General features: G+C 37.7%; 1 pseudogene; it reads left to right on the top strand.

Moving 5' to 3' along the window:
- The first annotated feature begins 37509 nt into the window (after positions 1-37509).
- Positions 37510-38276, top strand: LOC100618175 (GTP-binding nuclear protein Ran-like; annotated as a pseudogene).
- The last annotated feature ends 33813 nt before the right edge of the window (positions 38277-72089 follow it).

Consider the following 72089-nt stretch of genomic DNA (forward strand, 5'->3'; position numbering starts at 1 on the left):
ACTTCAAACCAGTTTACCATTTAGAGAACCCAAGGGGGTTGGTGAAGGACACTAATAGATGTTAGGGGATTTAACCAACTTGAATTTATAGCAGTCTGATGTTCCATTCACCTTTTCTAGAAAGTTATTTTGGACCGTTTATTCCTGAGTATTTAACTGAGGGCTCCATTTTCTGCCAAAGTTGAGCATGTAAGGGATGATGGAGAAAAAGAGAATGTTATAAGTGTATTAGAAACAGAATACATCAATTTCAGGAGTGAGATATTACCTTTTCTTAAGATTATTTAGGGAATGATTGAATAAGTCATGGCAACACCACTCATGTATTGTAATTACTCTCCAACTTGTAGAAATAACTAGCATAAAATAATCCATTATCACATGGCTAGTATATGTTCCTTCTCTTTGAGCTCTTTTTTTTTTAACAAGTATAGAGAGTAAGTTTATGATCTATATACTATTATAGAACTCCATTCTCTCACAAAGACTGATCACAATTAAAGTAAAAGCTGTGGTAGACAATTGTTAGTATAGATGAGATAGTTATCATCTATTGTAAATCTATTTCAATGATAGATAAAATGCATTCATATTGAAATAATATGCCCATAATTTTTATCTTTTGTGAAACATTGCAAATTTCACTTTAAAATTATATTTAGTGTGAATAGTTTATATATGCTCCTAATTTAAAAAAAAACGAACAGTCCAGGCACACTTTAGTTTATCAAGTATTGGGAACACTTTATTGACTTTTCTGAATAAGGAATCTATAATATCTTATATTTTTTTCATAACCAGACTTCTCTATTATCCTAGTTCTTGATTAGATAAAAATTTAAATACATGCAATCATCAGCCCAAAAGTTCCATTTTACTTTCCAGTCTTACCTCTTTCTATAAACTAGATTATTTCTTTGCCTTTTTAAATGATTCCTGTTGTGTGTACAATAAAGGCTACTGTGACTGTTTCTTTTTTCCAAACAATACACCTTTGCCTGCTTGCTTCCATCATCAGATGCTCTAACTACCAATAATATTCTCTACCTCCAAACTTTCCTAATGCATTGCTTAGAATAACTCACATCTTCTTATAACTTGCAAGTTTGTTGGCTCATTAATACAGCACTTACAGAGAGGTTCACTACATATTGATCTAATTAAATGTTTTTGAATCAGGACAACAATAATAATGGGATTAATTATTGTAATTTGTGCGGCAGAAGTATATACATAAATAGGTAATCTTTATTTTTCAATATAGCTGGTAGAAAATGAATTTCAGACATTAGGACCTGAGAGACCCAAGAGCTACAGCTGCTGAGTTAGTGTCCCTCCCATAGTTCTGGCCAGCAGCCCTGACATCTCTGCACAAAGTAATCACAGATCACAGCATTTAATCACTGAAAACAAGCACTCCAGAGGACAGCAGTGTCAATATCCCACTCTCTCATTATCTGTTTGGATTGCACATCCACACTGTCAGATAAACAGAGTGGAAAATTAAGATTAAAAATATGGTAATTTCATTTCAGGCAGCAGGCACCACTCACTGCCCCTATTATGCTATTGATTACCTCTGAATTCAATTTTTCTTTCAATGCAAACTTTAATCTGTTTGCTACCCAGCAATTCAACTCCCCAAGGGCTATTTGAGAGTAAGTAACCATTTAATCTGATGCTAACTGAAAAATCACCGTCCTTAATGAATTGTGTAAATCATTCAGCTCTAAAGCACCTTTGACTTCTATTTCATTTTTTATTTTCTACTCAATATAGGAAAGGATCGGCGTGTGAATAATTACAAAGTAGCAAGTATTTTTACATAGAGCAAATATGATAAAAACCCTATTATAGTGGGGCATGTGTAATGAACAGTACTTTTTAATTTCAAAATAGCTATTCATTAAAAAAGAATGGAAGATTAAAAAGAGAGGCTCAAAGCTCAAGGTAAAAGTTGATAGACATTGTAATTACATGGTTAATTTCAAAGATTTATATGCTGTTATGATTTAAAAGGAATTTTTATGACCTGACATTTTCATTTGAGAAGATTTTTTATTTAAAATTAATCTTCTAGCTCCTATTCTTAATTATTTCTTGGCAAGCGATAAATGGGAATACAAAAAAAATGCCCTATATCAAATTTTAAGCAGAATAAATGCATGTGAATTTTCGAAGAGCAATAAAGTGGTCTTGCTCATTTGAATTGCTTTACATTGAAATCCCCAGTTAAAGGAATTTCTTTGTGTGCGATGGAAATTATTGGCACATTTAAGGAGGCAGCAATCTTGCTGCAATGCAGTGTTTATGGCATTTTAAAAATATAATACTGGGGGAGGGTTTTTTGCTGTGGTTATTGGATTGTCTTTCAAGTTGCTGTTACTTTTCAACAGGTCTCTTCCTCTCCCCATCCCAGACCTCCGCACATCTCCTGGTGTCGGGATAGGGTTTGGGGTGAGGGGTGAGGGGTGAGGGGTGGAAACTCACTTCCTATTCTCACCTACTCTGGGCATCAACAATAGAGGCCAAGAAAGGCGAGGGGTGACTCGGGTTAGAAAATGCAGCTCCACATCTCCTTGGCAATTAAGGTTTCAGCATCCACTTCTAGGAGTGAGAGAGAGTGCGAAGCAGCCAGGGGCAGGGAGCCCTGGGCAGCTGCAGCAGGGCGCCCAAGGCCAGGGCTGCGGTGAGGGTCGCTGAGCTGCCTTGTTTGTGTTTGTCTCGGCTTTCGGGAGGCAGGGTGGGATGGGGGCAGAGATCTCTGTTATTTAGCAGGCTGCTTACAGACGTTTTCACTCCAGACTGATGACATTGCCTTTTCGCATTGTTCAGTCGAAGAAAGTGTAGGGTTGTGGTGAAAACAGCCCGGGACCCCTCTAATTACTTTTCCTAATAGGCACTTGGCAGGAGAGCGCCAGGCAGCGCCCCACCCCCACTACCCCCCGCCTCACCATACCACACCACCCAGTCCCGCCCGCTCAGGACCAGGGCTCCACGCTCCCCACTCCCCTCCCGGCGCTTACCCCTCCCCCTTGTCTCCCGCCCCCAGCTCTGCTGTGGCTGCAGCAGCTGCGGGCCGGGGTGGGTGATTACTCAGCAGAGGGGCAAACTGGAGAGAGGTGAAGGGAAAGGAAGGAAGAGGGGCGCAGCTACCCAGACAATATCGCCTGATTTCCTCCCTCTCCTTTCTTCTCATCCCTCCTCTCCTCTTCGCTTCTCTCCCTTCTTCCCATCATCCCGCCGCCTACACGGAGCTGTCTTTTCCCCTCTGGTGGGTCTTTTGAGTACCACCAGAACATTTCCGAAAGGATTTCCTGGCTCCCGATCAACCCTTCGCGGTCCCGCAACTCGGGGGTCAGGCCAAGGGCGCCTATCTCTCTCACACACAACGCGACACAACACAACGTATCCCAGCACACCATACAGCTTTAGATGCTGTTGCTGCAGAGACTCGTCCTGAAGTTTGAAGAAGGCTAAGGAACATTTGCCCATTCTCCTGCCTCCCACCCCCTCACCCAGGCTTCCAAGCAGGAGGATGGCGGCAGGACACATTGCCCCTCCTCTTTTTCCCATTCCCTGACCCTATCCCTCCATTCTCACCTTAAAGCAGAATTCAATGCATTAGCAGCACCGCTCATCCATTTCCCCACCCATATTTCCACCCCTTCCTCTCCACCTCCCTCAGCCCCAGCACCTCGGGAGTCTGGGTACCTCGAGGCTGCGCGACCCGGGTGAGATTTGAGGAGACATCAGGAGTGGGGGAGGGGAGGGCATGCAGTTCCCAGGGGCAGGAGAACAGACGTGTCCTAAGTAATTGGAGGGTCTGCACACGCACACCCACACACGCACAGGTAGCTAGCTACTGCTGTCTCTGAGGGGAGAAGGGTGTTAAGAGTTGCTAGTGGTTTCTGCCTCGCCTTCTAAAAAGCGAGGGAAGAAGAGCTGGAGATCCTAGTGGGGCAACGGGGGTAGGCAGTCACTGGGCGAAGCAGCTCAGTCTCTCTCCACCCTTTTCTGTTTGGGTGGGTGGGTGGACGTGGAGGAGGGTGCCCAGAATCTGGTTTTGCACAGCCAGACAGGTAGATGGGTATTACGGTTGATGCCCTCCTCTTCTTTGGTGGCCCTTTTGCCTCCCTTGCCCAGTCTAGTTGCAGAAGGACGCCTCCTATAAGCCGCGACTCGGATTGCCCTGTTTAAATTATTCTCGTGACATTTCTGAATGTCGTACATTTTCCGTCAGTTCTGTCAAATTCAACCCGAGCCCGCACGAGTGTTTGCAAACAGCTAACACTCTAGACATTTTGCGTATTCTAGGACAAAGCTACTCCATTTACAGTTAGAATCCCCCCTCCCCTTCTCCGGGATCCTTCACAGACGAACCTCACACCAATACAAAATTATCCTCCGGGAGAAAAAGAGAGAGCGGAGCAATTACACTACCAGGAACTAAAAGATGACCGCGATCATCGCCAGGGAAGTCAATTCAGCAGTTGGAACGCAGATTTTCGGAGATGCCCTTTTGTTGTAACTTTAAGAAACTTGAGAAGAGCGTACAGAAAGCGTGGGGTCTCGGTTCTGAGTCCTTGAGTGTCAGCTACAAAAGCCAGTTATGCAGGCCAAAAGCTGAAGGCAGAGACTGAAATTCTACACTGCACCCTACCCTTGTTCCGAAATACCAGACTAGCCAGGTGTATTATTTCAGGTCAACAGTTCTGGCAACTGGGAGGGCAGCTCTTCCAGCCGTCTACAATCTTAAGAAACTTTGGGTCAAGAAGCCCAACACCTTACCTGCAATCACTTTTGCATCAGTAACAGTCAAATGCTAAAGTTAGGCTTTTTTTTTTCCTCTTCGTTTGTCTAAGTAGGAACACAGTAACTGTCTTAGGTTCTGAGTTCTCTATCTTGTGGGATTTTTCTCTAAGGTCCAATAGTGGGATCTCCATTCTTTTTCATGCCCCAATAAATAAGGGTAAGAATTCAGATGGTTTTTTAAATGGGGTTTTTAAATTGCTTATTAGTTTGCATAACAATACTTAATATATTTTAAACACAAGAACCTCTTTTCTCCAATTGGCCATGATAGCTTCATTGAAATTGATTTGATCTATGATATCAGTAATGATCTTTGACATCTACAAATGATTCATCCAGCAGGTTGTAAGCATGTATACACTGAAAGAGGGGGGACTCTTAGCTCAATGCTTAGCCACATAGCATCATAAATCCAAGTTAATAATATATCCCTTAGTAGGTCAGGAGTTTAGATATCTATGTAGGTTTTGTGCTGGCCATATTTTGAACATCTAGTCATGCCTAAACTAAATAGAAAAGATATCATTCTATTTTATTAGCATTTCCCAAGTTATCCAAAGGTCAATGTCCTAGTATTATCTATGAGCTGGCATATTTTTCAGTTTTAAGTACTGCATTATAGGGGAACTTCAAGAGCAAAGCAATGATAATATTCTCTGGTTTTTACTTTTTTAAATGCTCAAGACAACTTGTTCTTTTTAAACAGTTGTTTGCTTTTTAAAGTAACTCTTTGCCTGTGGAAGATGTTATATTTCTGTAAGCTATGCACATTGAAATTCCACCCTCTGAAAATATATTTAAAAAGAGAAACATCTAGAATTATATACCTATGACAGGATATGCAAAGTGATATTTAATAAATTGAAAACTCCATTTAAATATTAAATAGTATGATGTATATCTTATAAAATATACCATTCAAATATATGGCCATAATTGTCTTCTTCCATTCACTGGATATTTTGCAGTATCAGAATAATGATGCTCTTAGATAAGCACCAGAAAATTAAAACAACCTTCAGATTTTCATTCAAATATTTTCAGTTTCTTTAATGGCTAAAACAAGCCATTTTTTCCTATACTGGGTATATTGGTTATTAGGAATACTGATGTAATCAGGAAGATGAGTTTTATCCATCAAATCTGAAGCTTTATTTCATTATTATTACTATTCATTTTACCTGAAATAAAAGAGGAAATATATATTGAACATAATTATTGTCAAATATATGTATAATCAATCCTCTATTGTTAGATTAACTCTGATTTGGGAAATAGAAAAAAGTCTTTTTTATCATATTAAGTGATGCCATTTCTAATGTAATATCACAGTTTGTTTTTAAAACCACTCCACAACAGTATCCTAGAAAAACATTTCTGACCCTTGTATCAGCAGAGCAGGTCTAAGCATCTATTAGCTACATAGACTGGGAAAAGATTAGAGGGTCTATATAAGGGAAGGATTGTGTCATCGGCATTCAGCAGAAAGGGATTGGGGCCTTGTCAGGAGTCCATATAGAGGAGATTAGGAGCATATCAGGAACTCTGCAGAGGGAATCTGAGTACATTAAGGCTCCCCAGAGGCAGAAGAAGAAGCAGCTCACTGAACACCTTGTGCAGGGGACAGTAGTTGTGCACTGGGAGTCTATACAGAAAAAGAAATCAGGAACTTGTCTCTGGTTAGTGGGACTGAGGTATTTACCCAAGTTTTTGAAGGGCAGTAGGACAATCTGTGACATTTCTGCAAAGAAAATAGCATTTCAAAGCTACATGTATAAATGAGGGACATGCTTAGATCTTGACAAAGGCAAAGAAGGCTCCTATTAAGAGAAGCAAAAAGGCAAAGAAGTGAGACAACCTCAGGTTGATGGGCTACAGTCTTCTGAAGGATAGTACATTAGTTACCGTTGCTAGGGGTTACATAAAATACATCGATATTTAGGTGCCAACTTTGCTCTTTGGTATTGAAGGGTAGAGGAATGAATTTGAGTGCTACCTGCCCAATAACTCATTTAGTTTCAGTTCTAAGCTCTCTAAAGTGTTCCCTTTTTTATATAGACTTGGGGATCTCCTCTTCTTGTTGAGGTCAAAGGTACAATGGTCAAGAAAGGAAGATAAACTAATAATAGTTTTGAAGTACTTGAAGGCCTATTATGTCCAAGATACTACTCAACAGTTTTTCATCTTATCAGAGCAAAAGTAATAAGAAATGGGAGAAGTAAGAAATTTGGGCTAGAAATGAAGAAGAATTTTCTGAAAAGAGTTGGCCAAATTTCTTCCCTGGCCATTTTTAAGCAATCTGAAATGATTATGAAGCAATTCATTACCTCAAGGCAGGGACCTGGATTCGTTTAGTATTTTTGTTTTAAAATTTTGTTTTCATTGTTGTCTTTCTTCCCTAATGACACTCCCTCTCCCAACAAGGAGCTGTCCTTTGTGATCAAGCATAAAATAAAACAGAACAACATGTTGTCCATGACTGACACAATATATGCCACATTCTGCATCTGTAGTCCACCACTTCTCTGCCAAGGGGAAGGAGACATATTTTACTAGTAATAATCTAAAATTAAGATTGGTCATTCTACTGATCAAAATTCTGACACTTTTCTCTTTTAAAATGTTTTTTATTTTAATAACAGATTTCTATATGAGTTGTTTTCTTCCCTTTTTCCCTCCACCCTAAGCTGGCAAGCAATTCTATCTGGGTTATACATGTATTATCACCCAAAACATGCTTCATATTATTCATTTGAATAATGAACAATCTTATAAAACAAAACCCCTAAAATATATACCCAAATAAACAAGTGATAAATCATATGTCTTCATCTGCATTTATACTCCAACAGTTCTTCTTCTAGAGATGGCTAATATTCTTTTTCACAAGTCCCTCAGGATTGTCCTGAATCATTGTATTGTCCTTAGTAGCAAAGTCTCTCAGATTTTATTGTTCCACCATGTTTTCCTGGCTCTCCTTATTTTACTCTGTGATGCTTTTCTCTTTAAAAAAAAACAAACCTTTTTTTTAAAACAGATTTTTTTATCATTAGTTTGACAAATATCAGCAAACATAACCATGTTTCTGATGTTTTTCAGTGCTGTTCTTTACCTTGTGTAAGTTGTTCTCTTGGTTCTGCAGACTTTGCTTTTCATCAATTCCTTTCAAGTCTTTCTTCTGTGAATTGAACTTCTCTGAATTGTTTATTGTTTTTTCTTATGACAATGTTCTGTCATATCAGATCCCATTTTGGGGGTTTTCTTGTCAAAGATACTGGCATGATTTATCATTTTCTTCTCTAGCTCATTTTACAGTTGAAGAAACTGAGGCAAAAGGATTCAATGACTTGCCTAAATTCACACTGCTAGTAAGTGTCTGAGGCCATATTTGCACCCAGGAAGATGAGCCTTCCAGGCTCTGGACCTGAAGTTCTATCCAGTGTGCCACCTTATGACAAAGCTGTTCACTTATGAGGTAGCTAAAAGGATAGAGTGCTAAGCCTGGAGTCAGGAAGACCAGAGTTCAAATCCAAACCCTGGTCAAGTTACTAACCCTCTGTTTGCTTCATTTTCCTCTTTTATAAAATAGTGACATTAATAGCACCAACCACACAGAGTTGTTATGAGAATAAAATGAGATAATAATGGTAAAGTGTTTAGCACAGTACACAGCACAAAGTAAGAACTATGTGTTAGTATTTAATGTTATTTATCTACCACAATTTGTTCAGCCCTTTCTCCAATTAATCAGCATCTATAAAAATGCTACTGTAAATTATGTTTGTATCTTTATATATATGCAAATCTATATGAATCTATTTTGTATACATACGTTACAATTTATATGGCCTTTCCTGCAGACTTGAAGATCTTGATTGGAGGATATGAATGACTTAGTGACTTTTCTAGAATAGTTCCAAATTGTTGTCCACAATAGTAGGACCAAATAATAGTTATACTAAAAAATCAGTAGGTTACCTGTCTTGCTATAAGTGCTCCCACACTGACCATTTTCAGCATTTGTCAGATTAGATGACTTTTTTAGATAGAAACCTCAAGTTATTACTATTGTTATTATTAAAATTTTATATTCATAAAATATACTAATGTGTATTTATATTAAGATTTACAAAGTACTTTGCACATATATCATTTTAGTCTCACAAAAATCTTGGGAGATAGGTGCTATTGTTATACCCATTTCACAGATGAGGCAACTGAAGCAGAAAAATTTAAGTGACTTCTTGAGTATCACATAGCTATTAAATATATGAGGTAAGATTTTAACTCAGGTCTTCTAAGTCCCATGTTCTATCCACTACACCACCTAGTTACCTAACAACAGATCCATTGTTCTATAATTTTGGACATGTAGTCCATGAAAAGTTCTCAAGGCTCTATGTGGAGATCAAAAGAGATAATATTGGGATAATACTTGGGGGGTACCCTCTACAGATGTAAGACAGTTATGAAGACATTATTTTTTAATTTACTCTTTAACATAAATTCCTACAGTGCCTGAGTGGCAAAACATGACTACTTCATTATTGCCAATACAATGGTTCCCACATATGTTTTGTGTTTTTTCTACAGACCAGGGTTGAAAAAGGTAATTTATTCATCTGTCCAGAGATGATCTCTGAGGATCTCAGAGGATCTGCTAGTTTATTCCTAATTCCTAAAATTTCTGGTTCAGTCTTTGGGATACTAAATCTACTAAAATCATCATCTGTGCTCCTCCTACACACTGCCAAACTCAAAGGAAAACCATATTTGAATGAGAGCATACACAATATCTTTGGGACTTATTTCCTACTGTCCATTTTCCCTACTTTCCCACAGATTCCCAGGAGTCCATTGACATAAACAACATTTCTTTTTCCATGTTGTTCCATAGCTCTGAGACCAGAGCCAAATATTACCTGAATTTTAAGGAGCATCCTTGGTAAGAGACTGTGTTTAGTGATTTAATTATTGACCTCTAACACATTTCAAATGAACCCTAAGACTACTGCCTATCCTACAAAGGTAAGGAGGGCTGATTTTCTCCCCACCATGAACTTCAAACTACAGTGTTCTATGCCAGGATTATGTACATAGTCATTGCTTAGTAGACCAAGTAATGATGATCTGAGAAGCTTTTTCCAAAGTGACTAAATTCTCAGTCCCTTGAAAGAGTTGTTTAGAATGCCTCATTCTGTTATCACGTTCTGCTGAGGAGATGGAAATTAAAGTTGGCATTAAAGACATTTAAAGCACAGGAAAGTAACTATGGGGATTTAAAATTGTGTGGAATGAAAATATTTGGTCAAGTAAAATCAGGTACTTCACAGGCATCTTGAAAGGCTTAGAAGGCACTCTAAACCTTTTCAACATAGACTTAGAGATAAGGTACTCTAGTCTACTAACAGTATATTTGTTGTAGGTTTGTTTTTTTTTAAACCAATTTAGGCTTCACATCAGGCCACCAAAGTAACTGTTTAAAAAGCCAAAGATTGCTACAAAATTATATGATGGCAATACCGCACCTCATTAAAGGAAGAAAAAGTGGAACCCCAGAGCCCCTTGAAAGTGACTTTTACTTCCTCAAGTTACTCTTTTGTTTCTTTCTAGAATATATATTTATATGGCCAGTGCACAATGGATCTGTGGTATGCATTTTCCATCAACTCCAACTCTCTCTGCCTTTTCTCTCAGTATCGTTCATTCTCAATATCTTTCAGGTTCATGTTCAAAAGCTGCTTAGCTGTTCAGCTGTTGGGCTGTTGGTCAGTGGGGGTGAAGGAAATATGCTCAGAGTGCAATCCTAGCTGAATTTTAAGGAGGGAGCCACAGTGGAAAAAAAATGTTTGGGGCCTGCTTTCATGGGAGCATATGGATTAGTTGTATAGTGCTGGTGGTTATCTTCATTCATTCATTCATTTATTCATCCAGCCATCCACTTATCTGCCTATATCTTTATTTACATTTGCTTGCATCACTCCTAAGGAGATTCTCTCTACCCCCACCCCCTTCTAGGTCTTTAGCTGGGCTGTGTCTCCATTAATTTTACACTTTTGAGGGATATTTCCTGACAAGATGATGGACACTGCTGATCCTGTATCCAGCTGCATCTGTAGAATCTCTCCCTCTACCCAGGGTGTTAACCAGATTATTTTTCTATCACTCTCGCCCATGCTGAATATGCTGAATACTGTATCTCTAAACTGGCTACCCCACTCTCACAGCCTGAGTCTCTATTATCTGCAGCCACAGCATGCATATTTTTATTTAGTTTCCAGTCCTCAGGGGAATCCTCTCTCTGTACCCTTCCTTGAGTAACAAAATCTTTGGATTTTCCTTTTTCTATTACATCTCTTGAAATACTCATCTTTGAACGTATATTCAGAAGGGCTACAGAAAGCCTTCCTACAACGGCAACATGTTTCTGCCTGCTTTGAATTCTGGAACATGACGCTGTGATTATTTTATGCATGCTTGCCTTCTGTCTTCGCTCTAGTCTGTAGCTCCAATGCATCCCCTTGCTGCAGATTCTCTATAAGCTCCATAGTTCGAAAGGGATGCTGAAATGTGCACCCTGCCTCAATTAGAATATTTGTTTATTGGCTTTCAAGCTTGCTTTTCCTACGTTCATCTTTTGGTTAATGCATGGTAAGTATTCCCACACTGGCAGTATGTTTAAAAACAAACAATTCTGGTACCTCTGTCCCCTAAGAAAAAGATTTACATTTGCATGGGTTTCGAATCAACAGTATTACAGAGGCTAAAATTCCTTGCAGAACTGAATCTGGAATTCTGCAGGTGCTCTATTAATTAGCTTTCCTGGAAGAAAGGGGTGGGCAGAGGCAGGGAAGTCTAAGGAAAGGTAGTCAAGAGGGGGCATCAATTCCACAGAGTTCTCCCAGTCATATTCTGACATCTCTCAAAACTCTTGGCCGTCATCCTCCCCCAGGCTAAAGCTGCCTTGCCCCAAATACGAAATATTTTTGGTGTGCCCCAGCCTGTGAACTTTACTTTTTTATTAAGTTGGAAAAATCAGAACTTTTTCTTCTTCCTTTGATTTTTTTAACATCTAAGTTGAGTTTATTCCTTTTTATGCACTGGACAAGTCCATTGTGGAATTACTATAGGCATATTTGTTGCTCATCAAAAAAGCTAGTCATCATCCTGATGCTTGTACCACTTAGAAAGCTAGCAATGGCTGTGGTAGAATCCTGAAGTATGATTTTGTTTTCTTTCTGGTTAAGGTTCTTTGATTCAAAACCATCCTTCTTGCCAACTGTAATTTACACAGGAGAAAGTTTGAATAAAAGCTATGTAAACATCAGAGTGAGTTCTCTGCACTAAACAAATAATCCGAATAGGTTAGCCATTCCTGAGCAGCAGATTCAATATTAACAATGAGGAAAGTAACTTAGGTTATTGTTACTCTTAATTATGGATAATTTGCACTTACACTAAGTAAATAAGCATCTCAAAGCATTTTACAAACCATTATCAGCATTTCCATTTTAGAGATAAAGAAATGGAGGAACTAGGAGGTCAAGAGATTTGCCTCAGGTCTTGTGGGAAGCCTATCTGTCTATCTAGGTGTTTCTAAGGCGCCTAATATTACTGGGATCATGATGTGTTCAGACATAGCTATTATTATAGAGATACCAGGAAAGGGAGAGGTTAGGTCAGTGGTAGAACAGAGTTGCAGTTAGCAGTGAAAACCTGGCTAAAACTGGAGCTGTCCTGGGCACACTGTTCTTTAAACAAGGTAGAAGTGGTGAAATACTGTAAACAAGGGATCTTCCAAGGGGTTCTGACAACAATGTTTATTGAATTTCCATTGCACAAAGTCAATAAGAAGAAAATAGAAGAGAAGTTTTTTTTTTTTTAAAAAGGTGAATACAAAGCATTCAGAGAAATATAGGAAGATATTTATGACCTGCTGAAAAAGAGACATTTCTCAAATAGAATAAGCAAAGTCTTATAAGTGCAAATTTGAATCTAACTGGAAAAAATAACAAGCACCTACTGTGTGTGTGTGGTTTAGCATACTAGATGTTGACAGTATAAACATTAAAAAAACAAAACAAAACAACTTGGTCTCTGCCCTTTGGAAATTTCCAATCTGGTAGTGAGTATAAGACAAATACCCAAATAACTGCAATATGGGTTACAACATAAGTTTATAGAAGAAATTCAGAGTAGCTTAAGGGATTGGGAAGAAAGAAGATCTGGGGAAACTTCACAACAAAGATGGCATCTTAAAGGAATGAAATGAAAGCTCGAAGTGTAGCATGAGGCCATTTCAAATACGGATGAACAGAATGCACAAAAGCACCAAAGAAGGTTGACTACTAAATTCCATTCCAGATTGAAGAATCTATGAATAGGTCAAAATAAAGGCTTATTGAGATGCCAAAAAGCAATTTCATTTGACAAGGATTTGTTAAACACCTACTTGTTCAAGGCATTGTTTTCACTGCTGTGGGGTGATAGAGTAGGAAAAAATATTTTATGTGTTCTAATGATTTCCCTCTAGGAATTTATAATGGAAAACAAAACATAAATAACTAAAGACATATATATGTTTATGAAAAACCAATACTATCCAAAAATAAACCTTCACTGGACTGAGGGGAGCTATGGATCTGATTATAGTGACTAAAGTTAGACATGGTTACTCTGGAAGCCTTCAGAAACAACAAAGTGAAACCTGAATTAGCATTAGAAGGAAGAGGAATGATTTAGTGAGGCAATTTATGAAGATATGAGACCATGAGTAAATTGAATGAAAAGAGTGCCCTACAAACATGGGATGAAGGTCTTAAATGCTTGTGTTCTAAAGTTCTAGGATCTAAAGTTAGAGCTGGAAGGAATGGTAGAAACTGTCTGATTCAGCCTCCTCATTTTACATATAAGGAAATGGAGGTCCAAATGGATAAAATGGTCATAGAGTTAGAAAATGGCAGAGCTTGGATTTATCTAAAGAGCTTGGACATCCTTTGATGTCCAATCCAACACCCATTCCAATTTATTATTAATATGCTGAAAGCAGATTGAGAGACCGTACAAGATCCACTCAACTAGGATTTAGGACAGTACTTTACATTTTGTAAGCCAATCATCATTGAATTGAATTGAATCAAAAGAACATTTGAAAATGAATCAGATTTATAAAATGTCAGGAGGTCAAAGAGACCTTAGTGCCATCCTTTCATCCTTGAAAAGAAAAAAGGCACAAGGAACTTGGGTGAAGAAATGGACAGGGAAGCATGATCTCTACAGAGGAAAAAAAAAAATCTGTATGTACTTAGTGGTGGCCCAAATTATGATAAGGAAGTTGGGGATGGTGAGATTTTGTAGAGAAAAATGAATTACTCTGAGTCAAGCTGATTTTATGTAGAAGAATGATGCCTTGAGTGAATCTGTCTCCAAAGAAGCAAGAAAGGAAGATGGAGAATAATGTGAGCAACTGAAGGAGGAGGGTTGTGAGTTTAGAAGGCATGAGATTTTTTTCATTGTTTTTTATTATTAACAAAAATCCAAATGAAATAATAGCTAGCTTATAATATCCCTTTGAGATTTGCAAAGTGATTTACATATAGTATCTCATTTGAGCCCAAGAACACCCTTAAGGGGTATGTGTATATCTGTATATGAGGCTATTATTAGCCCCATTTTACAGATGGGGAAACTAAGGCTGAGAGAGATTAAATTACTTGCTCAGCATCATGCAATCAGTAATTGCCAGAGGTAGGATTTAAGCTTATATTCCTGACTCCAAACCCATCCCTATATCTGTAAAATAAAGGAGGTGGATTCTTTGACCACTGAGTTTCTTTCAACCCCAATAATGGTTCTGTTCCACTTTTTTTTAAACCCTTACCTTCTATCTTGGAATTAATACTGTGTATTGGCTCCAAGGCAGAAGAGTGGTAAGGGTAGGCAATGGGGGTCAAGTCACTTGCCCAGGGTCACACAGCTGGGAAGTGTCTGAGGCCAGATTTGAACCTAGGACCTCCCATCTCTAGACCTGGTTCTCAATCCACTGAGCCACCCAGCTGCCCCCTATGATCCACTTTTTAAAGAAAGGAAAAGCTGGCAAAGTCGGAAAAGTCTCCCTATTGTTCTAGTATTGTAGGAATTTGATTTGGGAGGAATCCCAATCCTGGAACTGGATAGCATCAGGGGCCTGGGATGATATAGGGTAAGGGGATAAATAACTTTACCTTCATCCTATCCTTTCCATGTCAAACTGGTTTAACCAGCACCTCTGGGCCATGGGGCAATCTTTCCTAATGCTGTAGTGTCAGATAGATCTTTCTAGAGTTGAACTGTGCTTCAAGAACTATAATGAATCTATCAAAGACATTATTTCCCATTTTTGCTTTAGCTGATAGTAGCTGTAGACAAGGTCTAATATAATCTTTTTTTTAAAAGGAACTATAAATTAGTACAGAAGTAGAAGCACATGTTGAAATTTGACATTTGGAACAGCTTAATGAAATGGGAAGAGTGTTGTATTTGCAGTCTAAAGACCTGGGTTTCAATTCTAGCTTTTCTGCTTTGTACCTATGATATTGGGCAGGTGATTTTATCATTCCTTGTTTCCTTGAGATGACCTGTAAACCTGCTTCAGTTATTCAGTCTATCACATGCAAATAGCATAGATTACAATAAATACTTCCTCTTATAGCAGGCTGGCAAAGAAAAAGAGATAGCCCCAAGCTAATTTTGTTACTTTTTAAAAATATTAGGATCTCCACCCATTTCAGAGTCTCTGAAACTTCCACATGTTATCTTATCAGTGGCACAATGGTTCTGAGTCTATCTGGTCCTGGATAGATTTGGACTAGGACCTGGACCAAAGACCTTGAGGGAGAGATAGGAAAATAGGAAGTAGTCTCTTTGCTCTAAGGTTCAGAAAGAAAGGAAGGGATTCCTAGGTTCATTTGTCTACTGGTGAAAGTGGATGTCCCAATCAGAGTCTTGGTTCATTTCAAGTCATATTTTGATTTGTTTTTGTTTTTTGTTTTTGGGGTTTTTTTTTTTTTGTACTTTGCTTATTTCTCCCCTGGGTTGCTTTTGAGATGATCACCATTGATTTTATTGATTCCAGAACTAGTATATTTTCTTTCAGAAAACAATGTGATTCCAGACCTAATTCATTAAAAGACTTTAGCTACTTAACAGTGATGGAGTATTACATTTTAAGTGCCAATGAGAAAAAGAAAAGGAAGGAAAGAAAGAGAGAGAGAGAGAAAGAAAGAAAGAAAGAAAGAAAGAAAGAAAGAAAGAAAGAAAGAAAGAAAGAAAGAAAGAAAGAAAGAAAGAAAGAAAGAAAGGAAGGAAGGAAGCAAGAAAGAAAGAAAGGAAGCAAGAAAGAAAGGAAGCAAGCAAGCAAGAAAGAAAGAAAGAAAGAAAGAAAGAAAGAAAGAAAGAAAGAAAGAAAGAAAGAAAGAAAAAAGAAAGAAAAAAGAAAAACAGAAAGAATCTTTACATGCACCTTTATGTTTACAAAATGGAGCAGCTACATTTTTTGGATCATTAAAAAGTTGTAATCAACTCTAACACTTTGATTGAATCTTTCATGCTCACTAATGTCTGAGAGACTCATTTTAGATGTCTACCTAACAAAATGTGCTTTATTCCTTTTTTAATAGGTGCAGTTGGGAATTCAATTATTTGTGATAATTCTTAATAGCGTATATCCAAATAAAAATGACTGAGTATTACAAGCCTTACCACAACCCACTGTTATTAAATCTTTGCTGAGAAGTAGGATGAGACTGCCAAATGTTTTATAAGAATTACAGGGTTCTAGGGCTAATAGCATGGTTACTGTAGGACTGAGCATTTGAGGACAAGGAACGGAGAAAGGTGGAAGCTATGGGAAAAACTGAGGCAGGTGTTAAGAGCCCTGATGGCACTAGGAAGGGCACTTTGTGGCAAATAATGATTAAGTGCCAAGGATCTTGCTTGTAAATCTCTCCCTGAAAATGGGATTGCTCTCAGCATCATCCTTTTCTTTCACAGATGAAGACAATGATTAGGAATGGCATGGATAAAGAAAATTGTTAGGAATGGTTGAGAGGAACCACTTCTTCCTTGAAATATACATGATGCTTGTAAGATATTGCTACAGAGTTCTAACCCAAGTGCCCGAGATCCAGTTGCATGACTGTTTTTGTTTGTTCATACATGGCAGGACTTAGCAGATGATCACAAAGTGACCTGCTATCAACTTTCACAGAGAATTTTTGCAGGACTTAAACATCTAAAGAATTTGAAATCTTGAATCAGAGATAATTCAGGATTTTATTGACATCAATTTAAGTCTTTTTCATAAAAAAAAAAATAAGACCTGGGATTCATTGATCCAGAGAACTTCTGTTAAGAAAATTCCCTTTAAATACTATTGTGCTGTAAATATTGATGATGTGGAGGATTTCTATATGGAGTGGGAGAACCTCAATGAGCTGATGCAGGGTGAAATGAGCAGAACCAGGAGAACATTGTACACAGAAAGTAAAGAATTGTGGAACAATCCAATGTAATGGATTGTTCTTGTAGCAATGCAAGAAACCAGGATACTCCTGAAGGACTTACAAGAAAAACTGCTATCCACATTGAGAGAAAGAACTGCAGGAGTAGAAATGCAAAAAAAAAAAAAATCACTTATCACAGGTATACATGGGCATGTGATTTGGGGTTTGGGCTTTAAAAATCGCTCTATAGCAAAAATGAATTATATGGAAATAGGTATCAAGTGATAACATTTGCGCAATCTAGTGGAATTGCTCATTGGCTTTAGGTGGAGGAAGGGAAGAGGGGAGGGAAAGAAAATGAATCATGTAAATGAAAAAAATTTAAAAATTAAAAATAAATAAAAATTTTAAATTTTAAGTAATTTTTAAAAAATTTTTTTAAAAAGAAAAAAATTCCTGTTACCATGGAAAATTTATAGTCTTGGACAATTGCCTATATTCCTGAGACAGTAAGCCACTTGCCAAGGATTAATGTGTCAGAAATAGAACCTGAACTCAGATCTTCCTGGCTCCAAGACCAGCTCCCTATTTACTACCCCTACTGCCTTTCTCAAATTCTCCAACTTAATGTGCATCCCTGATATTTAGGACCAGGATTTTTACAGACTCTTGTTGACATAGTTGATATCCAGAGTAGCCCTGGGTACATAGAGAGGGCTAGTGAGTGCTTTCTCCCTGTGATATCATTTGAGCCAACATATTCTTAGCTAGCTAATGAGAAGCCACCTGCTTACCAGGTCATGGGGAGTAGCAATTTATACCAAATAAAAATATTGATTTCATTCTTTTTATTACCTGTGAACCTCCTGGTGGGTGGTGAAGTGATAAAAAAAATTTTCTATGGGCTGGTAAGTTGTTTATACTCATTTGCAAGGCTGACCTAGCAATCTTGCCTTCCTTAATGGTTTGAGCATTTATTATACTATTTACAAGACACTCATATAAAATATATATCACACTTAAAAGAGGTGCTATCTATGTAGAAACTATATTAATAAAAACTAAGTGGTCATATGTATGCATGCTATTAGGAAATCAATCTTTGCATATGAGAAAAACAAAGAATGTGCCTATGAGCGGCTCCTGAATGAATCATTTAATCGTGAATTCTCCTCATTTGAATCTCATCTCATTGACTTATTCCTAACACAATTGACCCTCTCCAATGCAATAGTTAAAATGGTAGAGGAAAAGAAAACAGTTTGTCTCTTTTTCAAGTCAATATTTTTGCTAGATAAATATAGCTAGGAGTCTTTATATGTTATCTGAGGTCTCTTTCAGCTCTCTAGTCTATGATTCTATCAAAAACAAAAGAAAACCAAGGATTTATATTGTCAGCATAAGTTGACATAAGGGAGTTGCCTCAGACATAGAAAGCTTAAGAGACTAGATCACAAAGATTGTGAAAACCCTCTTTAGACATTACCATCTTCCCAAACTAGCATCCTGTGTCTTTTTTGCCTTTTTAAGTCAAATTTCTAGGAAAAGCTATCTCCACTGATTGCCTCTACTTCCTCTTTTCTCACTCTTTTCTTTTTTTTTAACCTTTATTTTCCATCTTAGAATTAATACTGTGCATTGAGTCCACAGCAGAAGAGTAGTAAGGGCTAGGCAATGGGAGTTAAATGACTTGCTCAGGGTCACACAGTTAGAATGTGTATGAGGCCATATTTGAACCCAGGACCTCCCATCTCCAAGCCTGACTCTCAATCCACCAAGTCATCTAGCTGCCCCCTCACTCATTTCTTAACCCTTTGCAAGCTGGCTTCTGACCTTATCACTTAATAGAAACTACTCTCTCCAAAGAAACCTGTGGTACCTTAATTACAAAACTTGACAGCTTTTTTCCAGTGCTTATCCTTTTTTTGGTCTTGCTGCAGCATTTAATATTGCTAAACATCTCCCTTCCTAGATATTCTCTCCATTCTTGACACTTCTTCTTAGTTCTCCTCTTAATTGTCTGCCCACTTTTTCTCAGACTCCCTTGCTGCATTGTCATCCATATCTTTTCCCTTAAAGCTGGATATACCCAAAGACTTATTCTGAGGTCCTTCTCTCTCCCATTATAAACTGCTGATTAGACATTTTGAACTGGACATTCAGCATATCTAAAATGGAATTCATTACCTCAAACTCAGCCCTATTCCAGATTTCCCTTTCTCTGTCACCACAGTTTGCAACCTCATTGTCATTCTCGATTCCTTACTCTGTCCCATCCCACATATCCAATCAGTAGCCAAATTTTGCCAATTCGATTTCTATGACTTCTCCTGCATCTGTCCCTTACTTTCTTCAGACTAGTTCAATTCTTCAGCATTTCTCACCTGGACTTTTGTAATACCCTCTGAACTCTCATCCTGACCTTGGATTTCTGCCTACTTTAATCCATCCTTAAAGTATAGGTCTAATCATATCATTCTCTCAATGAAACTGCAGTGGCTCCCTAATACCTCTAGGATCAAATATAAGATCCTTTGTTTGGCATTTAATGCCAGGCCTGAAACACACTAGCTTCTCATATCTGCCCTTGTTTCAAAATTCAGCTTGAGCAAAATCTCCTACATGAAGCCTTTTTGGAAACTTCTCTCCCAATTGTTAGTGGCTTTCCCCACAAAAAAATTACCTTGTATACATTTTGTATATCCATATGTATATTTCCTTATCTGTAAAAAAAAGGGGGTTGGGAGGTTGGATTAGATAACTGAGGTCCTTTCCAACTCAAAATCTATGAAGCTGAAATGACTTATGTGAAATGATATAAGTCATTTCAGAGACGAGTAAGAGTTTAATAAATGCTTGTTGATTCATTCATATACTTTATAAAAATATATAAACACATGTGGAGATGTTGAAATATCACCATTGTACAAATATATATTACATACTTTATCATATTATATATTTCTACATAACCATTATTTCAATATGTTTCAATCGGTACACATTTATTAAGAACCTACGATGTGCCGGACAATGTGCTAAGGTGGTGGACAAAAAAGAAGAATCAAAAGACAGACACTCTTTGCCTTCGATGAGCTTACAATCTAATGAGGAAGACCATGCAAACAATTTGAATTAATATACCTTTGGATCTTGTTGGTTTCTTAGAAATTAGCTATTGATGGGGCAAACAGACCAACAAAGTGACCATAAATATGAGATAATATTTGTAAAGTGTTTAAGGCAGTGTCTGCCAAATACTAGGCAGTTAATAGGTGTTTATTAACAAATTATTTTTCCATTCCCTCCCTTAATCCATAAATAAAGATGGGCTGTGGATAAAGTCTGGGATCATCCAACCAGTATAGAGTCAGTTTATTATTAGACTAATTTATCCAACTTTGCTAAGGGAGACTTAGAAAAATACTCCCATCTAGCTTTTCAAAAGTTCTAATCACTTCATTCTGAGGTCATATTGGAGCCATAATCACCCATGACTAGTAAGGGCAAAGAGGCATTTTTCTGGCCATTGGCTCAATGATCCCTTTTGTAGGGAACTATATCGCTGGCATTCTCCTCCTTTTTTTCACTAGATACTAATCTTGAATCCAATATTTCAGACCCTCTGATTTTTTGTTGTTGTTAATTTGATTATGTTCATTTGCTGGTTGTGTCATTTAGGGTAGCTACATTGGGAAGTGTTAACTATGGCTTTCCTCTGATATGCAGTAAATTCAGTCTGCCTAATTCACATTCCTTATGCTTAAACATCTCTCAGGGAAACCTTTATGCAGCCCATCTTTTTTCCTCTCAGACAGTTAAACATTCACCCTTTTACTCTCCAGATTAACCCAACCCCTTTTCATCCTCATAGGAAATAAAGAAACAAAATCAAATTAAAGAAAAAATGTCAGGGAAATGTCACAGACCACATCCATACTGAACTGGACACTAAACAGTGTAAGTGTGTGATATTTATCTATGCTCTTATATGGAATCTTTTTATCATAGTACCTACTTGTTTTATGTATGTATACATAATATGTATGTATATGTTACACAATATATATTTAAAATGTACAAATATCAAATATTTGGTGATTTTCTTTTAGGTAAGGCACTAGAAGTTTTAAAAGAAATAGACTTTTAGAAATGAGAATTTGTAATCCCCTTTCTCAGATGGGGAAAATGGAGGTACAGAAAGATTATTTGGTGCATCTATATTATTTAAAGACTAACAAAAATGTGAGGGGTTCCAAGTAAAAATCCTAATGAAACTTATTTCCAAATGAAATATCCATGAGAAAATATCAATAGCTCACCGTCAAATAATGCTTTTCTCCACTAAGTCCCTAGACACAAACTAAATAAATAAAATATAAACTAAGTAAATTAAAATATTCTTCTACTAACCGCTTCCTACTTCTGGGTATTCAGTGGCATGGACCTGGGTTCTTAGAGAGTCTAACAAGTCATATAAGCTAGAAAGGGACTCCTTGATAGAGTGTTTTTGTCATCAGAATTTGCCCCTCAGGGGATGTATACATATGTATAATTTTTTTGTCTAGAGAAACTAAAGTCTAAAGTATAGGAAGACTGTACTTTTCATCATCCACTCTAATAAAATGTTGGGTCCTTGAAATATTTAAGTGATTACATAATGTTTACAAGGCACTTTTTTTTCCCCCTCCACAAAAGCCCTGTAAGGTTAGGAGTGCAAATAGGAGTGTCTCTACTTACAGTTGAATAAACTGTGGTGCAGAGAATTCAGGTGATATCCATACATCTAGTAAACATCAGTCAGGACTTGAACTTTGGGACTCTATTGTAAGCCCAAGGCGCTTTGTTTTTCTTTAATGCTCTTTCCAGGACGCCAAGCTACCTTCCATAAAACCCAGATGCACTGAGGAAAACCACTGTGGAGTCATACCGTTGTCCTAGATGCATTTGCTCCAGAGTTGTTGGAAGGCTTTGGGATAATCCGACTTAGGTAGCTTTTAATTGATTAACAAGAATTTCATGGATAAAGTGAGTGCTTAATATCATGTAACTGCGATCAGTGAAAGTGCTAGGGTTCAAGAAATCCAGGAATCTAATCTTATAATTTATGAAATATAAGAAACATGGACAGAATAGGTTGGAACCCAAAAGATCTTAGGATCGTTTGTTTTTACTAAACCAGTATTTTCACTGGTGTAGAGAGCACCAGTGAAAAAATGCCTTCTACTACCGATCATAGCAAACTAGTCTTAGGGAACTGTCGGGGGGCACTTAAACAGTACGGATCAGAAGCGGGACTTAAATCTAGGTCTTCTCTTATTCCAAGACCAGTTCTGTAGCCTCTAGACCATGCTGCCTCCTAAAATCAGATTTAGAGAGAAAAGTGACCTTCAAGGTCATCTAATCTAACCCCAGAGAATCCTAAACTACAATGGAAAATTTTAGTATGTAGTACTAATTAAAGTGGCTAGCAGATCAGGATTTCTTTAGAAGAGAAACATACTACAGGGGACAAAAGAATTACCTGCTCTCATTTTCTGGCAAAGAATAGGGACCTATCTAATTTCACAGTTATATTTCAGCTCTACTGAATGCTTGAATTCTTCCCTTCTAGTACCATCTAACAACAATGGGGCAGCTAGATGGGGCAGTGGATAGAGCACTGGGCTTGGAATCAGGAAGATTCATCTTTCTGAGCTCAAATCCAGCCTCAGAAACTACTCGCTGTGTGACCCTGGGCAAGGCACTTCACCATGTTTGCCTTAGTTCCTCACCTGTAAAATAAGCTGAAGAAGAAAATGGCAAGCCACTCCAATTACTTTGCCAAGAAAATCCCAAATGGGGTCATGAAGAGTCTCACATGGCTGAAACAACTCAACAACAACAATAATGAATACCAATAATAGCTCATATCTATATAGTAGCTTACAAAGTTCGCAAAGTACTCTACATATATTATCAATGCAGAAACTAAGATAAAATATTTGCCTAGGGCCTCAGAGCTAGTGTCTGCGGTAGAGTTTGAACTCCCATCTTGATCTCAAGGATAGCACTCTATTTACTCCATCATCTGGCTACATAACCAATTATACAGAGTGGTGTTGTCTATATTTTTTATTTCTAATCAGTATTACCCACTTTCACAGAACTAGGGGAATTGGATGTTTTCCTTCACTCCATTTGGCCAAACATTATAATTTCGTGAGAATTAATTTAAACCAAGGCAAATGAATATTTCTTTGCAAATTAGAACTCCTTTGAAGAACTGAACTGGGCTCCTGACAAAATCTGGGTGGCCTTTATACAGGAGAGAGATGAGAACTGGTACTAACTCTCAGATTCTGGTATCTTCCACTAAAAATTGTTTTCTGGAATGCAGAGAAGTATGTGGACTTTTGCACTGTTCTAAATGAATTCAATTTTTCAAACCTGCTATCTTCAGGGAGAAGAAACAGAAGGCTGAAGGGAAATTTACTTGCATGTTTATACTAAATTGAATTGCATTTCAGACAAACACTTCAGTAAAAAAAATACTTTATTAAAATTTGAGAATACGAAGAGGCAAAATAGGAAACAGAAAGTTGAGCATGTTGGCCTGATAAATAAAATGGAAGTTACATAAAAGAGAAGTGCAGAGTGAAAGTGGCAAAATATGCTAATGACTTACACCTTTTAATTAATGGAGTTGTTTATCGGGCTCCAGACAGTCAGGCAGGAGTCTCTCCTATTATTTTTGGAGGCGTACAATCTTGCAAATTTAATGTTGTTAAGTATGGAATGAATCCAGTGATCCACATGTAATTCATAGGAGCCCTTCCAAGCCTGAAGATTCATTTTAATTGCAGATGTTAATAAGATGTGTATTTTTGTCTGTGTCCTTGTTAACCTGGTCTTTTATGTTGACTGATTTCTCTATCCACGTTGAAATTGCTGGTTGTCATGCAGGGTTTGGTCATTTCGGATGGTGTGAAATGAAATAAATTATAACCATCCTGGGAAAATGTTGAGAAAGGGAATCACTTAGATCATTACAAGTCATATTTTTCAAAATCCTTCTCAGAGCCTGGAAGGATTAAGAACATTTTCACTGGAGAAGCACTGGTGGTCAATAGATGGCAAAGGTTTGCCTTTTTTCAAATGAGTTTTCTGGAATGATTGGACAACTGAAGTTTTAAAGCTGTCTTGGGGCCTTTTTTTTATCCATTTATAAACATTCTTTGAAACTTTATAAAAACCCTAAATGCATACATTTTACCTAATTAGTCTTATTATTTCAGTTAAAAATCATAAATTCCCCAAAGGTCCTATGATGAAAAAAGACCTTTTATTCATGCTAGCATGATGATCAAATTGAAAGTAAAGAAATCTGGGATCTTTTCCTGCTTCTCCCACCAGCTAGCTGCATAAGTCATTTTCTAGCCCTGAATATCAGTTTCTTCATCATAAAAATAAAGAGGTTGGAACTAGTGAGCTCTAGGCCCCTTCCAAAAGTAAAATATTCTACACATCTTTGACATGATGACCTCCACCTGTCCCCTCTCACTTAGACATTCTGTGACTTTTTCCTCTCACCTCCAGATCATTCAAACAATCCTTCCAGATCCTCTCACACCTCATATATCTCAGCAAAGCACTCTGTAGCAATATCTAGAAGTTATTCAGTTCAAAATGTTTTTAATGATGGAGGCAGGAACTCATCTGTCAAATGCTCAAGTTGCTGCTAAACAGGGCAACTTAATTCTAAGGATCCACTCATCAAGAAGGAGGGAGGAAGAGACTGGGAATGAGTGGCAGAGCCGCATGCAGCCAGCAAAGCTCTAATGATAATCAAAAGGATATCAAGAGTAGGTCTAAAGGGATAAATCCAATTTCTTGTGGTTTCTTGTGGTAAGGGGAAGGGAAAAGGAAAGGGAAAGGAAAAGGGAAGGGAAGGGAGAGAGGGAGGGAGGAAAGAAGAAAGGAAGGAAGGAGGGAAGGAAAGAAAGAAAGAAGAAAGGAAGGAAAGAAGGAATAAGGGAAGGAGGAAGGAAGCAAGGAAATAAGGAAGAAGGGATGAAGGAAGGAAGGAAGGAACGAACAAACGAAGGAAGGAAGGAAAAAAAGGAAGGGAGGAAAGAAGGAAAAGAAGCACATGAGAGTATCAAGCCTACTGGACTAAGAACAGTGAGTATAAGTAAGGCAAGGGAAATTAGAAGAACTGAGTTTGAATTTTGCCTACATACAATCTATGTGTCCTGGGCCCAAGGCACTACCTCTCTGAACCTCAGGGTTTCTTCCCTACCAAAATGATAACACTTGTCCTACCTTTCTCATATGGGCAGCTAGGTGGCAAAGTGGATAGAGTGCCAAATCTGGGGTTAGAAAGAGGCATCTTCCTGAGTTCCAATCTGACCTAAGACACTTAACTGTGTAATTCTGGGCAAATCACTTAGCTTTGTTTACCTCAGTTTCCTCATTTGTAATAATCTGGAGAAGAAAAAGACAAACACTCCAATAGCTTTTCCAAGCTAACCTTAAATGAGGTTACAAAGAGGTAAAGAGGTGGACATGACTGAAACAAGTGAACAGCACCAAAAAGCTTTGTAAACCTTCAAGTGTTATTATTATGTGTGTAATTATTATTATTATTTGTATTATGACATAATGCTAATCTTTCTCAGGAACAGAAGTCCTCCAATCAAGTCAATGACTCTTCCAGATGTTTTTTAAAAGTGGCCCTGGAGTCTCAAAGGCTATATCAGCTCAGCCCAAGCTGCAGCCAAGGACTATTAGGCTGGAAAGACTTGTGTATGGGATGCCCCAAGAAAAGTTCACAGAGGCTCATGTCCATACTGGCCACAGGGCGCTAAGTTGTTTGGCCACAGGTCCCATCAATGACCTACTGCTAGGTTACTATAAAGTGGATGTCATTTGAAAGAGAAGTCACCTTAACAAAAATGCATTCTTGAAGTGGTAGCAGAAATAGCTGACATTTTTATAGCACTTTCCATACAGTGTTCTCATTTGAACTTCCAACAGTGTGGGAGCTAGGTGCTATTATTGTTCCCATTTTGCAGCAAGGTGGTGCTGAGGGTACAAGGCCAGATCTAAAATCAGGAGGACCTGAGTTCATATCTGGCCTCAGATTCTTACTAGCCATGAGACACTGAGAAAGTCATTGAACACTGTTTGCCTCAGTTTCCTCATCTGTAAAATGAGCCAGAGAAGGAAGTGGCAAACCACTCCAATATCTTTGCCAAGAATATCTCACACATGGAGTCCGGAGGAGTTGGACATGACCAAAACAACTGAACAACGGAAAATGTTCCCCTTCTGAGGCAGAATGAGAAGAAGGGACTTCTCCAGTCACACAGTTGGTATATATCTAAGGCAGGATTTAAACTCAGATCTTTCTGACTCCAAAACTTTACACTGAAGTATGTATCCAATTTTACCCCTCAGAAATGTTTAGCAACTCCTTGTAGATCACCAAGAAAAGGGCATTCAAAATGCTCTAACATCTGAGGTCACCCTATGTTTCTAACATTATCTCCCCACCTCCCTTGCTCTAGTGACTGCAATCTATCTAGAGTCAGTTTAGACTAGAGTCTAGTCAAACTGAAGTATGTTATGCTCTCTAAAAACACCTCATGATCTCCATGAATTTTTTTGTATAACTACCTATGACTGGAATGATAATACTTAGCAGTCATGTAGCTTTACATATATTATCTTATTTTATTCTCACAGGAATTATACAAATTAGGCACTGTTATTATCCTTTTTAAATAAGAGGAAACTGAGACTGAAAGGTTAAGTAATTTGGCTTGGTCCTCTCAGCTGGAAAGAATCTGAAGCAAGTTTAGAATTCAGGACTTTCTGAACAGATGCAAAGTGAACTGAGAAGAACCAGAAGAACTCCATACATAGTGACAACAATATTTCTTGATGACAACAGTGAATGACCTAATCATTCTCAACAATGCAGTGATTCAAGACAATCCCAGAGACTTGGTGAAAAAGCCATCTGCCCTCTGAGAAAGAATTAATAGAGTCTGAATGCAGACTGAAACATATGATATTTTGTTTTCTTCTTTTTTCATTTGCAAGATCTTCCACAAAATGACTGAAATGGAAATGTTTTACATGATTACACATGTAAGATTCATAGTAGATTACTTATCATCTCAGGGATGGGGAGGACTAGGAGGAAGTAAGAGAGGGAGGATGAGAAGGAGAGAGAGACTTTGGAACTCAAAACTTTAAAAAAGGAATGTTAAAATTGTTTTTACATGTAATAGGGGGAAAATAAAATATTATTTAAAAATAAAGTAAACACCAAATTCATCCCCCTACATAAAAAATGAATTATAGACAATGAACATGAAAAATTAATCCATTACAGATCTTTGCCCTATAAATAGAAAGCTATTTATTAAACTATCACCCTTATTTTCAATCCCTTTCTAGTTCTTTTTATTTATTATTTATATTTATTATATATGTTATATTAATTTATATTTATATATAATATATTATACATTTATTATATATATTATATATTAATTATTAAACCATCCTATTTTTTTACTTATTAAACTATCACCCTTATTTTCAATCCCTTTTTAGTTCTCTTTTCAATCTAAATAAGAACATACACATACTTTATTCTTTTCTCTGTATTTCCTCTTTTTATTTTTTCCCTAGCTTCAGTCTCCTGAAATAACTTCTTTTCTTAATTTTTAATTTTAGTAACAAATTTCCACATGAGTTTTCCAAAGTCATATGATCCATTGTTCCTTTTCCTTCTTCTCTCCCCCCTCCCAGAGCTGACAAGCAATTCAATCTGGGTTTATACATGTATTATCATATAAAACATATTTCTATATTATTCATTTTTGTAAGTGAATGATCTTATAGAACCAAAACCCCAAAACATATACCCAAATAAACAAGTGATAAATCATGTTTTCATCTGCATTTCTACTTCAACAGTTCCTCCTGAAATAACTTCTAATACACTTTTATTTTTTCTACTTAAAAAATGCTCTCTAAGATGATTTTCTTCAGAGAGGTTGGTCAGTAGTGAAGTCCCTTCAAGGCTGTTTAAGCAATGAATGTAATGCAGGAAAGTCATTGTAATTCATTTTATGTAATTGCATTTAAATGTTTAAAAGTTTAGTTAGCATGGATGTAGACTACATCCCAACAAAACTGTTAAATCAAATGAGGGAAGTCTTAAAATTCAGTGTTTCCATTTACCTTTGGTGAGATTCTTCATCATCTCCTATATACTTGATTGCCTACCAAATGTTTCTGTCTGTTTCATTATTTTCAGAAGACTAATAATTATGAATATATAATTATAGTCTACATGAAGATTCTTCTTTGTGAAAAGTATATTGGACATGAAATGCTTAATTCTGATAACCAACTTCTAAATTTAAGTTGAACAATAAGCTAGGCAGTTCTGTCTTGGGTATTCATTCACTTAAGATCCAGACAGAGTAAACATAAAAGAAAAAGAAGGTCATGTATTCACAGACACATGGCAACTGGGAAGGAGAACACAGCTTGCTTTTGTTCCTAACTGATACATAGTAGAATAGGATCATCATAGTCTTCCTTAATTGAAAGCCACCGGTACAGAAGCAGACATCATCTGCTGAAACCTTTTGTAGGCACATTCAATTCTATAGCAAAACATCAGTCTTTCCAGCTCTGAAAGTCAGGGGATTTTCATCATATAGTAGTAGCTCCTTATTGCTATTATCTAAAAACAGGCTCCACACTACTCCAGAGATATGCTTTTGAGGCCAAAAGAAGGAAGGACAATTACTTTGGACACCAAATATCCTTAAATTCTTGGGAATAGTTGCACTTTATCACCTTCCTCCCAGGTGATTGCGGGGTTAAAATGAGGTAGTACATATAAGGAATACAGAAATGTAGTTGTTGGGGGAGGTGGGGGTAAAGATTGTGATCGCTACCAAGTCTTTTTTTTTCCCCTGGGGAATTGGCATAAACTGAAGCTTTAGAAGGGCCATGAAAGAGGTTGAAAGGAATTGCCTCAACACTGTTCCACTCACTTCTTTTGCAGTTTTGCCCAATTAAATGCCTGGGATGATTTTCTTATTTTCACACACCCAGGCTAGAAAACAGAGAAAGGAGGCAAAAGGAACACTGACCTAACTCAAATAAAGGTTTAAACAAAGTCCAAGCTGCAGCAGAGGAGTTCAATTTAAAAGACATATACTTAAACTAAACTCTCTAACTAGCTGGCTAGGTATGTCTGGCAGAGGTTTGAAGTCACAAAAGACTAGTCTTGAGACTATGAAATAAAAGAGCTGAAACTCTAGCAAGTGCTGCTGGAATTCAGAAGTAATACCATAATATGACAGCGAATATCAATACCTACAGAGTCTAGAAGAGAACACAGAACAACAGAGGATTCTAGCTCAGTGGAGAAAGCAGTTTACTGTTACCACAGACCATTAGCAGATCTATAGAGAAGCAAGCAATAACAATGAGTTGAAGGATGCTAGCAGAGATGCTACTTTCAAGAGTGAATTGCCTTAGTTATACAGGTTCTCTAGTCATATGCATTTCCCTGCTATATGTTATCTTTACACATATGCCCTCCATGTATGTTCTTAGCTGCATTCGCTCCTTATACTCACTCTCTTCTCTCACTTAGTAACCTAGGGTAGAGTCTATCCTATATCTACTCTATATTTTGCTCTGCTGCTTAAATTTTTCTTGTTTTGACTAAATTTGTTCTTTGGCTAGTAAAAGAAACATATCAGTTGGAGCTCCAGAGATTTGATTTTGAGAATATACTGGCCCACAATATTCCTCAAACTTGACAAAACTTTTAGGGTGCTGATTATTAAAGGGGTTCTGCATGTTAATATATACTATACCTATAACATGCACACATGTGCATATAATGGCTTTACATGATCTTAAAATGCTATATTGGTGTCAGTTTTTGTTATATGAAGATCCTCCTATATAGTCTGTATGTAGTAGACACAGCAAATGGACAATAATATATTAATTTCCTCTAATATTTTTAGAAAATAATCAATTTAATTAAGCATTTCCTATTATTAATAAGATGTGGGGGCAGTCAGATGGCTCAGTGGATTAAGAGCTAAACCCAGAGCTGGGAGATCCTGGGTTCAAATTTGACCTCAGATACTTCCTAGCTATGTGACCCTGGGCAAGTCACTTAGCCTCCATTGCCTAGCCCTTCCTGATGTTCTTCCTTGGAACCAGTACACACAATATTGACTCTAAGATGGAAGATAGTTTTTTTTAAGATAATTTTCTTTTTTCCCCACAAAAGTCTATATGGGACCTCAAAAGCATTCAGTCTTTTTAAGATATAGTTTAAATTTTATTCTCTTACCAATACTTGCAAATTTGAAGTTGTAAGGAGATAATCCAAGGCAGAAACAGTTATGACTGCCCATTCTGGGTTTCCTTTCTTCCATCCCAGCTCCATCAGTTTTTCCCTAAAGTCTCACGTGGAGTAATTGGTAACATTGCAGCTGACCACCAGGAGTACATTGTTCCCCCAACCTATTCTGATCCAAGTTGAAAAATCTTTCTCCCCAAAATACAGTCAAGACAAAACTGGAATTTTCACTAGGAAACTAATGAAAAGAAAACAAATAAAAAAACATAGGGTTAGATGAGTTTCAAGGGCAGAGATATCATCCTAGCAGCTACAATCTAGCCTTAGATTGTTATCCCGACTAATTCAGGGCACCTGGATTCCTTTTCTTCCAATTCTTTTTCCTCCTCTGAACCCTGTTTGGGGTGAGATAGTAGATGTTACATCAAACTCTTCAGATTCTAGCCAGAGGTATGTTTGAATTGGCACCACTCCCAGGTCTGGTGGGGTCCTCTTCAGCCCCTCCCAAAACCTGCTTCTCAGCTAATCTTTCGAGGTATGGGCCCCCAGGTTGAGAATGGCACTTCTCTCTCTAGCTGGCCTAAAAGATCCCTGCTTTTTTCCCCTTCCAGGTATGCCTATACATAGGCTGTAAATCATGTGCAAGTAACCAATAGATATCAAAGCTATGGGTGAATTAGGGTGTTGTATATTCCAAGCATGTGAAGACTTCCCCTGTGGAATGGGTAGATGAGAACCATTTATTCCAATGGCAATGAAGGACACTGAGACTTTGGAGCAGCCCAATTCCCCTCCTGTCTAGAGGTTCCTGTTGCTCCAGGTTCCTGACAGATCTATCTTTGCCATGACCCTTGTCACTGTTCCTTTCCATTTAGTTGAACTATATTCACTAGTCCGTTGTTTTGACTGGTTTATCCCTTCAGTGTATCGAAATTCTAAGCTATCATTTGGATCTAATCTCACTAGCAGCCATGAGACCTCAAAGGTCTTCCTCTGAAATTTATCTTCACGGCAGCTTTTTCCTACATTCTGCTCTCTCCTCTTCTCAAATAAAAGCAAAGCTTCAAGTTGCCTCTATTTAGAGATTCTCCAATCCTCATCACAAATCACTGATGCTGGAGGATCAATTACCTTCAATACCATTGCTCTCTCATTCCCTCTCATTTCCAACAGCTTGTAGACCAGATCCATAAGAGGATCTAGTTTTCCAAAGAAGATGGACAGGAGGCAACCCTATTCCAAGTCAAAACATGAAGCTCCTGACATTGAGCAGGACACATAAACCTTACACAACAGGGAAGAAGTTAATCACAATTGCAGAGGCTATGCCAGACAATAATATGGCAACCACAGTCTACACTCAGTAACAAGTCATTTCAGTTCAAATGCCTAGTATGGTAAATCATCATGCTGGGAACTGGGAATACAAAGATAAACTACAACCCTGTTTATAAAGAAGCATACAATCTAATAAAAGTAGGGAAATATCACATACACAAGTAAATATAATTCAAGAGGATAAGAAAAGGACAACAGATGAGAACAATTTGTTTCAGTGGCAATGAAGGACACTGAAATAGACAACATGGAGCCCTTAGAGGATGGTTGAAGATGCTCAGGTTCATCTACTGCATCCTGGGCCATCTGTAGTCATCCTGGCTTTTGTCTTGCCATGGGGCTTCATTGACTCTGGAAGAGTGAGTGAGCCTGATGAGTTTGTGCAATTCTGCCTCAATTAAATCCAATTCACTTGCAAGTCAAGATATCGCCTAGTTATGCCATTAGTCCTCTTTGGAAAACAAAACATTAACAATGACAACAACTTAATCTATTCCACTGATTGATATATTTTTAAATTGATAATAATTGGTTATTATCATTACTACTTTCTAGGACAGTGTGAGATTTGATACTGCTAAGTCCCTTCCTTTCCACTTTTAAAAATGCTTTCTTTTGAGTGTTCTTACTATTTGTTCCTCCAAATGAGTTCCATATTTGTTATTCCAGTACTCCAAAATAATACTCTTTAGGTGGAATGGTACTGAATTAATTTAGTGTCATTTTTATCATATTGACATGACCCAACCTTGACCAATTTATGTGTTCTTGTTTAATTCTGCCTTTATTTTTGTAAAGAATATTTCAAAATCATAAAAAGTTGCTATATGGCATTGATAGGTAGACTCCTAAATATTTTATACATTCTATAGATGCTTTGAATAAAATTTCTCTTCCTATGGTTTTTGTTGGCAACATAAGAAAAGACTGGTGGTTTGTGTGGCTTTGTTTTATATCTTACTGCTTTTCTAATGGTTTAAATTGTAGTGGACTCTCTAGGGTTCTCTATGTAGACCATCATACCATCTACAAAAAGGGATATTTTTTCTCTTTGCCTATTATATTATTTTTTAATTTATTTTTCTTGTTTTACTGCTATAGCTATCATTTCTAGCATCAAATCAAATAATACTGATAATGAACATTCTCGATCTATCTTATTCCTTAAACTAGAGAATGTTCCTATGTCTCCTTATTTTCCTGAATTCCTCATTTCTCATGATGAAAAAATATTTCACTATATTCATATACCACCACTTATTCAGTTATTTCCCAATTTGTGGGCATCCACCTTATTTTCAGGTTTGTTTATTTTTGCTGCCTCAAAAAATGCTGCTTTGGCTAGCTGGGAAGGAGGAGTCAAGATGGCAGTGGTAGAGGCAGCGAAAGTTCAGACCTCTGAAAACCCTTCCTTACCAATTACAAACTAAATGCTCTTAGGGGACCAAAAATCAAACCTAATAACAAGACAGAACCAAGGAACCCTCTTACTGGACTCAACTTAAAAGGTATGCCCCCAAAAGCCTGGATTCCAGAACACTTGGGTTTAAGAGGAAGGAAAAAGGAAGGCCTTGGGACTCCTCCCCCACCTAGAGTGCTAAGTCTCCATTGGCAGCTGGATTTTCTGGGTGGGCAAAGGCGCTGGTCTGGAGGGAGTACCTTGCGGGCAAAGCTATGCCAGACTCAGAGCGTCAAACAGGCAGTGGGAAAGCAGTTAGGGAAGAAGTACAGAGCACAGAACGCAGAGTGGGCAGCCTAGTTGCAGCAGTGGAGACACTTCATATTTCTCCCCCCCACCCCCATCTTGAGGTTTTGACCTCAGGGCACATCCAGCTCTGCAACTCAGCTGGGTTTAATCTCATCAAAACTTTCAGAGGACAGGGAAGCTCAAGCTCCAATACTCCTCCCCCACAGACTGCTAGACTTAATCCCATTAAAGCTTATAGAGAACAGGGAAGCTCAAGCTCCAGCACCCCTCCCCCAGAGACTGCGTTGAGAGATTTGCTGACAAAACTCCAGGGGTGAAACTGACAGAAAAGCCCAAACCCACAAAAAAAAAAATGAGAGGAGCAAAAGCACATGCAACTGCAGGGAGTAAAGAAGGGGTAAATATGAGCAAACAACAGAAAAAGAAAAAAGAAATTACAATCAACAGCTTCTATACAGGCAATGAACAAAGAGCAAATGGAACAGAGAAGGATGAAGGAACATCAAGCAAAAACACAGAAACTCTAGCGAATTGGATACAGGCTTTGGAAGAACTCAAAATACAATTCAAAACACAATTAAGAGAGGCTGAAGACAACTGGGAAAAGAACTTAAAAAGTAAGATAAGTCATCTGGAAACAGAAAACAGTGTCTTGAAAGCCAAAATTAATCAGCTTGAAAATGAGGCAAAGGAGATGAAAGATGAGGCAAAGAAGATGAAAGATGAAGCAAAGAAAATGAAAGATGAGGCAGAGAAGATGAAAGATGACCTCCAAAGAAAATCAGACCCAAAAATGCTGCTTTGAATATTGTGTATAAGTAGAACCTTTCTTTTTGATGACTTCCCTGGACTATATTTTCAGTAGTGAGATTGCTGCATCAAAAATTATGAAGAGAGTTTAGTAATTTTTTAATATAATTTCATATGATTCACCAGAATTATTGGACCAGTTCACAGCCCCGCCAAAAGAATATCAGCATGCCTTCCTTGCCCTTTTAACTATTTCTATCTTTTATTAAATTTGCCAGTTTGATATAGAGAAGGAAAAACCCTAATTAGTTTAATTTGTATTTATTTCATTAACAATTTGGAGTTATTAGTAATTATTTACTAATCTTACTGTTTTATGAGACAAAATTCCTTATAATATTACATGATACCACATTGCTTATAACCTTCTACAAGGTTTTAAAGTGAATTTATATTCTAAACTGGTACTGCCCTTGACTACTATAATCCTATTCTTTGAAAGAAAATAAAATGTTTTCTGGCTAAGGCAATTTCTAGGTCTTTTTGGCCAGCTCATTGTAAAAATTGCTTTGTATCAGTTAAAGTACCATAGAACATCAAAATGGCGTATGTTGAAGGGAAAAGACTTGTGCAAAAATATTTATAGCTGCGCTCTTTGTGGTAGCAAAAAATCAGAAAATGGGGGGGAAGTCCCTTGATTGGGGAATGGCTGAACAAATTGTGGTCTCTGATGGTGATGAAACACTATTGTGCTGAAAGGAATGATGAACTGGAGGAGTTCTATACGAACTGGAAAGACATACAAGAATTGATGCAGAGCGAAAGGAGAAGAACCAGGAGAACACTAGGAGTACACAGAGACTGATGAACTGTGGCACAATTGAATGTAATAGACTTTTCTACTAGCAGCAATGCAATGACCCAGGACAATTCAGATGAACTTATGAGAAAGAATACTATCCACATCCAGAGAAATAGCTGTGAGAGCAGAAATGCAGAAGAAAAACAATTGCTCAATCACATGGTTCAATATGGATATGATTAAAATTTTGGTGTTAAAAGGTCACTCTATTGTGAATATGAATAACATGGAAATAGGTTTTGAATAATGATATGTATATAAACCAGTGGTATTGTTTGTCATCTGGGGGCGGGGGGACAGGTAGGGGGGAAATCATGAATCATGCAACCATGGAAATATATTCTGAATAAATAAATTAATTAAAAATTTTAAATATCCCATCTGTCTCTTTGTCCATTCTTTTTTAAATATTTAATAACATTTAAATGGATCAAATTGGAGATGTTTTAGCTGGAGACAAAGTACTATATACAGACACACACACACATACACACATATATATAAGCTAAATTTTGATTAAATGAATAGCATTATACAATTGACTCACCACTCTTTCACCTTTTTCATTTTCATGCTCCTTCCCCAACCAGACAATGCCCTTCCTGAATAATTCTACTATTTTTAAAAGTATCAATAATAACTTATAGAAGCAGTCAACTATATTGAATAATTCCCACTGGGGAAAAGGAGGGTTTCTGTGGTACCTAGATCATGTATATATCAGTAAGTTTTTCTTTTTCACATTAAGAAAGTCATGGATTTTCCTGCCTTTTTCTTATATAATTAGAAGTGTTTGAATGAATCTCATTTTATTTAAAACACACACACACACAAATTCACAAATTGCCTTGGGACTAAGACCAAGTATTAAAAGTTTTATCCCCAAAGCAAATTTTTGGGAGACAGTTATAGCACCTTAATATTTACTCCTTTGAACACTATAATTAAGGAATCTAGATGGTGGCACAGATATACTTCAAATGTTCATATAAAACATCTTATTTAGTTACTTTGTAGATGCTAATGAACTTCTCACCAACTATGGATACTGTAGAGCAAAGCTGTTTGTCTTTCATGTATTTGTTACTTAATATGAGGCCCACACTTCTCAAAATTGGAGCAATTTTTGTTATTTATGCCTCCTGAGGAAAAAGCAAACAGAGCAATCCATCATGAATGATATAGTCCTCTCTACAGGACTATGATGAAAAAGACTATCCACCACCATAGAAGGAATGATAGAGTCTGAATGTAGATTGAAGTAGACCATTTTTCACTTTATTTCCTTCAAGAGTTTTTTTCTTGTATGAGTGATATGTGTCTTCTTTCATAACATGATGAATATGGAAATATGTACTGCATGATAGTTCATGTATAACCTATATCGTATTACCCGCCATCTCTGGGAGGGAGGTGAGGAGGGATAAAGGAACAGAATGTGAATTGTAAAATGTCAGAAAACATTAATAAAAATCACATCTACATGCAATTGGGAAAACTATAGGAAAATAAATCAATTAAAATTAATTATAATATCCTTCCTTTTATTGTGGATTGATATGTATCGAAGGATTATTTCTAGAATTAGTATGGTGATCTGTGGTATATACCTGCGTATACTATCTTCCTAGTATTAGCATGGTATAGTAAGAAAAATCTGGGTCTGAATCCTTTCTTTGATTCTTGCTTGTGTGACCACAAGCAAGTTCTTTAAATTCTCTGAGCTTTCCTTTCCTCATTTCTAAAGAAGTGAAACAATTCTTATAATACCTACTATCTAACGTTGTAGTGAAGAACAAGTGAAATAATGTTTGCAAGATGCTATAAGAATGTTAGTTATCATTATTAATCATTCTGCCTGTATCCCCCTATGACCTATAAAGGAATTTTGGGGGGGTGGGGTACTTCAGATTTATTATTTAATTGCTGAAGGGAACTCCTTTGGTTGTTGACTCCCTCTAGCAATGAAACTTGGCAACTCATCTGTAACTCATAGCCCTGGAGCTTTGCTTGGGGTACCATGAATTTAAGTGGTTTGTACATGGTCAGAGAGCAAGTATTTATTAGAGACAGGATTAGAATATGAAGAGAAAATTTGGGGTAGTGATCATTTAGTCAGGTGGGGACGACGGCACTTCTGGGAAAACTCACAATGGCCACCTAAGTAGAAACCCAAGCGCAGTTCAAATGCATATCAGTTGTTGATAGTAGAGGCACTGGAAAAACTATATTTATAAAACAAAACTTGCCTGGTGAATTTGAGAAGTACGTAGCCATCTTGAGTGTTGAGGTCCAACCTTTTGAGGTCCATACTGAGAGGGATCCTATTAAATTTAAAGCCTAGGATACAGCTGGCCAAGAGAAAGGTGTTTGTCTTAGAGATCATTTTTACATTCAAGCTCAGTGTGCCATTATAATGTTTGCTCTAACATGGAGTTACTTACAAGAATATGCACAACTAGCATAGAGATCTGGTATGAGCATGTGAGAATATTGTTTTGTGGCAACACAGTAGATATTAAGGACAGAAAAGTCAAGGAGAAATCAATTATCTTCCACAGGAAGAAAATCTTCAGTATTTTGCCATTTTGGTCAAAAGTAACCACAACTTTGAGAAGCCTTTCCTTAGTTTTGTGGAAACTTTTTGGAGACCCCAATTTGGAGTTTCTCAGGGACCTGGTATCCTACTATGAGGACTCACAGCTTGCTCAGGCAATGTACTACCTGGCAAAGATTATGACCTGTAAGGGAATGAAGCCAAGTGGCTCAGGTCTAGTTTTAAAGCCAACTGTCTGTGCTATCAGTGGTATAGTGTGTTTGCCAACTTATTATAGAGCTGAGCAGAACATGTGCTTAATCTTTGGGATGCTGAAGGAGATGAATGGGCATTGGAGTGACTATGGCAGTTTAAAAATATAATTCATTTTTGAACCTGCATATTTAACTGTTTTGGACTATAATTACACCCCCTTGAATTTCAAAGATAAGATTATTGCAGTCCCTTCACAATGTTCAGTGATGAATCTTGTTTGTAAGGTCATTCTTATTCCTTTTTTGTTTAGATGAATTTTAAGTTTCTAAAAAAAAAAAAAGAAGTGTGGGGTTGTGTCCTATCCTCCTTGGCATCAATCATAGGCTAAAAAGAATTAGAGCTAGAAGAGACCTCCCAAGACAACAAGTTCAACTTCCTCATTTTATTGATAAGGAAACTGAGTCATTGGTACAGTCACTGGTCCAGATTTATGTAGCTAGTGTCTAAGGCAGAATTTTACTCCAAGTCCAGTACTCTCTCCGGCATGTCCCACTCTCAGTCACTGATCTCTAATATCCTTTCTGGATCTAACATTCCAGATTTCAGAATATACAACTGGAAAAACTTATAACTCCAATCAAATGACAATCGTGAGCATAATCAAAGGATACAGTGTACTTAGAAACCCCAGCTATTGTTATTCAGATATTAGATACTGCAGATGCTCCATCAGTCTGAGAGGGACTTCTTATAAGGTGTGAGCAGGAGGGACAATTGTGCTGCTCACTTTCCTAGTGTACCTCCAGAGTTATTCTCCAAGATAATTATGAAATAAAAGGGCTGTTCAACCCTAGAGCTACTGCAAAAGGGCTCAGCGAGGACACTATGACTAGCTGCCCTCTAGAGGAGCTAAAAGACAGCAAGTAGTACTGAACTGTCCCAAGTGCTCAAGGACGGCAGCCTCCAAACCTGGATAGGAGCTTAAGTCCACTATGGTACCCTATTTCTTAGGTTTCTGGTGACTCAGGGGAATGGCTCTGGGAAGAGTTAGACGTGATCATTTTTCACTTCCTCAGCAATTATGATAGGCTTCAACCCGAACATACTCCCATGGTCCAACCAAACTCACTAGGCTGCTGGGGGTTTTGTTGGTTTGGGGGCACGCTAATATCTGAGAGGAATTATGGGATAGAAGCAGTCCTGAAATCAGGGACACCTCTGACAATAGGGATGGATGACACCAAATAAATTGCTTCTTAGTGCCCCCAGGCATAATTTTAAGACTCTATGTTGTATACCATGATCAACCATAGTTCCAAAGTTCATCAGGAAACATGCTATTCACTTCCAGTTAGAGAAAGAGTTAGACTGATAGTATAGATTTCTTTTCTCTTTCGTGTGTGTGTGTGCACACGTGACTATACATATTTGCAATATGTTTTGTGTTTCTTGCCTTCTCAATGGGCAGGGATGGTTGAAGAAGGAGGGGGTAATTTGGAATTGAAAATAAAATGAAACTGAATTATAATAGAGAGAGTCCAAGTAGTAGACAAGGTGCTGATTTGCATTGAAAGAAAAAGTTTCCTCATGGGGAGCTCCCTACACCAGACTCTGCACACACAAAAAAGACGTGATTAGTGTACAGCAGATTGGAACACTGGGGAATTGATTTCATTTGGCCACTGAGAAGCCAGAGAGCTGTTTGACCATGTCACATTATAATTATGCTGGCTAGATTAGCAACCGAATCAGATGGCCATGCCAAGTTCCTATTGATTGTAAAGTAATCAGACAATATAATGATCCTATACCCTTAAGAACTACCCATAGTGTAGAAATGTAATAATGCTAGCATTATATACATGTAGTACTTCAAGGTTTAAAATCTCATTTGATGCTCACAATAACCCTGGGAGGTAGATCCTATTATCATCCCCATTTTACAGATGAGGAAGAGATAGAAGTCAAGGGTCATAAAAATAATAAATGTTTGAGGTAGGATTTGAATTCAGGCCATCCTAACTCAATGTGTAACACTCTATTTATTGCACCACCTTGGCTGCCAAAAGTAGCTTTCCTTGATCACCTCTGTAGGAAAGTCTCCAGAAAGAAATATTAATGAATAATGAATGAAGCAGAGGGATGCTTTTTTGCTTTGTTTTGTTAGATATAAGAATGAATCATAAATATAGCAAAGGCCCTGCTCTAGAAAATTTTATGATCTATATAAATAATAGAAGATGAAAAACACAGGCAGAAATAAAAAAGAATGGTAAGTAGAGAGGCTTCTCTTATGGGGTTCGTAGGTTGCAGTTAATGGAGAAGGGATTGCCTCCAGTCCAGCACGACTCCTGTGCCCGAGTTCTAGTTGCTGTGTTAGTTTAAGTCTAACATCACAATTTAAAGCTTTCTTTCCTATACTGGCATGTATTGTGTGAATCTTGTTCAATTTAGATCAATTCAACTGAATAAACATTTATGAAGCATCTTAAGTGCTAGGCTTTGAGGAATAGGAAAAAACAAAAAACAATTCAGTCCTTACCTCAAGCAGCCTACAAGGGACATAACATGTACACAAATAAGTTAATCCAAAACAATTCCAAGGAGTATCATAGGGAAGAAGCATTACAAGGTAGTACCTTCCCTGTCGAAGGGATTTCAAGTTGTGAAGATGAGAAGGCAATGTATTCTGTACATGAAGTGCCATGAGAGATCCTGGGGAAGAAGATCAGGACATTGGGGGCCTTTATATCCCCCAAATCAACATATATGACAAATCAAGGTTCATGTTATTGTTTTATTGATTTTCTAGACTTAAGAAAGTGGTAGAGAAAATGTTAATGCAGATTAAGCTTAAAAGTATGTCTTTATGCATTTCCCCATACACCATTTGCCAACATTCCCCAGCATACCCCTGGTTATACTTCTAAAATATATTGAAATCTAAGTGCCTGGACACTGCCTGACTTTTTATAAGTGCAATTTTTAAAAAAGTTTTTTTTTTTAAATTTAAGTATTTTTTCCATGGTTACATGATTCATGTTCTTTCTCTGCCCTTTTTTCTCCCCACTCCCAGAGATGATAAGCAATTCCACTGGCTATGCATGTATGATTACTCAATATCTATTTCCATATTATTCATTTTTGTAATAGAGTTATCTTTTAAAAAACAAAATCCCACATCCTCTACCCATATAAACCAGTGATAAATTGAATGATTTCCTTTTGCATTTCTGTTCCCACAGTTCTTCATCTCAATGTGGATAGCATTCTTTCCCATAAGTCCCTCATGATTGTCCTGGATCATTGCATTGCTATTTTAGTAGCACAGTTGATTACATATGATCGTCCCACAATGTTTCAGTTTCTGTGTATAATTTCTCCTGGTTCTGCTCATTTCACTTCTCATCAGTTTGTGGAGGTTTTTCCAGCTCCTATGGAAATCAAGCAGTTTATCGTTCCCTATTGAACAGTAGTATTCCATCACCATCAGATACCACAATTTGTTCAGCCATTCCCCAGTTGAAGGGCAGCCCCTCATTTTCCAATTTTTGGCCACCACAAAGAGTGCAGCTATGAATATTCTTGTACAAACATTTTTCATTATTATCTCTTTGGGGTACAAACCTAGTATTGCTGGTATGCATTCTTTTAAAGCCCTTTGGGCATGTGATTTAATAAGAAGTTCTGTATGCTGACTTGCTCATAAACAACCAAGTTGCTGCCTTGAAAAGAAAAACTCTTCCTATGGTTCTTCCTTCTTCCCAAATTAACTTGGTATTATCCTGAATTGTGTCATTTTTTATTTGAGAGGTAAAGCAAGAGGGACATAAATACAAGCAATTAAGACAGTACCTGCCATTATATCCTAATAGGGGAAGACATTATATACGAGGGAGCTAGAGGAAGATAGAATGGAGAGCCATATAATAGAGGGGAGATGGCCAAGGTATGGGTGATGAAAAGGTGGAGATGATGGCAAGAGTGGAGGAGCTATGGTAAAATGTCATGGAGATGGTAAGGAAAGGAGATGGAGGCTTGTATAGGGTGAAAGATCACCAAAGAAAGCCCAGGGTAATTACAGTTGTAGAGCCCAAAGTTCAGTAGGAAGGAGGTAAGGATAACAGGCCAATTGGAAACCATATAGCCTGAAGTGGCTGGGAAAGTTGCTTTAATTACAGTTACAGAGTTGGATGAGTAATAGAATTTAAGCTTCTTGAAGCAGGTAATGTTTTTCTTTTGTATCTGTGTCCATAGCACCTATCATAGCACTTTGCACATAATAGATGATTAATAAAAAATAAATGCTTGTTGAACTGAATAGTACTTTATATTCTTATATTTCTCATAATGTAGAGGAGTAGCAGAGTAGAATAAACTGGCTGAGTCCAATACTTGAATGTCACTCATGGAAACTCCCTTGGGTGTTCCCTGATCAATTTGATGAGCTTACCTTTGTTTGAAACTTTTGAAAGCATTTCCTTATGGAGGGTGTGTAAGTTCCCATTGGCAACTTATTAAAGGACATCTCTGGAATAAATTTCAGTGATTAGGGCTGCCCCCAAAATAAACTGGTTGGCTCATATTCCCTGGGATGAACATCATGAGAGGAACTATCCTGTGCGCTGACTATAAACAAGAATCTTCATGGATATCTCCTTTTTTTCCTTCCATTTTACCTTATCCAAAAGAGCCCATGAAAGTAGCAGAGGTAGGAGCAGATCTGAGTTTCATTAATTAAACCATAAATAGTTCTAGTGGACAAAAGAATTGAGATTTACTCGTGTTCCAGCCCACAGCGACAGAACAGACTTCAAGGATCTAGCTATGAAAAACAGTATAACTCTCAAATCGTAGGTTAGTCAAGTTGAGACAGGAAGTGTGAGAAAACAATCTACCCTTCAAGTCAGAGAAAGAATTTCCTGGAGAGTACTAGCTTTGGGTTAGCTTCTCCAGCAACTCCAGGTTCAAGAGGTTCAGAATCCAGCTCATGAGCCATTTAAAAAATGGAGTTTCTACAAGTTCTTCCAAGCTTTAAGTGGGGGAAGAAAATGACAAATCCCTCAATACCAGTAAAACAGGCAGGAAAGGGAAAAACAAACAGGGAAATAAAGGACCTAGACTTTGTACACTGCACTTCTGTTATTGGGATCCTACATGTACATGGTCCCTGGACATAAGCTAGATTAAAGATCATTATCCTAGTTTTCCACCTGTCTTGGCAATGCTGTTCCTTAAATATGGAACCAATAATAATAATAGCTATCATTTATATAGTACCTTGTAAATATTATTTTGTTTTATCCTTACAACAACCCTGAGAAGTGGTATTATTATCTTCATTTTATAGGTGAGGAAACTGAGACAGGCAGAAGTTAGGGGATTTGCCCAGGGGCTAGATCTGAACATAGACCTCTCTGACTTTATGTGTGGCTCTTTTAATCATTATGCTACCTAGACCAGGGCTACAGGGCAAAAACAGAAGGGTAAAACTATTGTCTTGACACAGAATTCTCCTATTTGGGTCTACTATATTAAATTCCTAGATAGCATCATATAATGTGATTTTCTAATTATAACTCTGAAGTATGTAACAACTTGCCTTTTAAAGCCCTGGGGTAAGAATGGGGAATAAAAATTCTATCCCTTTCTCATAAAGCCTTTGGATGGTAGGCCAAATTCTGTCTTCTTTTTTGCCCAAAATCATTGAAAAAACTATGTAGACAAGGTACTTCCTTTTCTTCTATAGATACTAAACCCTCTACATTCTGGCTTATGATTCCATCATTCAACTGAAATTGCTCCCTCCAAAGTTAACAGTGATCTCTTATTTGCTAGATCTAATGGCTTTTCTATCTTTGTTCTGAATGACTTCTCTGCAGCTTCTGACATAGTTTATCACTCTCTTTTCTTGGGTACTCTCTCCTCTCTGAGTTTTCATGACATTGTTCACCAAGTCACTTGCCTCAATTTGCTCATCTGGAAAATGAGGTAGAGAAGGAAAAGATAAACCCCTCTGGTGTCTATGCCAAGAAAATCCCAAATAGTTGGACATGGCTGAAGAGACTGAAAAACAGGGAAGAGGCACTTGTTCTGAATCACTCCAGAGGGCAAACAATGGGGAAAAGTTCCAAAGAAACAGATTTAGATTTGACGTAAGGGGAAAAACCCTTCCTAACCATTCTTTCTGAGTTTCCTTTACAGAATGTTCATCTATGTCATGTCCACTTATCATAGTTGTCCCTCAAGTAAGTGTGTGTGCGCTGGACCCTCTTCTCTTCTTTTGCCTCTATATTATTTCACTTATATTATGTTATTCTTATATGTTAATATATTCACTTATCTTATTAACTCCCATGGATTCAATTATATCTATTTTATCAATTGCCTCCAGATCTATATATTCAGACTTGGTTGTTCTACTGAGCTATACTCATCCATCACCAACTGCCTTTTAGCCATCTCAAAATAGATGACCTACAATCATTTCAAACTTACCACGTCCAGAGTGTAACTTTTCCTTTAGTCTTCCAATGTCCAAACTTCCTTATTATGATAAAGGATGCCACTATCTTCTTGGTCACCTAGGCTCTCAACACTGGTGTTATTCTCAGCTCCTCACGCTTACCCCATATATCCAGTTCATTCTTGTCATTTCTACCTTCATAAAATCCCTCATCTATATTCCCTTCTGTCTACCTACACAGCCACAACCTTAGTACAAGATATCAGCCACTCTTGCCTGGACTGTTGGAAAAGCCTTTTAACTGGAATCCTTGCCATATGGCTCTCCCCTCCACCAATCCATTCTCTACTCAACTGTTAAGGTGATTTCTCTAGAGTTGATATGACCATGTAACTTCTCTTCCCACTCCCCTCTTCAGTGAGCATCAGTAGTTCCCTATTCCCTCTAGAATCAAATAGACAGTCCTGTGTTTGGCATTTAAAGTTCATAAAACCTGCTTGCTTCCTACCTTTCTAATCTTTTTTTAGTTTACTTGTTGCCAGGCACTCTATAATCCAGCAATGCTGAATTAGTAAAAGGTACCCATTTTATTGTTCTGTACAAGACACTCAAGGAACTTTGGGAATCTGGTGACCAGAATGCTTTCCCTCTTTACTTCCATAATTTCCCTGGCTTCTTTCAAGATTTAGCTCGAATTCTACCTTCTGCGGGAACCTTTTCCTATTTCCCCCTGCCTCAACCTTCAATTACCTCCCCTCTGAGATTATCTTCTATGCAGTCTACAAATATCCTGTATGCACCTATTTCTATGTTGTCACTCCAGTAGAATGTAAGCTCCTTGAGGATGAGAGCTGGTTTTGTCTTTCTTTGTATCCCCAGAGCCCAGCACATAGTAAACAACAAATGTGTGTTGACTGTCTTCATGAAGATGAATCTTTCTAACTCCTAGTGTGTTGTCTTAACTGCCCATCCTTCAGAGCAACGACTATATTTTGCCTTTCTTTAAACCACCTGTGCTTAGCATGCTGGACAGACACACAATAGGCACTACATCAATTCTTATCAATTCATTAATTGATAAAATTACACAGTTCATCAAGGCATTGTTTTTACTTCTTTTCCTGGGTTTGAACAATTGCCTCTGTATTTGCTCTGCATCTACGGAGGAGGCTCATATGTACCATTTGACAACAAATTCAACTGGCTTTTTTGTTCCTATAAATAAGAAGGGCTTCTGAAAACTAACACCAGCTCTTTCTGACTTTATTCTCTTCTCTTCATGGAAAGTGGCTATTTTAATCTGGGTCCTGGAGACTATCTCCACTGCTCAAATTCTGGATTCCTTCTTACCAGTGAGAATCCCCAAAAGGGGTATGCTGACTTGTACCAGTTTAAGAGAGTCAGTTGTTAAATTTTCAGTGTGAGAATTTACACCTTGCAAATTAGCAAATGCTACACAGTATAGTGAAAGATTTATTGTTTTGTTGATTGTCTAAATGAAAAAGTGACAAAAGAGTTAATAATGCATATTAAACTTAAAAATGTATCCTACTTACACACTGCCTGCCCTGCACTCTTTTACATCCACCAGGAGAGTCCATTGTTAAACATTTATCAGCATACCTCTGGGTCTGGTGAACCTTATCTCTGTTGGGAATTCTAGACTGCCTTTCTCCAGGGGCTTGGTCTCTGAGAATAGGAATATCTTCTCAAGCAAGCTGCTTGGTTTTGGTATTTTAGGAACATAGGTGAAACTGCTAGAACACAGAATCAAGTGTGGGGCTTAAAGCACCCTAATTATTAGCCCTAAACATTAGCCACAAATTAGCCCAAATCTCCTAGGATTATAGGGCCAAAAATAAAGTGGGTGTCCCAGAAGAGTTGGATAAGTGTTTAGATCCCTAATAATGAGTTTTCATGGGAGACAACAGCTCTAAGTTCTGCCTGTCTCCTAGAGAAAGACTTGAAACAGATATTTGCTTCTATTGTTTTCATTTAGCAAAAGATACAAGGAGGTGTTTACAGGGAGTGAAGGATAGGGCCCTGGAAGGATATACACCCAGAAAAGACTGTAGACTAGGTCACTGAGCCCAACCTTCTCCTTTTATGAATGAGGAAACTAAAGCCCAGAAAGTTAGAGAAGTGGTTAATGGATGGGGAGTTTCCCTGGTCCAGTAGCCCTTAATTCTCCACTAGCTGGTAGAGGTCTACCTCATTATTCATCATTTCCCTCCATACATTCTACAATTCCATCAAATTAATTTTCTTAGTGTTTGTCCAACATGATCCTCTGTCTGCAGTCTAGGCCCTCCCTTTGCATCTGCTACCCCTTGTATGTACATGAAAGTTCCTGGAATGTACTCCCTGCTAGAATCTCTTGTTTCTCTCTCTTCAAATCTCCACCCAATTGGCAGCTTCTTTTTAAGGCTATTCCTGGTTGCCACAGTTGATAGTGCCCTTTCTCCAAACCCCAAGATTACCTTGAAATTAGAATTTTGAACTATGGGTTTTATGTAAGCCTACAAGCTTGTTAGTCCTTTCTTCCTTTACAATGACTTCCTTGAAGACATATACTTCCTTGGTTTTGACCTGGCACAAACCCGGCATATGAACATATGCTTGTAACTAAAGGGAAGTTCTTAATAAATGCTTGTTTATTGATGGTTGATACTGCCAAGAAGGAAGCTCTGCATATCTGGGTTAAGTGTGTGTATTTGGGATTACCGGATGACCTAAATAACTCATGGAAACAGGGAATAGAGGGGGGAAATGCCACTTGGCCGGGTAACTGAATACTCTGAAATGTCTTCTAGTCAGTCAACAAATATTTATTAAATGCTTCTATGTTCCAGGAAGCGTATTAAAGGTTCCTAATAGGAAGAAAGTAAAAGAACACGGTCCCTGCCCTCAAGGAGCTCATATTCTAATGGGGGACTAGCTCCAGTTTCCAACTGGCCTCCACACTGCCCTCTTTTCCATCCATGCTTCTTTCTTCCCTTTCAACCCTTTTAGGGCAGAGATCCATTAAAAACAAACTCGGGAAAACAGGAGCCCAGAGAGGTCCTATCTTTAGGAATCCATTCTGTTTATGTGTTGTCGGGTTGAACTCTCCTTCCCCAACACTTGGCGGGACCACACTTCTCTAGAAGCACCAGGAGCTCCAAACTCATTAAGTCCTTAAAAAAAAAAAAGTTTTCCCACAAGCCAAGGATCTTCCCCGCAGGGGAGCAAGAGAGGCCCGTCCCCTCTGCCCCAGACCTCGTGGGAACCAGCCAGGGACCTCTCCCCAAAGAAACCTGCATATACAGCCCTTCCCTGCCCCTGGGGGAGGTAGGAGGCTCTGGTCTGTGATCTTTTTTGAGGGAGCATGCGCGAAGCCCTTGGCTCAGGGCCATCTTGGAGAGGATGGAGGCTAGAGTCTGTGATCTCTCTCCAGGTAGCCTGCACAAAGGCTTGCGCCTCCTCCTCCTCCTCCTCCATCTCTTCATTCTCCTCCATCTCCTCCTCCACTACCTCATTGGGCTCCTGAGAACCAGCCTGCATACTGTACTACAATGTGCGTAAAGGCGTCCAGCCTCAAAGGCTCACATGTGGAGCAGCCCAAGATCTGTGGCGAGCAGCAGCCCGAAGTCTGGCTTTAGAAGTTTTCCCCTTCCACAGCTGGCCTCTACGCTTCTGAGCCTGGATCTCCCATAGAAATTGGCTCCCAAACCACCAATTTGAGACCTGTGGGGTGGGAGTGGCTGTGGCTCATTGCAGGTAGCCCTTTGCTGCTGTCAAAAAGCTCCTGCTTTTCTCCCCTTGCCACCATATACCCAAGGTTCTTCTCCAGACCTTGCCTTCCGTTCTGGAGGAGTTGCCTCAGTGAAGCTATGTTAGCAGACCAGCCACAAACCACAGCACACATGTCTTTGTGGCTGGTTGCCAATGGAAGCAGGAATAAACAGCAGAGCTTTTCTCCCCACACCTGTCCATGACCAAGGATTAAAAAAAAAATGGCTTTAGAGGTGAAAAAGGATTTCCAGTGGAAGGGGGAGGGGGGGGAGAAAGGCATTACAGGAACAGGTGTGAATAGTTTAGCAACAGGGATTGGTCTCTTCCACAGCTCCCTGTGTGAGATTGAAAGCAGACAAAGCCCCAGATTTACCATGGGTTGGCAGAGCCACCACCTGTTCAAATAAGCCAGGCAAATAGTGAGGAAAGGATGATCTGAAACCAAGAAAAGACTTGAGACCAGTGCAAACATTTGAACACAAGCCTGGCAGACAAAACTTTACCAAGGTCCAGAGCAAAGAAGAGGTGTTTTATTTGGAGCAAAAATTCTCAGCATGTTATTTTTAGCACCCAGTTAATCGGATTAAACAATCATGTAGAAACATTTCTCTCATTATCATGATATAAAAATGCTCAAGAAAAATTCAGATTTCCTGAATCCATGCAGTTAATTTATTTCTGATGATTCTGATTTCAGTTAATGGGTCAGAATATCATACATTTGCTTTATCAGATAATTATTAGAATTTTATTTTGATACATCTTTATCTGGAGGTGACCCTTGCCTCTCCAGATAAGCCAGGGGAACATAGCTCTTATAGTCTCTACCAGTTTAGAAAGACTTCCATTATTAATCAATGGACAGACACAGAAATGGTAAATTAACAAAAACACTCACGAGAAGATTGGCCACCAAGTAATGACCACCCTCCTTCCCATTCTCCTGCCCCCAGTAACACCAGTTTCTTGGTACCCTAAGAGCAGTCTTGGGGTGTTAAAAGGAAAATTTCATATTTAATTTGAAAACCCATTCTTGAGTGAAATGGGTTCCAGTTCTGCCCCTATCCCTTGGTTGGATTAAGAAACCAGGCCTGAGGTTTAAATGTATAAGGGCACATGCCAACTTTAGGAGGACTCCAGAAGCCTGTGGCTTTCTGGTGTCCCAGAAGACACTTGTCTCTTGTCCTATATGACTCCTGGTGACCAGAAGACTAGCCTCTGGACAGACTGAAGTCAAGTCTGTCCAATTAGGGAGACCCAGAAACACTGATGGGAGGGTGGAATGTCAAGGAAGCTCTGGCAGTTTTTTTTGGCCAAGCAGCTCCAGTCAACTGAGACACAAAGTGAGCAGCAGCTCAGATTAGCTAGGGAAGAAGGTGTGCGGTCAGCTATGTGACTACTATGTGCCTTTTCTTTCTCTGATCAGCTTTTTACTATTTAATAAGTAATTATAAATTAATATATGCTCTCCAGAGAATTTTAATCATAACACCCATCAATTAAGTTATAGGAGGTACAATTTGTGTTAGTGGAGAGGGCACCCACACCATGAAATCATGGAATTGAAGTTGAGTATTTACTAAGCACCCACAAAGGGATGGCCAATACATGACATATATAAAAAGCATGTCCCCCTGCCCTCTAAAAACTCACATAAATTAATTTCAATGAATTTAAGGCTTAAATATAATAATTACTATTTTACTTATACTACAATAATTTCAACTATTATATGCCTACTGTGGGCAAGGTATTCTGCTGACTGCCAGGGCGTATGAAAGCAAAAACAACACAGTACCTGCCCACAAGGAGCTTAAATACTACTGAGATTGCTAAATGTTATAATCTTGAGATAATACCACAAAATTATATGGACATGAATTTTTAGTAATGCTTTTTTTTTTAAGCTTTTGTTTGTTGTAGTGCCTTGTAAGAGAAAAAATTGAGAAAGGAGTAGGAGTTAGCCACTTGAGCCAAAAGAAACTTTACTGGAGTAGAGTGGGTGGGAGATCAAAGAGTTGAAGACTGGCAAGGTTGGCTGAAGAGTCCTAGTGCCAAACCCTGAATAAATAATTAGGTTTGGTGCAATGGGAGGGTATTGATAAGAGTAGTTCAAGGAGGGAACAAAAAATATTTTAATAATGGTTGTGGGAATGGATAACAAGGATGGATCTCAGACATCTTGAAAGAATAGTCAGCAGTAGAATTGGAGAATCATTGTATTGGAAAAACATACGTAGAGATCGGAGGATTTAGGAACCTTAGCAAAGAGGTTCAATTCCCTCTTCTTTTATAAAAGAGAAAAGTGAGGCTTAAACTAATGAGGTGATTTGCCCAAGGTTACACAGGTAGCAAGGAGCAGAGCCAGGATACAAACCCATATTGTCTCATTCCAAGTCCACCATGGCAACCAATCTCTTCATTTTTAAAAGCCAAGGAAACTGAAGGCCAAAATTCCACAATAAGTTACTAGCAGAATTGGGCTCCTGACTTGTAGACACAGGTATGCTGGTAAGTATTTAACAATCTGCCCTACAGAAAAAAAAAAATGTTTGCATGACACATTTCTAAATTTAATCTACATTATTAGTATTTTCTCCATCACTTTCTTGAGCATTGACTGTCAACAGAACAATAAACAAAGACCTGATTTTAGAGCACTTTTTTTTTTTACTTATTTCTGAGGAGTAAATTCATGCTGAAAATTTAACAGTAGAGGAGATCTGCTTGTTGGCCACTGTTACCACTATTCTTTGAAGGGAGAGGGCTTTAATTCACTTAAAAAAAAAAAAACAACTCCCCCCTTCTGTCTTAGAATCAATAAAGTTTTGGTTCCAAGGCAGAAGAGTGGTAAAGGCTAAGCAACTGGAGTCAAGTGACTTGCCCATAGTCATATGGGTAGGAAGTGTCTCAGGCCATATTTGAACCCAGGACCTTCTGTCTCCAGACATGGATCTCTATCTACTGAACCATCTAGCTGCCCCAGATTCACTTTCACTGATCTGTCCTTGTCTGAAAACTTTAAGCAATGATTTCTTTATAGGTTTGATGCTGCAATCCTAAGTGGCAAGTGCTTAGCTCAAAAAGCTTAGTTCAGGGTTACCTTAACCCTGGATAACTATTCTCAAGCACCAGTGAATTCTTGGTTCTCTTCAAGCAGCCTAGACTTGGGGTGTGCCCACATCTTCCACCAAACAGGCCAGTTAAATACTCATAAGGCGAGTCTTTTGATTTTGTTTTTGTTACCTAAAGAAACATCACGGAGCAGGTTATCAGGCCGGTGCTAGGCTCCCTCTTAGCCAACTCATCATGGGTTTTAGCAGATGACATGGTTTATCCCTACGAGGACTCCAAGCTGGACATAAATGTTCTGGGATAGGGACAGTGGCACTGCTTTATGTGCCTAAGTTTGTATCTCTGCTGGCATTCTAGAGCCAAACATATACATATGTAAACACACCATAAACATACACACCTAGGTCCCAGTGTTACTGTTTATTAACCTTAAAGTGCATTAGCTACATAAATGTTCATTATTAGTTATTATTCATCCTTTACCACTCCTTCCTTTCCTATAATCCACAGTATAATTAACCCACTATGGAGACAGTGATTCAGTATATTACCTCTTCCTCAATATTTATTTAGTTATTGAAGCTTTGAGGTAGATTTCACTGAGAAGGCAGGACCCAAAAGAATGAGTGTGGGAGAATGCTGGAATTTCAGGTGCCAAAGCTGGAAGGAAGGCACTTTGAGGAAACAGGGTTTTCCCCGAACCCCTCAGATTAGACTACCTACTTGATTTTATTTCCTCCATGATTTTTTCTCTAGTATAAGCAATATGTATCTTTTTTTACAACCAGATGAACATGGAGTTATGTATTTCATGGTAGCATGTATACGATGTATATATCTCAGTGAGGAGGGAGAGTTGAGAGGAAGGTAGAGACTATGTATCTCAAGATGTTAGAAGATAATTATTAAGTTGTATCTACATATAATCTGGGGAAAATATGAAAAATAAAACTTTATAAAAACACTACTTTGGTGACCATAAACAAATGGAGTCGTAATATTGAGAAATGAGTTCTCACCTTATTGGAATCACTCCCTCCATAAGAAAATACTGTACTTCTCATATGCCTTCCTCTAGCTCCTTTGCAAAGACTAATAATTAGAGAAAAGCTTCAACAATGGTTCTGATCCAATCAGTCAGTATGATAGAGGAGGACAGAGCTAGGAGGAGACAAGACAAACGATGATCTATGAACCCTTTACAAGTCTTCCTTGGCCAGTGGGTGCCAGCAGCCCTGTAGGCTGTTGCCTAAGGCTGGGCAGACTTGTTGATACATTCTGTCTGCCAGTCTTCAAACTTACAGTCCAGATGCTTGAGAAAGACTTGAAAATCCAAATTCCATTGAAACAAATCATTGTTTAAGACAAGCAGTTGTCACCTGCACCTCAGCTCCCACACACGCAAATGAGAAGTTCTAACATTATCATCCTTTGGGGGAACATCAAATTTCTCAGGAAAATTTTGCTTGATGATTTGCCTTTGCATGATAACTAATTCTATGTGCCGCCCAATAAGACATGTGGCAGCAGAACCAGACCCATTGTGCAATCTAATAGCCATATTCAGTCAGAAATGGAGGTGTATAGAGAAGAAAACTTTCTGCTATTCAGAAATAGCATTGACGTAAAGTAGTTCAGTATTCACAATTCTGTGGCTTAAAACGGCCATTTGGCATTGATGAATATTTTGGCCATCTTCCTTTATAAAAACAAAAAATCTTAGTTGAGAGAACAACTTGGTGCCTTCACCCCCACTTAATAATTTTAGATGAGCATTATATGTCCTCAAGGCACTTTTGAAGAGTTGGTTTCTTTATGCTAAGAAACCAACTACAATATCCATACCTTAGAGCAGATTTTTAACTGTTTTTTATGTCATAGACTTTGTCTATTTTTTTCTGTCATCAGACTTTGAAGTCTATGGACTACTCAGAATAATTTCTGAAACTGTATACAATAAAATATACATGATGAAAAATGAAACCAATTATACTGAACTTTGTTATGAAAACTAAAAATTATGAAAATTATATTGAAATAGAGTGGAAAAAAATTTTTTTTAGAAATCAAGTTTACAGATCTCAAGTTAAGCCCTAGAGAGACCTAGAGAAACTTAGAGATTCTACTTCAAAGCCCAAGGAGGTCATTGAACCATAAGAAATTATAAAGAAGATAGAGAATATGAAAAATAGAGAATAGCAGAGGAGGACTTATGAACTAATCCAGAGTAAAATAAACAGAACCAGGCAAATAATGTCTACAAGCTCAAGGGAAACAGCAAAAAAGAAAAAAAAAGAAAGGAAAAAAAGAAAAAGAAACAAAACACTGTGTAATTATAATGATCAAGCTTTGCCAGGAAAAAAAAGAAAAGAAAATGAATTTCCGTCCCTTCTTTGCAGAGTTTTCAATTTTCATTTCCATTTTCTTTCCATTCTTTGCAGGATAGTTTGATAATAATAGCTAGTATTTACATAGCTTTTTACATATGCTATCTCATTTATTCATTTCAATAGCTCTATTAGAGAGGCACTACTATCTCCAACCTTCATTTTATAAGTGAGGAAGCTGAGGCTGGGAGAGACAAACTGACACATTCAGGGTCACACAGCTAGTAAGTGGTTGAAGCAGTATCTGAACTCAAAGGCTTCCTCTCTGAGTCCAGCAATTTACCCATTTCTCCACCTAAGTGTCTATGATTGTGGATGCACATATTGACATAACTAGCTGTTGGGTGAGTTAGTTTTGCTGAACTTTTTTCTCTTTCTTTCCTTCCTTCCTTCCTTCCTTCCTTCCTTCCTTCCTTCCTTCCTTCCTTCCTTCCTTCCTTCCTTCCTTCCTTCCTTCCTTCCTTCCTTCCTTCCTTCCTTCCTTCCTTCCTTCCTTCCTTCCTTCCTTCCTTCCTTCTTTCTTTCTTTCTTTCTTTCTTTCTTTCTTTCTTTCTTTCTTTCTTTCTTTCTTTCTTTCTTTCTTTCTTTCTTTCTTTCTTTCTTTCTTTCTTTCTTTCTTTCTTTCTTTCTTTCTTTCTTTCTTTCTTTCTTTCTTTCTTTCTTTCTTTCTTTCTTTCTTTCTTTCTTTCTTTCTTTCTTTCTTTCTTTCTTTCTTTCTCTTTCTCTCTCAATGTATGGGTCCTTGGAGAGTCAAAAGGGAGAAGTGTCAATCAGGCAACCAGAATTTATACATAAACTTGGAAATGAAGGTGATATAAAACAAAATCTATCATTTGAAAATTTTTAGAGTTGTTCTCACAATTAAAAAAGTTTTTCTAATTACATTTCTATACTCTAAGTGTGCAAGGAGAATGGGGCCTATGTTTTTTCCTCAAGAATGTACTTTATAAGACTACTTGGAATTCTCTAGCAAGCCACAAACTACCAAACTAGTTAAGAGTAAATGATCTTCCATCAACTAAATGTTCATGTAAACTTCTCTGAGGAGTTCCTATACAAACCGTGTGGCAAATGTGAAAGAAGGAACCTGATTAAAACAGCTTACACAGGCCTGAAAACTGTGCTTTTACTGAAAATTAAATCTGATTTTGCTCATTTTCCCCAACTGAATGTGAGAAGTGATCTTGCCAGAAGAGGACAGTTTGAACAAAATAGGGAGTGTTTTGTCTGGAGGAGAGGTGACTTGGGGCAGACTAGATAACTATCTTCGAATACTTGAAGGGCTGGTACCCAAGAGAAGTGTTCAACTGGACCCAGAACATAGAACTATGAGCAATGAATGTATGTTTCTGAAAATAATTTAAACATTAGAGGTGTAAAGAAGCAATAGAGCTAGCTTCCAAGTGGCATGAGTTAACTTAGAGGGGATGCATATCCAAAGGTTGGTAATTTTCTGAGAAGCTGGATGACAACTTGTTGCAAATATTAGAAGGAGCATATATATGAAAGAATGGATTGGTCTATATAGCTCCTGAGGACATTGCTAAATCTGAGATTCTATGAATCCATTATATTTTCATGATCTGGATACAGAACAAAGAGCAAAGATGCAAACACGTGGATAAAAAAAAAATTGAGTAGCAATGTGCTACCATAGGGAGGACAACTGATCTGGAGGCAAAGATGTTGGGTTCTAATCCAAGCTCTGCCACTTACTAGCAGTGTGACCTTGGGTGAGTTGTTTATCTTCTCTGGTGATCAGTTTGAGAGGGTTGGATAAGGATCTACAAGATCCTTCCTGGCTTAAGACTTATTATACAATTGTAATGTATATCTTTAAAGGACAAGTGAGAGATAAGTTGGAAGATAACTTTGGGGCTTTCAAAAAAACCACTACTTTCTCACCAGTAACAAGATGATTTTTATGAAGATAGTTTTCAGTTTGACGAGAAGCATTTACAGTATCAACATTGATCCACCTTGTACATATTGGTCTACCTAGCTACCCTTTACAAATAATTAAAAAAACACTATTTAGCCTGTTATATATTTCACAAGGAAAGCAGATGAGAGCAAAGAAAGACTATGTGTATTGGCCCATGAAGGACAATTTAAAACTTAGCAAAATAGCAATGTCAAAAAGATTTAGTTTCATTTCTATACTAAGAAAATCCTTAAAAGACATAATTTATATGAACTATCTATCTCTCAGATGATGCCTACTGTTATGAGGAAATAGGGAGGAGAGGCTGATACCCTGTGGATAAATTCTATTAATAATAAAAAATAAAACATATCAACACTGAAATATCTTTGTCCATGTCAACATTGTTTGTTTTGGATTGTGAGTTGCTTACAAAGAATTTTCGAAGCAAATTATTTTTTAAAAATGCCTTTCCAAAATAAACTCAGTAGATTAACAGAGGTAGAGTCAAGATGGAGGAGTAACTAGAGCAGCAACTCCATGTCACCATGAGAATCCTCTCTGACCAAGATTAAAATATTGCCACAAAATCAATATAGGGGTGAAAGAACCAACAAGGAGACAGTGAAACAACTTTCAAGAAAAGAAAAACACAAAAGGTAGGCACACAACATCTGGGGCACTGGGGTGAGAGAAGAGCAGAGCTAACAAGAGGTTATACAAGGAATAGAGAGTAAGCCAAGAGCAAACTACACACTCTATTCCACCCCCTATCTGCTGTCACAGGTTCTATAGCTAACATTCAGACCCTGAGATCCTGCCTGGGCAAATAGTGGTCCAAGCCAACCCAGAGCCCTTGAAATTTCAAACCTGTGGAGAAATCCCAAGTCCCAGACCAGCGCAATCTGGGCTGAAGGGGGTTGATCCATTTGGTTCAGAATGAAGACAGGAATCCCAGTCTGGGCTAGGGATGAGGACACAACGCACAGTTTGGGTGTGAGGACACAGTTCACAAGGGGAGCCTGCCTCATTACCCCTCAGGATCTCTTTGCCAAAACTAAGGGCAGAGCTTCAGGACAGGGCAATCGAGGGTGTGCCTGATTGGATCAAGTACACACTGAAACCAAAAACTTGAGCCTAAGCCTGGGGCTAGATTTTGATCAGCACATGACCTGATCAAGATCAGAGTGAGATAAAAGCTTACACCCCAGCCTGAGGAAAGTCTTTAAACTATCAGAATCTCAAAGGTCAATAAAATCAGCAAGGGGAGGGGGCTCTCAGAGATCTCAGCCCTCAGACCATCTGATAAATTAGTAACAACCCAGAAAATAAGCTGAGAATAGCATCAAGGAAGGACTGAAGTTTAAGAGGGTACCCCAGCTCCCCAGATAATAGAGCCTACCTATAATTAGATAGGAAAAATGAGCAAACAACAAAAAATGCACCTAACTCTAAGGAATTTTTATGAAGACAAGAACAAGGTACAGACACAGAAGGGGACAGTGAAAGCAAAGGAAACACACACAAAGTCCAAAAGAAATATATGGATTGGACACAGCATCTGGAAGAGCTCATAAAAGACTTAAAGAACCAATTAAGAGAGGCAGAGGGAAAGTGGGGATGAGGAATGAAAGTGATGCAAGAAGAAATAGGTCAATTGAAAAAAATGACAAAGAAAAATCAGGCCTTGAAAATTAGAATTGACCATTTAGAAACTAATGATTTCATGAAAAATTAAGAAACAATAAAGCAGAATCAAAGGGATGAAAAAAAACAGAGGAAAACATGAAATATCTTATTGAAAAATGATCTGACCTAGAAAATAGATCAAGGAGAGTCAATTTGAGAATTATTGGACTACCTGAAAGCCATGATCAAGAAAAAACCCTGGACATCATATTACAAACAATTATCAAATTGCCCAGAGATTAAAATAGAAAGAATTCATAGATTGCCTCTAGAAAGAAATCCTCAAGTGACAACTTCCAAGAATGTAATAGCTAAGTTCAAGAGTCACCAAGTCAAGGAGAAAATACTTCAAGAAGCCAGAAAAACCATTCAAATACCATGGAACTATAATCAGGACCATATAGGACCTAGAGGCTTCTACATTAAAGGATATAAAGGCATGGGATATGATATTCAGGAAGGCAAAAGATTTAGGTTTACAACCCAGAGTCACCTATCCAGGAAAATTGAGTATATTCTTTCAGGGAAAAAATGGTCATTCAATAAGAAAGAAGATTTCTAAGCATTCCTGAGGAATAAGCCAGACCTAAACAAAAACTTTGAAGTCCAAACATGAGACACAAGAGAAGCCCAAAAAGGTAAATAAAAAAGAGAAAATTTAAGGGACTCATTAAGGACAAAATGTTTATTTGTCTACATGAAAAGAGGATTTCTGTAATTCTCAAAAATTACTCTTAGTAGAATAGAAGATAAAAGGAATTTACTCAAAATAAACTCAGGAATTAAAGTTTTAAAAATCTAGGTAGCAAGAAAGGACACAAAATGATCTCCTGTGAAATGGAGATCTTTTTTTCATTAATGGAATGGAGACATGTGATGTGGATTTGTCCACATGGCTTTTCTTCAAGCATGAGCATTAAGTTATATCATGGTCTATCGCTTCCAATGCATTCAGCTGATGGACATGGAATATTCCTTTCCATGAATCTCCATTCTCAGGCTTGGCAGTTCATCATCACCAAAGTACCAGTGCTGACAAAATGATTTCTCATATATGGAAGGCACAGCATTACATGATCCTTTGGTTATAGGAGATGCCAAATGTAGAATCATTGATGATTCAAATTTCCAGGATTGTCTCACTCAATCCATTGTTCTTGGAGGCACCGATTACATCCTGTATCCGCATGCATTCTACAACTCAGCCTCCTGCAGAGCACTTGACTGTACATGTAGGGCATTCTTGTCTGAGATGTTAGGCAGCCTGGTGAACACATGTGTGCATATTTATTTATTCTCTAAGGCCCAAACTAATTTTGAAAGATTCAACTTAAAGAATAGTATGTGTACATATTCACAATTAAAACAACTTGGCCATTTGCATCCCTTATCCACTCAACACTTGATTTTCCAAATATGGATTATTTACTCTTTGGGGTGTTTTTTCTTGCTTGCTTCTCTTTTTTTGCTCTTCAAGACATCTTTTGGTTAACATTGATCTCTCCTTTCCCATAGATACTCTGAGAATTGAAGGCTCTTTTTTTTTTAACCTTTATCTTCTATCTCATAACCAATAATGGGAATTGGTTCCAAGGTAGAAGAGTGGTAAGGGCTAGGCAATTGGGTTAAATAATTTGCCCAGGATCACAGAGCTAGAAAGTATTGGAACCCAGGATCTCTCATCTCCAGGCCTGGCTCTCTATTCACAGAGCCACCTAGCTGCCTGAACCACTCAATTTTCCAGGGACCTCTTGAAGATTAAACATTGCTGGAAGAGATGCTAGCAAATCTGCATTGGTAGAAGGTGTTTCCTTCTTTGAGAGTTCCCTACAAAAAGGAAATCAAAGGTTCAGTCCCTATCCCTATCCATATCCCTCAGAATCACCTTTTCCCCATTTGGGAGAGTGGCCAAGCCACCAAAAATGAAGATCCTTAACCTGCTAAAGTACAGGTACAATCTAGAAACTTATAGTAAAGATTTCAGGTCCGTGTCACACAAACAACCAAGAGAATCTTTAATCCCTCCTGCCTACCAATATTCAAAGGCAAGCTTCTAAGTGACTTACACAGGTTGAACAGCTAGGAAGTATATGAGGCCGAAATTGAACCGAGTACCTTCCATCTCTAAGCCTGGCTCTCAAATCATGGAGCCATGTAGCTGCCCCCTTCATTTTAAATAATTAATAAATCAGTGAACAAGAATTAAGTACTTGATACTGGGGATTCAGAGACAAAAATGCCAAAGTCCCTTCCCTTAAGGAGCTTACAGCTTACCAGGGGAAATAACATGTATATAAAGAAGTCTGTATAAAGAAATAGAAAGGGGGTGGGGAGATAGGTGGCTCAGTGTACTGAGAGCCAGGCCCTAGAGATGGGAGTTCAAACGTGGCTTTAGATACTTCCTAGCTGTGTGACCCTGAGTAAGCCATCTAAACCCTTATTGCCTAGCCTTTACCACTCTTTTACCCTGGAATCAATATACCATATTGATTCTAATCAAGGTAAGGGTTTAAAAAAATAAAAGAAATAGAAGATACATCTATGGGGAGAAGGGTACTAACAATGGGAGATCAGGAAAGACTTCATTTAAAAGATGATGCCTGAGCAGAATTTTGAAGGAAATGGGAAAGTAAGAAGAAGCAATAATGGTGGATAGTCAATGCAAAGGCACAAAGATAAGACATATTATATCTCTTAAAGTAAAGTATATAAAAAAGTATAGCAAGTATAGCCAAAAAAAAAAAAAACCCAAACCCCAACAATTTGACTTGCAGCATGCAGGAAAGGGAGTAATCTATTAAATATATTAAAAGTTCAGAGAGGTAGGTTGGAGTCAATCAAGAAGCCCCTATTATGTGACAGATACTCTGCTAAGCATTGGAGACAGAAAGAAAGACAAAAGACTGTCCCTGCTCTTTAGGAGCTTGTAATCTAACAAGGGAAACAACTGGATTCAAACAAGATATAAACAGAACAAACTGGAGAATCCAATAGATGGAAGACACTGAAATGAAAGGTAATTAAGAAAGGTTTCTTGTAGAAGCCAGGGAAGCCAGGCAGAGATGAGGAGAAAGTGACCCTTGTGTGAAGGACAGTCAAAGAAAATGGCACTGAAGGGATTTTAAAACTTGCCAGAAGCTTTCTTGGCAGATACTGGAGTAATTTGTGATTTCCTTCTCTGGCTACTTATTTCCTTTTTTTAGATATTTGAATACTTGGTTCTATGTGGGTGTACACCGAGACTGTCCTGGACCCTCTTTTATAGTCTCTCTACACTCACTTGACCTCATCAGCTCCCATGGACTTAAATATTGTCTCCACGAAGATGGTTTCCAGATCTATATATCCAAGTCTAATCTTGTTCCTGAGCATCAGGCAGATATTGCTAACTGTCTTGGCGACTTCAAACAAGATATCTCAAACTTAACACGTCTAGGTCTAAATTCATCATTCCAGTTAAACTCACTTCTCTTCCAAATTTCTTTGTTTCAGTTGAGGTTACCATTCCCTCCCAGTTGCTCTTGTACACAACCGTGGCATGATCTTTGACTCCTCACTTTCTCTCACTTCACATAGCCAATCATTTCCCAAATCTTGTTTCTACCTCCAAAAGATCTCTTGCATCCATCTTCTTCTCTCTGCTTGCATCTAATTCAGGCTCTGAAGACCTCAAGACTGCAATAGCCTGCTAATTAGTCTTCCAGGCTCATGGGTCTCTAATCTATCCTCTACCTGGCTTTTTCCCAAAATCAGAATCTGACTGCCACTTTTCACAAGTAATAAATGTCAATGCTTTGTCATTACCTCTGGAGGAAAATATCTAAAAAAAGGAAATAAGTAGCCAGAGAAGGAAATCACAAATTACTCCAGTATCTGCCAAGAAAACTTCAAATGGGGTCAGGAAAAGTCAGACAAACATTGAAACAACTTAACACACCAACAATAAAAGGAGGGAAGTTGCTTCTCAATCATACCAGAAATCTTCAAGAGCAGAAAATGTTTCAGTTTTGGCTTCATTGCATCACTGAAATGCCTGGAACATTTTTAAAAACGGTGTCTAGTATTTCATTGATTCAGGGTACTCATGGGAAAGAAGCTTTCTCTACCAATCTGATTTACAAGTTATACTGAGAGATGCTAAGCCTCATGGAGAGGTTAAATGATTTAACCACAGTCACAAAGTATGTGTCAGAGACTGGACTAAAACCAAAGGATTCCTGACTATGAGATCAGTTCTCAGTCTACTATGGCGTGCTGCCTCTTGCTTGGTATTTCATTGGGGGTTAATACAGGTTTATTGAATTAAATTATTAAAATTATAGATTCCACAAAGCTCAAAGGGGAAGCTAATATAATAGATGACAGTCAGGATTACCCCCCCCCCAAAAAAAAACCCAGTTCAGCTCTTAGATCATTGGGTTGAATGTAATAAAATGAGAGTTAAAATTGGTAAATATAAATCTTACTTATTTGGAGGTTCATAAAATCAACCTGACAAGTCCAAGTTTCACTCTCTTCAGTGGTCAGAATATTTCCTCGGTATTTTATCTGACACTTAAAAGTATCAGATAAAAAAGTTGTTGATGGAACTATGAACTGATCCAATTATTTTGGAAAACAATCTGAAATTACATTTAGTTATAAAACTGTGTTTGTTTTTTGACCCAACAATTCCACTAGTAGTCTTATTTCCTAAGATGATCAAGGAAAAAGGAAAAGAATCTTTATGTTCTAAAATACTTATAGCAACTCTTTTTGTGGTGGCAAAGAACTAGAAATTGAAGGGTTGTCCATCAATTGGAGAATGGCTAAACAAGTTGTGGCATATGATTGTAATATGCCATAAGTGTTGCATTGTGCCATAAGAAGTGACAAACAAGATGAACACAGAAAAACCCGGAAATGCAAAGTGAAGTGAACAGAACCAGGAGATTGTACACAGTAACAACAATAATATATAATAATCAACTGTGAATGACTTAACTATTATCAACAAGATAAAGATCCAGGACAACTCCCAGGGACTCATGATGAGAAAGAATATCCACTATCATAGAAGGAGATGACAGAGTCTGAATGCAAATTGAAGCATGCCAGTCTTCATTTTATTTCCTCCCTGAATTTTTCTCTAGTGTAAGCAGTATATGTCTCATTTCACAACATGACCAACAGGTGTGTATTTATCCTATAATGCAAAGTTTAAATTCTTTTGAGAGTAATTTCAGTATAAGAAACTTGCTACCTCTCCAAATCCAGAAAGGGAACTGTTTGGAGAAGGTGCCATGAAGATGCCTTCAGAAACCACACAGTGCACCAGAAGATCCGCAGTGAACTTTGGGATGTGGTGACTTGAACTGTGTGGGGTTGAATGCATTTGCATTATATGTATACTCTTATGCCAAAGGGGACTGCCCCCAATTGACTTTTTGTCAATGTGCCTAGCAATCTTTGGTTTTGTTCTCTTTTCCTTTTATTCCCAAATTATTGTAATTTAAAAATTGGTTATGTTTACAAGATCCATGGGAGAGACTAGTCTTCCAAGGGATCTCAGGGGGGGATGTTTAATTAGAAAGCTGTTGCTCTAAAAACTACGATTCCCAGGAGCCACTGACTTCCTGTCATTACGTGCTGATGTAGACAGGATAATAAATAAGGTGGTCTTCCATGGCTAGCTCTCATTCCTTCCTGGGTCGGGACATTGGTGGAGTAGGATATTTGAACAGGTAGATTAGCCATGGGCACATGGTTTTATTTTGTTACCTTTTTATTTTGTTACTTCTAGTGATTATTAATAAATCTTATAAAATATAATGTTGAAATTATTGTATATTAATTTAAATTTGTATACAGGGAAATATGTATTTCATAATAATATGTGTACAACCTATATCATCGTACCTTCCATCTTTTGGAAGAGTAGGAGGGAAGGAGAGAACATGGATTACAAAATTTCAGAAAACAAATATTAAAAATTATAGCTAATTGACATGTAATCTGGGGGGGGGGAAATCACCTTGTAATATGGATGAGGAAACTGAGATTAAGAGCCAACTTAGTGACTTGTTCTTTGATGGCTAAAGAGCTGGGATTTGACTATCTGCAATGTCATATAGTCTCCCTACTTGGAGGATCAGGCCATATAAAGAATAGTTGAAGGCCAAGGAGAGATTTAGTATGGGCAAGAAAAGAGTTAGAAGAAATATCATATGGAGACTTCTGTTTGATTCCAGAGATAAGGGAGCAATATATAGAAGATGATTTCAAAGAGGTTGTTTTTATCCTGTTGGAGCTATTTACAAATGGAAAAGTAGACATTGGGAGGTAATGGTTTCCCTCTCCCTTGAGGCTTTCAACAGGACCATTATAGGAATGGGAATAGACAAATTAAATTCAGTTCAGCATTTATTAAACACCTGATGTGTGCAGGGTACTGTGCTAGTAGGTGCTAAAGATATGAATCTGAAATTGTTCAAGGAGCTTATATTCTACAAGGTTTGGGGAGGGAAGAAGTTACAAAATGTAATGGATAAATAAGTATAATGAGATATTAGGAGGGAATGAGTGCTAACCATAGAATAAAGAAATGTTTTGGAGTAGAGGTAAACCTTGAAGGAAGTGAGGGGACCAAAGGAGTGGAAGTAAGAGGTGGGTAGCATATTCAGGGAGAGGGGTCACTCATGCAGAGCCTTAGAGATGGGCATTAGAATATTCAATCTGATGAAAAGAAGCAAGTAAGCTTACATAGAGTACAATATGAAATGCCTAGAAAGGAAGGATGAATCTAGGTTACGGAGGGCTTTAAATGCAGTCTTTAGGCATTTTAATTTTATATTAGATGAAATAGGGACTGTAGAAGATAGATTAAAGAGGGGAGGAACTAGAAATGATCAAGACATGATGAGGCACAGAGCAAGAAGAGTGGCTGGGGAAAGATGTGACCAATCTTGTGAATGAACAAGATGTAGCATCTATTAATTGTGGTGGTAAAGCAGAAAGGGAGGAGAAAGAGTAGAAGCTGATGCAGAGGTTACAAATCTGGCTGATGGAAACAGTAATGGCTTATTAACAGAAATAACAAAGTTTGAAGGAAAGGAGACTGATGTGAGGATAGAGCTGAAATGGATGAAGATGAGAGAGTGAAGAATAATCACAGAGAAAGGGGATATTGCCTTCGAGTTATCAGTTCCTTTTCCTCATCCCAGGATGGTGGGAGATAGATGATGCACACCCAGAAAATGTCACCAAGTTAAAGACATAAGAGGTAATACATTGGATACAATAACTAAAAAGAGCATCACAGGATATAAAGGTAGATTGAGTCTACTGAGATGAAATCTAATGGAGATAAATATAAAATCAGACAGGTTCAAGAAATTGTCTTCACAAGTATAAGATGGAGACAAAGCTAGATGGCAGATGCTCTATTAAAAAAAGATTTAAGTGAACATTATGAACAATATAGGTCAACAACAAAATATGGCAACCCAAACTGAACAGAATTCTAGGCTGCATTTAGAGGCCAAACTTCAAGGAATAAAAAGGTGACAGTTTTGCTATATTCTGTCTTGCTCCAACTCCCATCTCTTTTAGAGTATTGTGTTCCTTTTTAGGTGGCAAGGACATTTGCCAATGTGGAAAGCCTTAGGAGGAGGGCAACTGGAGTGGTGAAGGACTTCAAGTTTGCCTTCATAAAGATTATTGAAAAGAACTGGGGACAATTAGCTTAGAGAAGAGAATGCTCAGGGTGGGGGTATGTGGAGAAGATGATGTGCAGATTGCAGCATATCATTCTTCACTTTATTTTTTCTCTAGTGTAAGTGCTATGTGTCTTCTTTCATAGCATGACAAATGTGGAAATATGTATTGTAAGATAACACAAGTACAACCTATATCACAATATCTGCCATCTTACGGAAGGGAGGGTTGGAAGGGGGGAAGGAACACGAATCACAAAATGTCAGAAAACGATTGTTGAAAATTGTATTGATGTATAATCTAGAAAAAATGTTAAAAGCCTTTCCCAATCCCTCTTAATGCTAATGTCACTCCTCTGTTGATTGCCTCCAATTTATCATCTCTATTTTTGAATCTAATTGTTTTCATCTTGTTTTCCCCATGAAGACTTGAACTTCTTGAGAAAATGAGCTGTCTTTTGCCTTTCTGTTGATCTCTGAACCTAAGCACCATATTCTAGCACATAGGAGGTATTTAATAAATGCTTGTTGAAATGAAAACAACTCTGTGGTACCACCTCATACCTATTGGATTGGCTAATATGACAGAAAAGGAAAATGGTAAGTGATGGAGAGGATGTGGGAAAATTGGGACATCAATGCACAGGTGGTGGAGCTGTAAGCTGATCTAACCATTTTGGAGACAAATTTGGAATTAAATCCAAAGTGCTTTTCAAACTATGCATAACCTTTGATCTAAGAATACCCCTACTAGGCTTGTATTCCAAAAAGATTAATTTTTTAAAAAGCAAAAAAGGATCTCTGTGTACAAAAATATTTATAGTGGCTCATTTTGTGGTGGGAAAGAAAATTGGAAATCGAGAGGCTGGTCATCAATTGGGGAATGGCTGAGAAAGAACACATCTCCTTTTATTGTTGGTGTGTTGAGCACAGAGGTGACATAGGAGGTGACACTTTAGGACAATCATTTTGGCAGCTGAGTGGACTGGAATAGAGAGCGAGAAGGTGGGGAGACCAAACAGAAGACCACTGGAATATTTCTAAGTCTGAGGTGAGAGGAACAGCTATGAGAGTAGAGAGAAGGGGGCATATAGAAGAAGTGATGTGATGGCAGAAATGACTAGACTTAACAGCAACATTGATATGTGGGATGAGTGTGAGAGGAGTCAAGTATGACACCAAGGTTAGAAAGCCTCCAAATCTAGCTCCTGAGGGGAAAGGCTGCAACTTTTCCCTCCTTTCCAGATTCAGGGAGAAAGTTGGAGATGCCTGGGCAGGCGTCTTAGGGTTAGAGGAAGTCTCTCTCCACCTGTACACTTGGTGGTAATCCATGGCTGAAATGTTTTCTTAGGAGAATTCTACTTAAGGTATGGGCTGAACTAGATGACCTCTTAGATCCTTTCCATCTCTAGAGATTCTTGGAGTCATTGGTTCCTGCCAAGTGAGAGACATGGTAGCCAAGAGCAACACTAGTTTAGACTATAAACACATTTGCAAAATGTAACAACATTGGAATGTAGTGGAATGCTATGAACAGCACAACTTCACAAAATAGTGAAAAGCAGTGGGAATAATTCTGTTATGTTTGCCAATCTTAAAAGAAGAATGAGAAGGGTGGGAAAGAGGAATACATCAGGAGAGGAGGGAAGATAGTACTTCCTATCTTTGCCAGTGGAGAGACACATGGGAATAAGAGGTGTCAGTAAGCTGCATGCCATTACCACTGAGGACTTGTGTGCAATGAGGCAATAAAATATATAATCTAGTAAATGGATAATTGAAAAAGAAAGTAGACTGAACATGTGGCAAAAGCAACAGAAGACAGAAAGCCAGCCCAAGTGTTGCATTGGTTCTAGTTGGACATTAAAAGACCTATAAAAAGCCCTAGAAACCAAGATGATTGATGGCAGGACACAGAAGTATCCATAAATAAAAAATTCATGGATCTATAGAAGTATGGAAGTAAACCAGTTTGGATATGTACCCCATGAACGTACCCAGTCCTTCTTAGACCCATTTTTATTTTCAGCCTTTAATATCTCTTGGAATAAAGCATTCCATGAGAAAATTCTTATAAAGTAGCATTTCCTTTTACTGTCATAAAAGAAACTCTTTTGTTCAAATATCAAGCCTTTGAGAACTTGGTAAATGATCCACAGATACACTTTCAATGATTATATATGTTTTGATCCTAGTCTTAGCTCTTATGTTTTCTTTGCTATGTTCTCATATGGAAGCCCCTCATTTTCTAGATAGTTTTTCTTGCATATCTCTGCACCATTTTCTTGAGGGGCAACGAGGTCTGTTTAGAGAATTATGATACATGCATTATCAGGACCAGAAGATAGATGAACAGTGATGTTGATATTCACATTCATGCCAGTCCAACTTTCTGTATATTAGGAAACACACTTGAAGGAATTTTAAGATTCTTAATTTCTTTCCAGAATTATATCTGGCACAAATGCCTAGCTCCTAGACAGGGAAGGAAAAAAATATTTCTAGGAATATCAAAGGGAAAGGAAAGCTCTAAAATGCACTGCGGATTCAGTGCCAAAGCAAATAGCTGAGAAGTAAAAAAAATTCAGCCCGTTGTTTACTTTTTCTACCCCTTACCAAATGATCAAAGTTTCTTCAATGGACTGACTTCATGCAGAGAGTGCCCAACTACAGAAAAGCACACAATCAAAACGTTTGTATTTATATCTACACTAATATCCAAATAGAAACTATATAAGACTTACATTCCCATAATCTCAGAACTGTTAGATGGAGAATGTCAGGAGGTTGTATTAATTTAAATTTACTCTGGTCTGAAGCCATCTTTACTGACCTATTTTTCTCCAAATCTACATCTCAAAATGCCCTTAAAATCATTCCCAACTCTATCTTCCTTTGCCCCATTCTTAAGGGAATAGGTGGTCCTTCTCTTTGATATTAACAAACTCTATTTGTACGCCCAGTCATTCCACTCTCTTTAAAGAGACTGACACTTAATCCACTCTAATTTTCAAACCCTCTCCTTAATGCTTAGAGATAGATCTAGATCTTCCCCATTCTTAAGACATTTTCACTTGATCCTACCATTCACTCAAAGGATAACTGTCCTGTCTCCTTCCATTCAGAGCCAAACTCCTTGAAAAAAAGCTATCTGAGCCCTCTACACCTTGTACTATGGTTTCCCATCTCATCGTGCACCTGAAACTTAACTTTTCAAGGCTGAGATCTTAATGGCTGAATCTAAAGGTCTTTGATCCTTCCTGACATCTCTAAAGGATTTGCTAGTTGACTACCCTCTCCTCTTAGTTTTCATATAATTCTTGCTTGAGTTTTCCTTTGAATTACCACCCTCTCAGTATCCTTTGTGGCAATTCCAGTCATCTGTATGCCCCTCTTTATAGGTGGCTGTACCCCAAAGCACCATCTTAGAGCTTCTTCTATTTCCACATTCACTTTTTAAAAATTTTTTTTAATTTGGTCAATTTCAAACATTATTCCCTGGTTACAAAAATAATTTTCTATTCCTCCCTCCCCTTCCCTGTCCCTTCCCCTCTCATAGATGCACAATTCCACTGGGTATTGCATGTGTCCTTGACCAGAATCCATTTCCATATTGTTGGTATTTGCACTTGGATGTTTATTCAGAGTCTACATCCCCAATCATATCCCCTTCTACTCATGTATTCAAGCAGTTGTTTTTTCTTTGGTGTTTTTACTCCCATAGTTTTTCCTCTGAATGTGGATACTGTTCTTTCTCATGGATCCCTCTGTGTTGTTCAGGATCACTGCATTGCCACTAATGGAGAAGTCTTCTATTGTACCACAGTGTATCAGTCTCTGTGTATAAGGTTCTCCTGGTTCTGCTCCTCTCACTCTGCATCAATTCCTGGAGGTTGTTCCAGTCTCCATGGAATTCCTCCACTTTATTATTCCTTTGAGCACAATAGTATTCCATCACCAACAGATACCACAATTTGTTCAGCCATTCCTCAATTGAAGGGCATCCCCTCATTTTCCCAATTTTTTGCCACCACAAAGAGCACAGCTATGAATATTCTTGTCTTTTACTTTATTATCTCTTTGGGGTACAAACCCAGCAGTGCTATGGCTGGATCAAAGGACAGTCTTCTAGCACCCTTTGGGCACGGTTCCAAATTGCCCTCCAGAATGGTTGGATCAATTCACAACTCTACCAGCAATGCATTAATGTCCCAACTTTGCCACATCTCCTCCAGAATTCATTACTTTCCATTGCTGTCACGTTAGCCAATCTGCTAGGTGTGAGGTGATACCTCAGAGTTGTTTTGATTTGCATCTCTATGATTATAAGAGATTTAGAGCACTTTTTCATGTGCTTATTAATGATTTTGATTTCTTTGACTGAAAATTGCCTATTCATGTCCCTTGTAAATTTGAGTAATTAGACCTTTGTCAGAGGTTTTTGTTATGAAGACTGTTTCCCAATTTGTTACTTCCCTTCTAATTTTTGTTACATTGGTTTTGTTTGTACAAAAACTTTTTAATTTGATGTAGTCAAAATTAGTTATTTTATACTTTGTGAAGCTTTCTAAGCCTTGCTTGGTTTAAAAAATTTTCCATTCCCAAAGGTCTGACATGTATACTATTCTCTGTTCACATAGTTTAATTAGGGTTTCCTTCTTTATGTTCAAATCACTCACCCATTCTGAGTTTATCCTGGTGTAGGGTGTGAGGTGTTGATCCAAAACCTAATCTCTCCCACATTGTCTTCCAATTGTCCCAGCAGTTTTTTTTTTAAATCAAATAATGGATTTTTGTCCCCAAAGCTGCGATCTTTGGGCTTATCATAGACTGTCTTGCTGAAGTCACTTACCCCAAGTCTATTCCACTGATTCTCTTTTCTGTCTCTTAGCCAGTACTATATTGTTTTGATGACCACTGCTTTATAATATAGTTTGCGATCTTGTACTGCAAGGCCATCTTCATTTGCATTTTTTTTTCATTATTTCCCTGGATATCTTTGATCTTTTGTTCTTCCAAATGAACTTAGTTATGGTTTTTTCTAATTCTAGTAAAAAAGTTTTTTGGTAGTTTGATGGCTATGGCACTAAATAAGTAAATAAGTTTGGGTAGGATTGTAATTTTTATTATGTTAGTTTGTCCTACTCATGAGCAGTTAATGTTTTTCCAATTGTTTAGATCTAGTTTTCATTGTGTGGAAAGTGTTTTGTAGTTGTGTTCATATAGTTCCTGTTTTTGTTTTGGCAGATAGATTTCTAAGTATTTTATATTGTCTAGTGTGATTTTAAATGGAGCTTCTCTTTCTAATTCTTGCTGCTGAGATGTGTTGGATATATATATATATATATATATATATATATATATAAATGCTGATGACTTATGTGGGTTTATTTTGTATCCTGCAACTTTGCTAAAGTTGCTGATTATTTTCACTAGCTTTTTAGTTGATTCTCTAGGATTCTTTAAGTAGACCATCATATCATCTGCAAAGAGTGATAGCTTGGTCTCTTCATTGCCAATTTTAATACCTTCAACTTATTTTTCTTCTCTAATTGCTACTGCTAATGTTTCTAGTACAATGTTAAATAATAGCAGTGATAATGGGCATCCTTGTTTCACTCCTGATCTTATTGGGAATGCATCTAGTTTATCCCTATTGCAGATGATGTTGGCTGATGGTTTTAGATACTGTTAATTAATTTTCAGAAAGACCCTTCTATTCCTATACTTTCTAGTGTTTTTAATAGGAATGAGTGTTGTATTTTGTCAAAGGCTTTTTCTGCATCTATTGAGATAATCATGTGATTTATGTTGTTTGGCTGTTGATATGGTCAATTATATGGATGGTTTTCCTGATATTGAACCACCCTTATATTCCTGGTATAAATCCTACCTGATCATAGTGAATAACCCTCCTGATCACTTGCTGGTCTTTTTGCTAGTATCCTATTTAAGATTTTTGCATCTATGTTCATTAAGGAGATTGGTCTATAGTTTTCTTTCTCTGTTTTTGACCTGCCTGACTTTGGAATCAGTACCATATTTATGTCATAAAAGAAATTTGGTAGAACTCCCTCTTTGCTTATTATGTTGAATAGTTTGTATAGTATTGGGATTGGCTGTTTTTTGAATGTCTGATAGAATTCACTTGTGAATCCATCAGGCCCTGGGGATTTTTTCTTAGGTAGTTCTTTGATGGCTTGTTCAATTTCTTTTTCCGATATGGGATTATTTAAGAATTCTATTTATCTAGGTAATTTATATTTTTGTAAATATTCATCCATATCACTTAGATTGGTATGTTTATTGCCATATAATTAGGCAAAATATTTTTAATGATTGCTTTAATTTCCTCTTCATTGGAGGTGAGCTCTCTTTTCATCTATGATACTGTTAATTTGATTTTCTTCTTTCCTTCTTTTATTAGATTGACCAGTACTTTGTCTATTTTGTTTGTTTTTTTTTTTTCAAAATACCAGCTTCTAGTCTTATTTATTAGTTTAATAGTTCTATCACTTTTGATTTTATTAATTTGTCCCTTAATTTTTAGGATCTCTAATTTGCTTTTCTTCTGGGGATTTTTATTTTTTTCACTTTCAAGTTTTTGGATTTGCATGCCCAACTCATTGACCTCTGCCCTCCCTAATTTGTTACTATATGAACTCATGGATATAAATTTTCCCCTGAGTACTGCTTTGGGTGCATCCCATAGATTTTGAAAGGATGTCTCATCATTGTCATTTTCTTCAATGAAATTATTGTTACTGTGATTTGTTCTCTAACTAACCAATTTTGGAGAATCATATTGTTTAATATCCAATTAATTTTTTATTTGGCTCTCCATGTACTATGACTGATCATTATTTTTATTGCCTTATGATCTGAAAAGGTTGCATTTATTATTTCTGCTTTTCTGCATTTTTATGCCATGTTTTTATGACCTAGCATATGGTCAATCTTTGTGAATGTAC

The sequence above is a fragment of the Monodelphis domestica genome, chromosome 8, assembly GCF_027887165.1.
Source record: "Monodelphis domestica isolate mMonDom1 chromosome 8, mMonDom1.pri, whole genome shotgun sequence".
NCBI lineage: Eukaryota > Metazoa > Chordata > Mammalia > Didelphimorphia > Didelphidae > Monodelphis > Monodelphis domestica.